Here is a 71,725-nt window from a genome sequence, read left to right on the forward strand (position 1 = left end):
CACTGAAGTTGACTGTAACATTGGCTTTACGCACACCCCTACTGTTGGAAGGTCATGCAGTTCTGAGTGAGCATGTGTCTTTGCGAAATGCTTTAGTTCTACATGCTAATGTTGGGTTATAAAAGCAGCAACATGTTGCCAAAGCTCCCTCAAGCTGACAAAACCAACACCTTCTTCACCATCAGCGTGTTTATCTCTGCTGAAATTGGACAAGATGTCTGTCATCCACACTGAAAACCTGAATACTCTGGGCAGGAGCCTCTGTATCATCACAGGAGCCTCAAAAGGGTTTGGGAGGGCACTGACTCACCAAGTAAGCAATCAATACTAGAAAGAGAAGCATCAGAGACAGAGAGAAAACAATGACCAAATGGCTTGTGCTTTTCCAGGTTGTCTATTTGCTGCAGCCCGGCTCCGTCCTCCTGCTGGTTGCTCGCTCTGGGATTCTGCTGCAGGAGCTGAGGATGGAGCTGCAAAGCTTCTGTGAGGAGCAGCAGCTGCTAATTCAGTGCATCACAGCTGATCTGAGCACAAAAGATGGAGTGAATGAAACAGTGACAGTAGCAAGACAGCAGGCTGTAAATGAGCCGGATCACGTGCTTCTCATTAACAATGCTGGTAAGAGCTGTCGTTGTGTGAGCTCGTTTGAATTTCACTGATTTTGTTTTGATGAATAGAAGTCACACTTTTTCCCCACCTTGTCTGTCCTCCGCTCGCAGGCTCATTGGGTGAAATTTCCAGCTTTGTTAATTTCACTGATCCTGGGATAGTGAGTTCTTACATGGCATTCAACGTGAGCTCAGCTCTGGCATTGACAGCAGGAATCCTCCAGGCGTTTCCAAGCAGACCAGGCCTGCGATGGACTGTGGTCAATGTCTCGTCACTGTACGCTCTGGAGGCCTCATCGTCCTGGGTGTTGTACTGCACCGCCAAAGCGGCTCGGAAAATGATGTTCAAGGTGCTGGCTGAGGATGAACCAAATGTCAAAGTACTTAGTTACTCCCCAGGTATACATTGCTCGTTCCAAAAACTGGCCAGCCGGCTCGTTATTTCTCTGTTTTGACACTGCAACCCCACAAAACAAAAGGATTTTAACAGTACAGTTCAGTTACACATTTGTTTAATGTTGGAAGCAGATATTGATAGTGAATAATTCAGGAAACCCTACATTTTCAGGTATTTCTTTTATTTCAGAGTCATTTGACAACATTCTTCCAAGAAAGGCTCATGTCAAAGCTGAGCTGTTAAATTCAATCACTATAAGTAGATAGACAGAGAGCTTTTATTCTGCAGGGTAAAAAGGGAATATTTGTTTTCATACTTTACATATTAAACCAAAGTAAGGATCCAGTGTAAAACAGCATACAACAGCTCAAAAGAAAAAAAAAATTGCAGCTCCTTATGTAACCACTGCATGTAATGCTCTGTAAGATAAACAACATATAATAGAATCCTAACTTGTCTCTGCTTTCCTGCAGGTCCTATGGACACAGAGATGCAGGAGGACATTCAAAGGATAACAGGTGTCAGTCATCATCTCTTTCCTTGTAAAGAGTCTGCAGCCAAACTGATGAAATTGCTCCTGGAAAATGACTTTCCTTCAGGCAAACACATTGACTTCTTTGAAGTCCAAAGTTAAGTTGTTTATCTAACTGTGAAGAATACTTTTGTTCATATCCTGCCAATCATTGCATTTTCTTTTAGATAAATGTGACGTCAATTAAAATAATTGACATTAATTGATGTTACTTTGTATTTACAAAAAATGGACTCAAGTCTTGAGTTAATCAATACAATCTGAATGTTAGATGATTAATCAATGACAAAAAAAAACATTTACAGTGAAGTCCCAAACTGTGAACTATTCAAATCTGCTCTTTCTTTTTTTTCTTCTGTCTTTCAACACGTTGCATGTTTAATGTTGATGTTGAAAACCTTTTTGCTGTAGATTTTGGATGTTAAAACATAATACAATACAAAATGTTATAGCATCACTATACTATTGTAAATTCATTTTAGAATAAAAATAGTGGTGCATTCAGAAGGCTGACATTTCTGTGCATCTGTTATTCATTTCTTTCATCACAGTTGTGGAGCTGCTGTTTTCTCACTTGAACCTTCTCGCCAGAGTTTGCTTGCTTTCATATCAGTTAAAACCATTTTCGTTTCTATTGCTTTTTCATTAAACCCCTGTTTGCGGGAAGACTTAACTCACTCCGCCTCATTGCAACATGAAAGATGTCCGACTATAAGTCACAATACATTTGTATTGATGTACCTGTGGTCCTTTATTCAATCATGAGATATAGATAGCCTTGCACAGCTGTGTTTTACCATTTTAAATCAGTTGTTTTGTTATTCTCCTCATTGACATAGATTCAGAAATCATTTTCTTTAAAGAAGTGCTAACATTTAGATTATAGACCATCTTCCTCTAATTTATGAATCCATCTTCAGATGAAATTATTGGGAATATAACTTTTTTGATTGATGGTTCAAGACGATGGAATCACTTAATCTTGCACAGTAGAAAAATGTTATGTTCACGTTATATCAACGTCCGTTCTGGGACAAATAAAAGTGATGCAGGAGTTAGATTTCCAAATAAAAAGGTATTTTTTAAAATCAAGTAAATAAGACAAACTAATCAACAAAATGCAAACAGCTTACCAATAATTGCACACTACCTTATACAAACTGTGAAATCGGTACAACATTTTCTATAGATCTATTTTTGGCATGCTGGCAAATGCAAGAAGAATTCAGCGAACCTCTGATCACAAGCTTGCTTCTCTAACCTGTAAGGCTGAAGGCTTTTCTCTCTTGAAAATGACAACTTGTGTCAAGGAGATTACCTGTATAAATAAAGGACAAGTTAGAAAAAAACAAAGAAACTAGTAACTGTAATCAAGTGTAACTTACACAGGAAATTCTGAAAGCTAGAGGTTTGGATCATGTTTTCACAAACTGTGGTTTGAACATGCGGATCAACAATTGGCCAGAATGAGAACGTGAGTTCACATATACAGAGAGAAATAAAGAAAACACAGAAACAGTAACAGACTAAAAAAGTTGTGAGCTTTGATGTCCAGTCAGAGCGGACTGATACTTGTCCTCGTGCTTCTCTCCCTCTTTTTAGCGAATGGGTCATCGTGTTAAGTTCTCTTCATTATGTTATGTCTTAAGATGTATGCAAAGATGGGATGAGAGAGAGAGGGAGGGAGAGAAAGAGTTTGTGTTGGGGGGGGGGGGGGGGGGGGGGGGGGGGGGGGGTTGTTGCAGAAAGCACCAGAACAGCGTAGAGTAGCTCTGTTCCTGTCAAACTTCTCGCAGCTGTTCAGCATCACCACTGACTCCTGACAGACAGCCACAACTGACAGACAAAAATAACCCTCAGAGAGAGGGCACCTACCAATTCAAGACTGGAGTCGGGGGTTATTTCCACTATTCAGGTGGAGAAAATGCAAAAAAAAGTGACTGAATGCTTAAATTAAAAAGTGAGACACTGTAATATCACAATTATTAATGGTAAAGTTAATGACATGTTGAGTAAATTGACAAATTTGCTTGTTGAAGACATGAAAGTTCTTTATCTATCAACATGACAAACCTTCAACAACCCATTTTCTAAAGCTCTTGGTACAGTTGAAGTAGTGGGGCTATTTTAATGCTTTGGATGAAGAATGTGCAGTTGTCATTGAAGAGCAATAGAGGACACATATTGGTTTACAGTTCCCACCACCACCCTGCCTCTTTACTGCTGAAGTACTCCTCCCTCAGCCTCACCATTCAACCGACACAGTACTCTGGAACCGGTGCGTCGACCATGGAGAACGTGACAGTATTTGATTCACCTGGAAAGGGGAGGGGTTTGAAGACCAACAAAGAGTTCTGGGCCGGAGATGTAATTTTTTCGGAAGCCAGTCTTTCAGCCGTTGCATTTGACAGGTATGGTGAAGACGCTGCTTGTGGATGAAGACATTTAGTAGTCAAGGATGTGCTTGAAAGATATGTTGTGTACTTTGCATTTTTCAGTCCAGGTGTCATCCATGCAAATCTACTATGGAAGCCCATATCAGTTTTTTCGGGGGGGGGGGGTCAAACCCAGTTTTAATTTCCAATTCACTAATTTTAGTATGTGGATGTCATGATGAAGCTTTAGCAAATTCATCCTGATACTAAGGCAGCAAATAAGAAACATCAGAAATTAAATTCACCCTTTAACAACTTTTGTTTTCAGACATCATTGATTTTCATTCAACAAGCTAAGTAGTAGCTTAAAAGGGTGTTACATAACAAATATTGATCTCAAAGACAATAGTCGGTGCTTATTATTTTCTTGATCCCAATTTTGGACTTTCAAGAGACAGAAACATTCAACTATGACATGCTTCACATTAATATGTCTTTACAGCCAATAGTGAAATGTTTTACAGCAGTTATAAACACACAAATCTGAATAATCTCAAATCAAAGTCCAAAGTCTGGTTTTTGTGCGTGCGTGCGTGCGTGCATACCTATTTGTGGTTTATGAATAATTTGATTAATATTTGTTTGTGTTTCTCTTTTTTTCCCCCTTCAGTCTATCAGAGCGTATTTGCCACAGTTGTTTCCGCAGACAAGACAAGCTCCAGAGGTGTGGACAGTGTAAATTTGCCCATTATTGTGACCGAACCTGCCAGCGTGCCGGCTGGGCCGAGCACAAGCAAGAGTGTGGCGCCATCAAGGCTTATGGCAAAGCACCAAATGAGAACATCCGGTAGGAGACAACAAAGCAAAACTTTATCTGGAATCTTTTGTAAATAATGTATGTATGTTAAAGCCTCTAGATGTGTATATGTGCGGCTTCTTCACATTCATTGCATGTCTTTGTTTGTATTTTTACATCAGTAAACAACTTTCAAAGCCACAGCCTTATCGCAGGTTTAATTTTGCTGTTGTTTTTCTTGGTATTGCTATCAACTGACAATACTTTTCTGGTCATCTCATGTTTATTTTTTTTAACCAGCATTTATTGCGTCATGCTGTTTTTAACCCATGAAATCCAGTGTAGACACTGTTGGAATTATCATCAATTCCGCGCGTCCGTTTGGTTATGAAGAAGAGTCAAACCGTTGTCTGGATGAATTGCAGGAGTCTTTATTGTACTGAATGCATTCAGGGCAACCATACATGCACTACAAGAGTACAGAATAGAAGCCTCGTACTTTGACGGAGCATAAGATTTATACAGTTGAACATGACCTCTTGACCTCGGCGGACCCCTTATTTGGTCTCAGAAGGTATTTCATGCTTGTGATTGGTCACAGTCAGATAGTGGTCTCTACATGAGTCAATGCATACGTCATGGCAAAGGTAAAGTTTTTGGGGAAAACAAGAGCTGGTTTGAGCCGGTTCTTCAAACCGAAAGTACCTGAGGTGAATGTGAGGACAGAGGTTAATAAGAGGACAGGGCTCTGATTATAAGAGGTAATACTGTGTTATAACCCTTTCAATCCCCCTTTTGAGCTTATCAAAGCTCAACACAAGGAAATGTGCCTAAAAAATAAAGATACTAAAAAAATATATATATTTATCCCTTTTTGGGCTTTGTCCAAAAATGTAACAATCACAACTGTCAAAACATCATTTTGAGACCTTATATTCAAGTAATTACTTCAAACATGATTATGATACTTCAATAGCGGAATAAACAGAGAGAGAGAGAGAGAGAGAGAGAGAGAGAGAGAGAGAGAGAGAGAGAGAGAGAGAGAGAGAGAGAGAGAGAGAGAGAGAGAACTATGGAGGTGGTTTGGCACACCACTTGTTGGAGAGGAGCACTCCTTCTCGCTCTCTTGGTGAAGGGAGGTCTTGCACCTTTTCCTTTCTGGGGCGTCTTCCGATCTCTCGTCCCGCCGAGGATCAGGGTGGACTACCTGATCCTTGATGAGCCACCAGAGGATTATTCTGCCTCTTTTGTTGAGGTGGTCTTTGGTTCCTCAGCCGAGGAGGTCCGGTCCTGCTGGTCAGCAGGTGTTTCACGGCGTCCGGTCTCTTCAGCCGAAGAGGGAAGCGCCGTTGTCGTGTGGGATAGATGGTACCAGGTGTCCCCCTTTCCTTGGAGTCGGACTGCATGGGAGGTTCTTTCGGTGACAGCGAATGGTCCGGTCCAGCGAGGTTCAGACCACTTTCGTTTCAGGGATTTCAGGTACACCTGTCCTTTGGGCAGGGCTGGTTGTCCTGTGACGTCAGCGACTGCAGCCTCGTCTGGTTTCGGGTCACCTGGAAGATCAGAGAGTCTGCAGAATTGATTAGCAACTTCTCTCGCTTGTGCATTGATTTTTTCATTTGTGTACGTTACCAGTCGAGTCTGGGGACCTGGAAAAGGTCTACCCGTGCATGCCTCAAAAGGCGTCTGTGTCCTTGTCCCACTTAGGGACATTCTGACTGACATAAGTGCCAGTGGTAAAGCCTGCAGCCAGTTCATAGAGGTGGAGTGAACAATCTTTCCCAGTTTGTCCTTCAGAGTGCGGTTCATCCGTTCCACCAGTCCCTGAGACTGGGGATGATAAACCGATCCGAACCTATGTTTGAGTCCCAACATTTTCTCCACTAATTGAAGATGTTTGTTTTTGAAATGAGTTCCATTGTCTGATTGTATCACTCTGGGGAACCCGTGTTGCGGGATGTAATGGTTCACCAAACACTTAACCACTGTGCTGGCGTCTTCACGCCGAGCCGGATATGCCTCTGGCCACCCTGACCAGGCATCTGTTAGTACCAGAAGGTACCTTTGTCCATTAACTGGAATGAGCATGTCGGTGTAATCCATTACAACAAGTTGTCCTGGTTCTGTTACCTGGGTCTGAGCTCCTTTACCGGGCTCTGGTTTAGTTGTTGGTTTGGAATTGTACAGTGCACACGTCACACATTCAGACAACACATTTTGACATACTTGCAACATGTAGGGATGCCACCAACATTTTTCCAACCTCCTCCGAACTTCCTTCAGGTTTGAATGTGATGGACTGTGTGCTTCATGTATCAGTGTTATCAATGTGGATTGTGGGACTGCAATCTTTCCGTCTTTTCTCCATATGCCCTTCTCATCCTTTTTTGCACCTTTTGATATCCAGCCGGATAGTTCCTCCGGGGAAACCTGGTGCTGTTCCTGTTCAGGTTCTAATTCAGAAAGTGTTTCTGAGGTTCTTAGAACCATCTGGGTGTCAGCTGGTTGGTACCCGGCGGCCATTTTGGCTGCCTCATCAGCTGCACGGTTTCCTCGGGTAATGGGATCTATCCCATTTGTGTGTGCTTTACATTTAACAACAGCCACTTCTTTTGGTAGGTTTATCGCTCGTAGAAGTCGGTGTATGTCTGGGAGATGTCTCACCTGTTCACCTCCAGCTGTAACAAAATCATTTCTGATCCATTCTGTCAGGGTTACATGTATTATTGTACAAACGTAAGCTGAGTCTGTGAAAATATTTACAGTGCAACCTTCAGCTAGCTCCAATGCTTCGCACATTGCAACTACTTCTGCTCTTTGAGCCGATTGTTTCCCTTCAATCTTTTTGCTTACTTTTATGTACAAATAGCCAGTGTCTTGTTCCTGTTCTACCACTGCACATGCTGAAACTAGTTCGTTTACTGTAAGATCTCTGTGACAGCACCCGTCGGTGTAGAGTGTGAGGTCAGGGTTTGGGATGGGTGTCGTGTGCAGTCCGTCTCTGAGTTTGTTTTCTCGTAGAGTCAGTTCTGTACAGTTATGTGGTTTTCCTTCCAACACAGCGTCGGCCATATTGATTCCTTCATGTGTCCATGTGATGTGTGGTTGTGTCAGTGCTTTGTCAATGTCTGTTTGTCGTTTTGATGTCATTGTGAAAGCTTTGCTGTCCACTAACTGAACTAGCTCATGTGAGCAGTGTATAGTCAGTGGATGTTGCATAACAACATGTGCTGTTTTTTGTAGTAATCGAGTTGTTGCTGATGCCAGAGCTTCACACAGGGCGTGTCGTGCCTCATATTGTTCATATGGTGTGGAGATGTACATTAGGACCTTTCTCTCTCCCCCTTGCTTCTGGTGCAACACACCAGAAGCACTGTTTGTTTTTGCTGAAACATCAAGGTGAAAAGGAAGTGTATAGTCAGGGAGAGCAGCATCAGCAGCAGAAGAAAGAAGTTGTTTAAGCGAGACAAACGCTCGTTCAGTATGTATGTCCCAGTCCAGCTTAGCAGTAAGGTTTCTCATGCCTTTTTCGTTTACCAGGCGCCGCAAGATATGTGTGCGTTCCGCATAGTCTGGGACATGGAATCTGGAGAAGTTGCACAAACCCAAGAAAGAAAGCATTTGTTTGACATTTTCAGGTTTAGGATGGGAAAGAACAGCACAGCGGTGAGATGACAGCATGCCAGAGCCGTTACAGGAGACTTCTCGTCCAAGAAAAGTCACGCGTGTGCGAGCACATTGCAGTTTGTCACGGGAACATTTCAGACCTGAAGCGTTAAGATGAAGTAGGAGATTGTGAGTTGCAGTTAGAGCAGATTCTTCAGTTGGTGCAGCCAGGAGGATGTCGTCCACATACTGGATGAGGAGGACACCCTCCGAGAGTGACAAAGGAGACAGAACCTTACGGAGAACCGCATTGAAAATGCCAGGAGACAGAACAAACCCTTGGGGCAGACGCGTGTAGGTGTACTGAACTCCCTCCCACGTGAATGCCACCATGGGCTGAACCTGCGAGGAGATAGGGACCGAAAAGAAAGCATTAGCAAGGTCAATGACAGTGAAAAATCTGTGTTCAGGGGTCAGTTGAGACAAGGCAGTAAATGGGTTAGGGGTTGGGAGAACAGGCGTGGTTACGTGCGCATTCACAGCTCGAAGGTCATGGACCATCCTGTACTTTCCTGGGCCTTTCTTTACTGGAAGCAATGGCGTGTTCCATGGAGAAGGCTCCGTCGTTGGTTGGAGTACGCCAGCCATCAAAAGGTTATCGATGGTACCTTGAATTGCTAACCTGGCTTCATTTGGGATCGGATACTGACGTTCCCACACCGGGGTGGGGTCGTGTTTCCAGGTCACCGGAGTAGTCTGGACATGTCCGACATCGTCTTTTCCTGTGGACCAAACAGATTCGGGCACGGAAGACAACAACGTTGCAGTGTGTTCGGAGTCAGTGGTTTCACGGCCATGTGATCGTGGGAGAAGATGATGTTCATAAATTACAGAGAATGTTGTGAGATGTGGGGGAACGGGGATGCGATAAGCCTGCAAGGATTTAGAATACATAAGGTCCAATCTGGTGGTTGTACACCAGTCTGTGGTCTTTTCACAGTCTGCTGCAAAAGGCCCTAGATCTTTGGCGGTGTGTTTGGGGCTAATTAGCAGTGTGACGTGTGGTGCACAGGGTACCATGGGTGGGGGTGGTGTCCGCATCATATACCACTCCCGTTGTTCTGTTGTGAGCGAGATGGATAAACATGCACCCGGCGGACCTACTACCAGGTAGGTCGGGGTCATGGAGTCCATCGAGTCTGCAAGAGATTTGTCAAATGCATCCAAATAACAAGTGTCATCACATCTGTCATAGTACATAGTGCAATGCAGAGGGTCAGGAGGAGGTCTCAGGGGAGAGAGAGTCATCATCCATGGCGTCCAGCTGTTGACAAAATCAGTGACAGACCTCCAGTTATGTGCGGTGATCTGCACAGCAGCCCAGTAGATGTCAGCAACTTGAGTCGAGTTGCTGGTTTCCCACAACGGGAGCATAAGGGCAGCCACATCATCTGAGCAGTTCAATACAGTTCCATCAGGCAATGTCATTTGAATGCCAGCAGAATGGCATTTCAGCAAAGGTGTGAACACGGCCAGCAGGTCTCTTCCCAGGAGGTTTACTGGACACTGAGGAGCATATACAAAAGAACAGGAGTGTGTCTGTGCACCCAACTTTGTGAGGAGGGGTTTTGTGAATTTGCAGGAAGTTGATTGACCCTCAAAACCAGTGAGTTCAATAGATCTTTTGGAGAGAGCAGCCTGGCGTGGCAGTTCGTTCAGAGTGGATGTTCCAGCACCTGTGTCCACCATAAAAGAAAATTGTTGTTCACCGACTGTCATAAGAACTCTGGGTTCCTGCAACCCAGGTTCCAAAACTGGTTCCGGGCCCTGTCATTGTGGATAACTGCCTCCTCGCGGCGGTTGCTGTTGCTGCGGGGGCATGTGTTGTTGGGCAGGAGCCTCCCATGTGCCTGTCGGCCATGACGGTTGTGGTGGCATGAAATGAGGTTGCATCACCTGATTCTGACCACCAAGTGGCGGCATCCGTGGAGGACCTCTCCAGCCAGATGCACGGCCTCTCCCCCTTTGCTGGTTGTTTTGCGGGCAGTTCCGGGAGATGTGGCCAACCTGACCACATACCCAGCAGACGGCGGTGCTGTAATCAACACCTCCAGGTGTCATCTGTCGTTGTGGCGCCGGATAACGACCTCCTCCCCGTCCACCAAAACCTCCGCGACCCTGAAACATCACACTAGACATCACAGGTATTATTGAAGCACTTGAATCGTCAATTTGGGTCGGAGGGGATTCTTTAGGCCTAACTGGAGCCTGTACTTTCTGTTCCTTTTTTAGCTGCATGTGAAGCAATTTTTTCTGAAGGATTTCAGTTTCCTTGCCTTCCTTGCGGTTTTGATCTACATATCTTTTTAAGTGATGTGTGACGTGCAACTTCCATGTTTTCAACGGACGGGCGTTGTGTTCGGGGTCGTCTTGTAGCTTAGTAAGAACCTGTAACGGGAGTCCCTTCTCTACTCCTAGTTTATACATTAGTCCGGTGGTTGCATCCTTTGAGGGGTGTGAACCTGTTTTACTAATAAATTCACTCTCCGTTCGTTGTATAAACTCATCAGCGGACTCATTGTTTTTTAGTTCAAAAGTGAGATCCTCCACTGAACAGGGAGGAACAGGGAAGACGTCCTCGAGGGCTGCTGTAAGGGAAGTGAAGAATGTTGTGGTCAACTGAGTATCGAGAGACAGACTTCCTAAGCCTGAGCGGCTAACCACTGCTTCAAACTGTGTCTGAGTGCAAGCTCTGCCTATGGCTCCTTTCATGTCCCCCCATGCAAGTGTCATGCCGGTGCAATGTTTCAGTACCCCATTCAACCAGCGGAGGCCCCCCTCCGCGATGGGAGGCAGGGCATCCACTATGCCCTGTACTTCTAAGAAAGTCCAGGCCTTGTACGTGCTCACCTGACCATTGGGTCCCATTTTTGTGAACAGCGGAAATTGACTACCTTTGTCGCCTGCAGGTTGTTTTTTTCTGAGACTCATGTCATGTCGCCGTGGTGTGCGTGATGTAGATTGGGAATCGTCTCCCCATTCTGTGCTTTGTTCGTCGTTGTCGCTATCTGCGTCAGTCTCCGGCTGCTTCATCCTAACCCGTCGTTGCCGCAATGACTGCTGTAATGAAGCAAGGAGTCCCTGTGAGTCTGGTCGATTACGTGGAGTCTCAGTCTGGGATTGTGATGGTGTGAGCGCTGGGGTCAGAGGTGGTTGTAGTCGGCGGGGGTTGTCAGAGGGAGTCAGGGGACGGGAGGAATGCGCGGGGAGGGGGCACGGGGGGAGGTCAGGAATGCTGTCAAAAGACGCTGTCGGGGCCAAAAAGTGGTCAAGAGGATAGGAGGTCTGGGGAGAAGTCAGGGTTGATGGTTTTCTGTCTCGTGTTTTGGGTTTGGCATCTGGGGTCGGTGCCAGTAGGTATGGGTAAATTGGATCGGCTGAAAGCTTTGATCTTGGCTGAACTGGTGGCTTTTCAATCACGTATCTACCCGTGGGAGCCCCTTTGTCATGAAGTTCTCCTTTTAACACTCCACTCGTAATTTCAAATGTGGGCATGCAGGTGGTTCGGAATGGATTGAACGGATTGGGTGGAATGTCTGACTGTGGTAATTCGTACTGAGGTGGAGGATCTATGTTGACGTGTGGTGCAGGTAATGTGGGGTACAGTCCAGAGGAGGAAGGCATTGCATCAACATTAAAAGCAGGAATCTCACTGAGACAGACAGCCGGCGCGCTGAGGGGGGCCCCCCCTCCTTTCTCACTCCGTCTCTTTTCCTCTCCCCCTGAGTCTTCAATTTTTTTCACTTCTGCATCTGACTTTCTCTTATAATTTTTTTCACACACCAGTGCAGTCATGTATAAATTCCTCACAATGCCCTTCCACTCATTGATCTTACTATGCGATACTCTCCTTTTTCTCGCACCCCGAGAGAATCCGACCAGTCCCTTTTCTTCCAAAGATTTCAGCTTTTTCAAGTAACATTGTTCAGCTTTACCGCATATTCCCATCAAACATTTACTTGAACTCTTCCGAGATATCCAACCTCCTTTACCCATCTCCTCAAACCAATCTTCTGCATTTTTTCTAACCTTATCTCGTTCTCTCTTGGTATAATTACCCACATATATATTCACCGCATTCTTGAATTGTGTTTCAAGATTCTGTCCATTTTCGTTTTCTGCAACATCATATATGTCGAACCAGTCCTCTTCCCTGTCAAATTCACCTTCCATCTTATCTCTCTTTTTTTTTTTTTTTACTTCACGAGACCCAGCCGTCACGTAACTTCAAGCCCAAATTTCTACACGAATACAATTATTTTGAATCTGACCGTGACTCGCAACACGGATATCTTTTCCTGCCCTCCGCGTACGGGCCGGTCATACAATAATCTGGTCAAGATCTGCAGTTATTATTCCGCCCACTGCTGGGCGACCCATAATACAAATTATTTCACACAATAATCTGGTCAAGATCTACAGTAATTATTTCCTGCCCACTGCTGGGCGACCCATAATACAAATTATTTCACACAATAATCTGGTCAAGATCTACAGTAATTATTTCCTGCCCACTGCTGGGCGACCCATAATACAACTTTTCCCAATTTCCCATTCAAACAGACAACAGTATTTTATCAAAATTACAGATTACTTATCTCAACACACTGGAAGAGGACCTTGAATTTTTGAAGGATAATACCTTCTTACCTTTTATTCAGGTGGCCGGCCCAAGATCGTCTATCAGTGTGAAGAAGATTTTCATCCGAAGTATTTACCTCTTCATCACGTCGGGGTCACCAAATTGTTGGAATTATCATCAATTCCGCGCGTCCGTTTGGTTATGAAGAAGAGTCAAACCGTTGTCTGGATGAATTGCAGGAGTCTTTATTGTACTGAATGCATTCAGGGCAACCATACATGCACTACAAGAGTACAGAATAGAAGCCTCGTACTTTGACGGAGCATAAGATTTATACAGTTGAACATGACCTCTTGACCTCGGCGGACCCCTTATTTGGTCTCAGAAGGTATTTCATGCTTGTGATTGGTCACAGTCAGATAGTGGTCTCTACATGAGTCAATGCATACGTCATGGCAAAGGTAAAGTTTTTGGGGAAAACAAGAGCTGGTTTGAGCCGGTTCTTCAAACCGAAAGTACCTGAGGTGAATGTGAGGACAGAGGTTAATAAGAGGACAGGGCTCTGATTATAAGAGGTAATACTGTGTTATAACCCTTTCAACACTTACACAACAGGTTACACAGGAGTTGGTGTTAATGTGTCAATAGTCCTTAAGTCTAGAGATAATGTGAATCTGATTGGATTGGCTATGACCTCCTGTGACACATTCTGTATCTTAATTGATTTTTTTGCATGATCAGTCTGGCGGCTCGCATCATGTGGCGCCTTGATAAAGATGGGGGCGTGGTATCCGACATGCAGCTGACCACCCTGGAGGAGCTGGAGGACCACATTGCTGACATGCAGGAAGATGAACTGAAAGAGTTCAAAGTGGACATCCACAACTTCTTGGACTACTGGCCTCGTAACAGCAAGCAGCACACAATTGATGTCATCTCACATATATTTGGAGTGGTACGTCCAAATGGTTCCAAACAGGGATTGATATCTATTGTGGACAATCATCATCAGTTTAGTCTCTGATACCAAATCTTCACATAAACTTAAAATTTGTTTATTTATTGCTTAACAACACTTTGTGAATCGGTGTCAAACAGTGTCAAACTTAACAGCAACATTTTTTTTTCTCTGCTGAAAGGAGTTCAATACACTAGAGGTTGAAAATTACACTCTGTTTTTTCTTTGATAGTAAATGTTATATTACATTGTTATTTTCACTGTGTCCTTCTGTTTGTTTGTAATAAAAGCAGAACATTGTCTTGTCCTGTTTCAATATCTAAACTTGTAACCTCACAGATAAACTGCAATGGCTTCTCTGTGAGTGACCAGAGGGGCCTTCAGGCTGTAGGAGTTGGCCTTTTCCCAAACTTGTGCCTGGTGAATCATGACTGCTGGCCAAACTGCACTGTGATCCTCAACCATGGGAAGTACGTATTGTCGTTTCAACATTTTGTTTACCTTCAGTTGAAAGTGTCTCTAACATGATCAGAAGTTCTAAATGCTCCGTGGTTTCAGAGTTTGCGCGTGTTCATGTGTGGTACGTGTGTTCGATGTCATGCGTGCAAATGTCTGTTTGTGCTATTTGGTGTTAAACTGCTCCGTTTGTCTTTCAGTCAATCGGCTGTGAATACTATGTATCATTCTCAACGGAGGTGCGTTAGCTCAACTGAAGCCTGTTAAATGTCATTCATTCATTAGAGCAGTGGTTCCCAACCTTTATTTCCTGGCCCCTCCCCCCCCCCTTGTTCATACCTTTATAAGAAGGTCTATAAATCTGCTTTTAAATGCTCCTCTATCTAAATATTACGGTGAATTCGAAGACAAGTGGCCATGAAGACAAACAGAAGAAATCTTAAAAAGTTGACCAGAAAATTGATCATGTTTAGCTTTATTGTTACAAAGTCTCACGCCTCTCCTGTCATTTTCGATGCTCCTGCCCCCCTAAAGGGACCCCAGAACACAGTTTGGGAACCACTGCATTAGAGCACCATTGAGACAAGAACCCTAAACGCATCATTATGCTTTCACACATAACCTGCTTCATCTGTTTTAGTAGTGTGCACCAAACACCTGATGTGACATCCACTCTTCAACATCTAGATGCGGATGCGCCTTGAATGCTCTAACCTTCATTTATCCAGTTTATTGTGATAATACAAATAACACCCTTTTTATTTTAATAGATTTTTTTAACCGCATTGACTTATGTTTGTCTCGTTGTACCCGTGTGCTGCTGACTAGTCACATTGTGTGTCTGTCCTTCAAATGAGTGCTGTGTGAAGCTCTTTTTCTTAATTATTCATCTCAAACTTCATATAAACAATAAAACAATTCAGTTTAATACACCTTTTAAAGTGTACCCTGGGAAGTAGTTCATTCACTAACGTCTCACTGTTTCACTCCTTCATGTGAGCTTGACTGAAAGCCACATGTGGAACAGAGTTTCACCATCACTTCATAACTGTGACAAAGTCTATGTAAATAGATATTTTGGCTTGACTTCCACTGTATCCCCTTCTCAGGATTGAGCTTCGAGCTCTGGGCAAAATCGCAGAGGGAGAAGAGCTGACAGTCTCTTATGTAGACTACCTGAATCTGTCAGAGGAGCGACAGAGGCTGTTGAAAACACAATATTTCTTTGACTGCACATGTGACCACTGCAAGAACCGAACCGGAGACGACCTGAAGATGGCGGGAAGGGAAGAGGAAGGTGTCAAGGTTTGAGTCAGTGATTCTATTGCATGACACAAAAGACCCAAAGGCTCTCGCCACATTTAGTCCTGACGTGGGTGATAAGGACTGACGGGAACATGAGAAGCACGGCCACAGTGACTATTTTAAGCAAAGATAAGCCCAAGTGGATTCTGCCTACAATGCACTCACGCTTGCTTATCAGAAACCTCTCATATTGCTTATGCTAACTGGATTCATCGATTCAATTATTGTGCTATATTACACCAGAAAATAGTCTGTTTGTCAGATTTATGTTATATTAATAGTAGCAGTAGTAATAGCTATTACATATATATACATATATATAAATTTGTTTATTTGTTCAACCAAATATACAATGCAACCAAAAATCCAACAACCAAAAATTAAAAATGAAATGATTTATATTCAGCTTCCAGGACCACTCAGGCTTAATTACATGACGTGCCATAAAATGTATACACTGTGTTTGGCAAGATGCATTTTCGATGATTAGTTTTATTTCCCAACAACTACAGCGCTCTCGCTCAATCCAAATTGTTAATAAAGCGCAAACCTGAATATTTAAGAAAGTAAGAGTCAGGTTTTTTCTCTGAAATGGGGCCATGTCATTTTCCTGTCATCTTTAAGGCCTTTAATGTAAAGCCATGCAGTGGAGGACATTGACGCATGTGATGGAGCATTGTTTACTTTATAAATCATGGTCTTCTTGAAAGATGCAGGCAGTTTTCTGTACCACTACTTGACAAAAGTGTCCTCTAGGAACTGGCAGTAGTTCTGGGAGTTGATTTTAATGTCATCTTCAAAGGTCCAACTAGCTATTGCAACATGTCCACCAACATGTTCATTAAGAGTCACTTTTGTTTCATCAGTTCATAAAACATTTACAGCTTGGAGCTGGAAAATATCCGTAAAAGTGATATGGTGTAAATACTCATATGGCTGATAATTGTGCATACAGTGTAGTAATTCAGAAAGACTGTAAATTGAGTCACACCAGAGAAACTAAAGTACTGTGCATGTGCGTGTGTGTGTAATGTTCAATAAGGATAGAAAACGTAACCAAGTCCTCTTGGGCATGCTGAAAGCACTGGACAATGTCCTTCAACAAGTCAAAGTTCCTTTAAAGATAATGCGAAGATAAAGTCTTTCACCTTTATCTTTGTAGAAAAGGTTACTGATAATAGGTTGAAAATAAACAGCATAACATACAAAACAATATTTAAACAGGCTACTAATTGTGAATTTTCTTGAGTCATCTTGCTGAATGAGTGTTTCATTTAAAAATCTCCATCTTTTTAGCCGACAGACGAACAAGTTAAAGAGGCAACAGATTACTGTTTTCAAATGATGGAGAAGATGGAAACTTCTCGCTTGGCTGGTGACTACCATGAGGTATTGTATCATCCCCCAAAAAATCTGATTAAGTAGATTCAATGTGGTTACGGAAGATGGAAAATGTTCCTTGATTTCAAATCACTTTTTTTCCCCAGGTGGTAAAAATCTGCAGGGAGTGCATCAAGAAAACAGAGCCGGTTTTGGCCGATACTCACATCTACCTGCTGAGGATCTGGAGTACGATGAGTGAAGTGCAGGCTTACCTGCAGTACTTCGAAGAAGCTGCAGATTACGCCCACAAAATGGTGGATGGATATACGTGAGTGAAGAGAATTTGCAGTTTTCTTCAATGAATACAAGACTGTTGGATATCAACTCTGTAATACAAACACACCAAGCTTGCAGTGTAAAACGTTCATATGTAGATTAAACACCACCTCCAACATGCAGGAAGCTGTACAACCCAAACAACGCTGCACTTGGGATGGCAGCCATGCGAGCAGGAGTGACCCACTGGCAAGCAGGGCTGATAGAAGTTGGACATGGCATGATCTGTAAAGCTTACGCCATCCTCATGGTCACCCATGGGCCAACCCATCCCATCACCAAGGACCTCGAGGTAAACACCCCAAAAACTATTATATAAACATTTGATTTGTTCTACAAAAAAGTGAGACAGCAACTGATTATACTGTGACATTAACAAATCTCATACAGAATTGATATATGCAGAAATCAACCTACGGGAAAATCCCTGACAGTGGCAATTTGGTTTCTCTATCCAACTCCCATCTACAAATGGATTAGAAGCTTAAAATCTCCCACTGCACACAGATTTTGGAGGTCATATTTACATGCTTTGGGTAAATTACACCTAAAAGTTAAATACATTTCTTCCATCACATATTCTCATTCTGGTGAATCGAATCAATGTTACAAATTGTGCCCGAGAATAAATGGTTCAAAAGCAGAATGGTGAAGTTGCTACTGGGCTACTTTTATGAAATTTGGGAGGAAGCATGTAGCATGGATCTCAGTTTGCTGCAGACTCCGTATTCAATTGTGCTCAGACATGCTTAGTGAGGTCTGAGCATGAACATTTAAAATTATCTATCAAAAGACTACCTGGTAGCAACAATTTGGCTTAAACATTGAAATCTATACATGCAAAGTAAATTACAGAAGACCTAAAAGAATGCATTTTCAGGGTGCGAACTGCAAGATTTAAATTTGTGGGACTGATGTTACCATCTTTCTTCCTACACAGGCGATGCGTATGCAGACTGAAATGGAGCTGAGGATGTTCAAACAGAACGAGTACATTTACCACAGTATGAGAGAGGCAGCGTTGAAGAACAAACCAATGGCCATGATGCATGAACCCAAGTCTGTGGAGGAGGGCATCAAGAATCTTTTCCACAGGAGGAAGTGATCAGACTGCAGTCAAACACCAAAATGTTTACTTGGAAAATGAAGGTTTTAAAAGTCTACATATTTAATCACATGTGGTTCATATTTTGTAGCTGCACTTCTCATTAAATGCCTACACCACAAAGTACACCATTGGGGAGGATGCAGCATTTAGGATTTAGGTGCGTGTAAATAAACTTGCAGGTTCACTAGTGGGTGCTTTTGTCAAACTGCAAAAATCAGGCAATTTTTTTACTCCGAGCCAAAAGTCAAAATCTGAGGAAACCATTTCCTCAAAAGTTAACCCTAGTGAATGACATAACTCACCGAGACAAACACGTCTGGATCAGGATCATGTAGAGTTTAAACTCAACATTGTGATTAGAGCCATTTGAGGAAGTTAGCATTTCCTGGCTAAAGAGAGCCTTCAGTGTTCTGATGTTCTGCCAGGGTAAACCATAGAATCAGTTTGTACACACTTCATGTTTAATCTACTACTGTAAGTGCAGAACTGTTTGGATTAAAACCCAGGAGACACTTTGCATTTCATCTTTTTTTATTCATTTTTAAGTGCATACATTTACATGCGTTTGCTTGTCCTTTTGTAAACAATCCCACCGACAGTCATTGTCTGCAGGAAGAAAAGAAAATCCATGAAGGTGCTTAAAATGCAGCACTGAAACTCAGAAGTTCACAATACTCACGTTGACGATTGTGTTTGCGTCCACCATTTCTGTGACCGACTCGATTCCCTTCAAGCAAACCTTCAGCTTGTTGTCTTCCCGCCTAACCACCGCCTGAAGAAGCACAACACAGTCAGCCTCAATGTTTACAGCCTTTAAGTAACATTGTGCACCTGCCAACTACAAATCTGACCCCACTGGGTCACCTTACCATGACCTTCTCTCCAGTGACCGTCTCCAGCTCGGCCTCCTTTCCGATTGTGAAGCTGTTGACCAGGACTTTGGGGCCAGTGGTGACCGTCACTTTGAAGTTGTCGCCAGTCTCCTCAATTTCGGAGATGCTTTTGATGTCCTTGCCTTTCTGGATGAGTTCATCAGGGAGACCTAAGACAGCAAAACATGCATTTAAACACTCTAAACATCTTGCCAAAAACATACATGACCAAAGTCTGGAAGCGGCTCTCTTACCAATGGCCTTCATGAAAGGCTCAAAGTTCTCCTGACACTCCAGCTGGTATTTTCCTGCGAAAGACATGGTGGCAGACAATGAAGGTGAAGCAGCACTGCCGCTCAGCCCCTTTTATACCTACAACTGCAGCAGCTTAATCATTAACTACAGGTGTCCTCAATTAAGGCAACAGCAGCCCAAATAATCCTGCAGAGTTGAGACCGACGGCCGCAGATAAGGGCCTGCAGAGATAAAGGAGGTACAGAGTGACAACTATTGCTGCACAAGGACGACAACAAAGGAGAATGTGTATTTTAAGTTTTGTTGCAAATAAATGCATGTTAGAAGTCATACACACCAACATATGATGACACTGCATGTGTCCTACTCCAACAACTGCTGACAGGACGTTATGTTTGTCATACTTTTCAAGTTAATGCTATTTTCTTCCTTCATTTTATTTCCTTCCTCCCCTTAAGCCCCTCACACTGATTTCTGTTCCCTCTTTTTCATTCTTTTACCACTCAATTTTCTGTTGCTGTTGTCTCGAGCCAGCCATTTCATCACTTCCCTTCCCTATAGCTGTATGACTTTTAAGGAAATCTTGAGTGTAGTCAAGATCATTATATATCAAATATTATTTGTAAAATATACTTTTCAATGTGTTCCGGTGATCAGTCACAGAATCTTCTCAATCTAAAAATCTTGACATGCAGATTATATAGCAGAGAAGTTGCACACGATCGTGTCGAAAAAATTAAATTTCACTGAAACTGACTGCATATGTTTGGATTAAGGTCATTTATTAGAGGTTCCAAAGCCACAATGATAATATATATATATTTGTCATAACAACAGAATTCTTTCAAATGTTTCTAGTTTCTTATGATGTATAGAAGTGGGAGTGAACGCATGTAGAGGGTGTTGTGATTTTAACTCTATGAACTATAATCTACATTTGGAAATGTACTTTAGACAGATGATGTCACTTTTTAAGATAAGCTTGCTGACAGGAAAAACTCACGAGTTAGAAAATATAGATAAAATCAGTCTAATGTCACTTAAAAATGTAATTATTGTTTCAGGCTGTTATCATCTGGGAATTCATTAATCTGTTGAGTCTATAATCAATTGAAGTCCTGCTTAAAAGATGGAACCATAAAGTTAATAATAAAAAAAAAAAGGCTCAAAGGTGACAATCGCACAAGATAATCCCCCTAACTGTTGCAATAGTGGTATTGTGTCATTGGAGCTGCCACAAAAAAAAAAAAAGCACACACATGGCACATGAGGAGCTTTTGGATTTACGCAGGGGTCCTGTGCAGGATTATGCAACGCTGAATATAAAAACGATAACGATGGTTAATGAGGCTTTGTACAAGTGGTGATAGCAGAGTATAGACGAACTTGGCGGCCTGATAAGACTCATGCTGACTTGGTCTTTAATGCCTGAAGAAAGGATTCTAAACATTTTACGTTTTATGCACAGGTGGCTGCAAAATAATTGAGAAGAAACATTTTATTCAGTCTCAAAAGTTTATTTCAACATGCACTTATCTGGATGGGCAGTGTAAGGATCCATCTCTATTTTCATACAGAAAAAATATAATGACAAAGGCAGTCCACAGAAGCACTCCAAGGGAAAGATCAAAGATCAAGGTGACAAACATGGAAACACAATTACAAGTCCCATTCTGTCCCCAGAAGTGGAGAGCTTCTGGTGGGCCCTCGGTGTCAGCAGCAGCTCATTGGTGAATCCGGTGAGGAGAAGTGTGGCCAGCCAGTTGCAAGAGCCGGAGGATGATGTCACTGGGGTCGCTGCCCTCAAACTGGCTGTTTTGTTCGTCTCCCTCCTCTTCAATGAGGCAGGATTGGTCAGCAGTGCAGCTCTCTGTGGAAAAGGAGAAGCCCTATTATCTATGACTACACTCATTTGTTATTGCAACAAGTTTTTTTATGATACGGTATTATCGGACTTTGTGACATGGAACTATGAACTTTTTTTTAAAGCAAGAGATTAAAGTGGTGTGACACTTGATGTCTTGCTTCTTTGATGTATGTTATACTGGTATTAAAGGAGCTTGTGTAAATTATTAATTCCATCACCAACAAAAATGAACCTAGAATACATTGCGAAATATCAAAGTAAAAGCAACCAAACCTATACTGAAGAAGCTCAGCAACTTGTCTCGTTCAGATAAGCCAAACCGTGTAACAGAAAAGAAACTTACAAGACAAAAGACAAGATTGAACTGTGTTTGGAGGGCGGTGGTGAACGAGAGATTACAGGAGTAAGCCTGTAAAGTCCCATACAAGTAACTGCAAGTCTGCAAGGTCTGAATCTCCCTCCTGATGAGTCTTTTAGCAAAGCAAGGAACCCCAACTGCTCAGGTTGCATCAGGAACATTTAACATGACATATTAAACATGCCTAATGTAAACATATTGGTAAATGGTATGCACTCATATTGCACATTTCACTGCTTCATCAATGGTAAAAGGCTTTAGAACATCAGTCACATTCGCCCATTCACCAACACACCAACTGCAAAGATGCCATGTAAGGCACTGGACCTTCACTGGGAGCAAGTTAGGATTCAATGATAGACTGAGACTGAGGTTCAAACTACTAATATTGTGATTTGAAGAGGACTCACTCGCCAGATTGTGTTTACCTGCCGAGTTGTACGCTATAACATATCCAAAAACAGACGTGAAAACCGGCACAACCTTGCTCAGTTGTAACAATGCACTCTGCACATAATATACCCGCATATCATGATATATATTCAACAGGCTTTGTTGATATCACCATACTAATTACAGATGGGGCTTATAGTTTAATTCAAGTATTCTAATGCAGCCATAAACTTGAGTAAATCGTCAAAACAGTTCTTCCACCTCTATTTTCATGTATTTTTGGATTTCCTGACCTGCGTCACAGCAGAGTCCTGAGGCAGCGCAGCGTCCTCCCTCAGAGCCGCAGGGTCTCCCTCCTGCCTGACAAGGCGTGAGCAGGTAGTTCTCCTCCACACAGTGAGCTGTTTCTGGGGAGCCCAGCAGGCAGCCGAGACCCTCCCCGCAGCAGATACCGGGGCCGAAGCAGCGGCCTCGGTCTCCGGGGCCACAGGACATGCACTAGTGGAGGAAACATAGAAGTAATCTTGATATTATTTTACGCGTCTCTTTCAAAATGAGTGTGAAGGTTTCCGTAGAGAAATTTCATTCTCTACACCACTTTATCCAGCATGCAGTTGTAGGTCACTGGAGGCAATCTCAGCTTTGACTATGTGAGATAACAGGGTACAGGTCACCAGTCCATCACAGGGCAAACAAAGGCACAGTCTCACACATATACACACACGTTATAACGTGCAATTTAAAGTTACCAATTAACCTCAAAATGGACCATGGGGGGGGGGGGGGGGATGGTTATTAAGTGCTTAACAGCACATGCGAGCCAAGCCAAAAGCCAAATTAGTATTATTCTATAAATCAAAAACCCTAACAACTAGACTAATGGAAAGATTTCAGTACATTGAAGGTGTGTGTGTGTGTGTGTGTGTGTGTGTGTGTGTGTGTGTGTGTGTGTGTGTGTGTGTGTGTGTGTGTGTGTGTGTGTGTGTGTGTGTGTGTGTGTGTGTGTGTGTGTGTGTGTTATGATGTGGAAGGTTCTTCAAATGCAGGTGTGTCGTGCAAAGTGGACTACTAATCTTCGGCTCTTCCTGAGATGTCTATCTCTTTCTCCCTTATCTAAATCAAAGGTCGTGGAACAGACAAGGTGGATTTTAGTGACCAATATATGAGGTATGACATCAAAAACTAAGCTCTTGCTAATTGAATCCAGTAAAGTGTTTGCTACTTTCTTTATGTTTGCTACTGTAAATTATAGTATTTTCTAAAAAGAAGGCGAGTTCCTTTGGCTCACCTTGCGCAATGGTGCATCCATGATGGACCTTTTTCCACCAATCGGACAGTTTGAGATATAACACGCCGAACACACAGACAGGATGAAAAGCAGGCACACAGACACAGCGACTCCAGTCATTTTCTGCTGAGAAAACCACAGAAACATTTTTTAGTGAATCACACCAAAGAAACGTAAGGAAACATTCTGAGAGCAAATGTACTCACGTGTTACTTCAAGTCCTTACTTCAGATGTTTGCAGACGATTGCCAACTTCTCTGTCTCGTATAGAGCTACTGGCATGTCTTTTATAGTTGTAAAGCCTCTTTCAGGAGTGACACAGAAACCCAAAAGCCACTTAAAAATCCTTAATGAGCCCATCTTAGTTACTGTCACCACCAGATAGGAAGCTGCCTGGTGAGCAGGACAGGTCAAAGGGCCAGGTGATGGCATTGTGGCCCGGCTTATTTCGTGCGTCGGAGGATCATTAGAGGTGCGTGATGGTGCATGTTAGAGAGGATAGAAAAGTCAGAAGGGTCAAGAAGAGCATGTGGAGATGAAATTATTAAAGACCTGAGAGGAACACGAGCACTGTTCGATCTGCATTTATTAAAATAGGAATATATTTTATGAATGCTCCTCTTAATAAAGGCCTCTTTTTTCATAATGGGGAGAAAAACACTGGGGAAAAGGGCTATTTTGAAGGAAAAGAAGATTTGAACTGAAGTTCAGCCTCGAGGGCCAACATGGTGACCAACATGGTGACACAGCCAGCCAAAAGGGATGTTTGTATTCAAAACAAATAACACACACACACACACACACACACACACACACACACACACACACACACACACACACACACACACACACACACACACGCACACACGCAAAGTCTTTAATTCCTTGCAAGAATTGGCACAGACACATCTTCAAGGTCTGAGGTTAATTGGTCTCATGAACTAATTAACACAGCTAATGATCAGCCACAACCCATAAAAGACAATTTCACTGTTTCAATAACATGAGCTCAATTACCTCTCAGCGTCATTGCACTGCCACCTCATCTAAAAAAAAAAGAAGAAAAAAAAGAATGATCATCAATGTTCACTAACTTCTGTGAGTGAGAGAAATAGGGTATTAGTTTGTTTGGATTTCACACTCAAGGACAAATTATAAAACCTAATTGCAGGTACAAGGTGAAGATAAATAAGACAATATATTTGTGTAAACTAACACCATTTAGACAATAGGCCACTCTTGCCTCCTAGTGGCTGTGCTGATACATTTCAGATATATTTTTTCCTGCACTTTTTACTGTTGTCTTGCAGTTTTCATCTGTCAGGCTCCTGCAGGGTGTGGATAAATTAAACACAATGCATATATAGTAACAATGTGTACTGGATATATGTATAAGACTAACGCTGATGTGCCCATGATGAGCCTCACTGCTGTGCAATGGTCAACATCTCTTCAACAATTACTAAGTAATTGAACTTTAACAGTTAAAATATTTTCATGATGACATTTTCAAAGAGCTGTTCAATTCTTAATTTTTCATACATTGATTCATTGTTGTATGTGGAAAAAGTCATTGTCATACATACATTTATTTTAGAATGATAAACAGACCAAGCTGTATGATTTTAACAGGCAGGCCATCCTCCATCATAAACATGTCCTCTCACATCTGCATTCAAATTGCATTGTTGTGTTTTGGGTTTTTTTGTCATGAAACATTAGATCTCTCCTCCCCACGTTCCTCCAAAGCTGTGCATATCCCTATTTCATAGAGAAATGGAGATGTCTATCTAGTGTTTCCTTATTTTTCTGCAGGAAGGCACTCGGCTTGTTGACTTCCTCTCCCCTCCCTTCCTTCCTTCTCTCCGAAGGTACTCATCTGAAAAATGAGAACAAAGTGATTGTTCCTGTTCTCTTTCTTAAGTCACTTCAAATGCTATCCGTGGACGGGCGGCTCATTGTCAAGAGAGTTGTAGTGTGAGCAGGAGGAAGAGAACGAAGGGTGCAGGTACAGCAGCAACAGCAGCAGCAGCAGCAGCAGCAGCAACAGCAGCATCACAGAAAACACACTCCACGACACTCAGCTGGTAAGTTACACACTCACACTTCATTGCAGCCTCACACTGCTCACACTTACAGGGCACTGACTGGCATATGAGGAGGGGCTTCAGTTTTAATGGATTGTTTGGAATGCACAGTGAGGCAAGAATAGGTTGGGGTCTGCACAGAGAGGCTTGGGTGGAAGTCACAGAGATGATAAAAGAGAAAGAGAATAAAAGAGAACAATGCAATGACAAAAAAAAATATTAGAAAACTTCAGCCTGATCCTGAAGCTGCTTAGAAATCTTGGAGATAATCAGAATATTCTTCTTGCATTGTGCATGTAGTGGGATTTGTCTATTCTTCAATGTCCATGTTTACATCGTTCTACATTTCCATTACTGCAAAACAAGAAGAGATTTCTCAGTTATTGTGAGGAACCCAGTAGTTATTCTAACATTTTCAAGGTTTTTTATTGTTGGAACAATGACTGAAATTATTTATGCACTTTAACTGTTGCAACTTCCGTGAATCTTCATTACACCATCATATATAAATACATGTTAGATGTTAGGTACTGAAATAGTTCAATGATTGAGCTGATAATAAATGTTGCTGTATTCAGAATATCATTTCTGACCATATTCAAGCAAGGTTTGGTTTGAAAACATTTTCTATTACGATGTCTTTTTATAATCATTCCTTTTGATTAATACATTCTAAAATATGTACATTCATCTTTGGTAATTATCTGAAAAATATTATTATGTTGGGGGGGTTAAACCAAGAAATGCAACAGTTATTTGAGAAGTATGTTTTCATGTAACATCAGTTGATGAAAGTTGCTACAGCAGGTCAGCAACTTGTTGCAGATATCAATGTTTCACTTGAGTGAGTATAATTATTACATAAGCCGTTTTTGATGGAGGCAAAACTACCAAAGAAGGAATGCAATACATGTGTACATGTACATGTATGCACATATAGCACTATTTTGAATGTCATGCAGAAGTACGATAGTTCCTCCTCATTATCTTTCTATCTATGAACATGACCCACTATGAAGCTCACACATGCACATCGCCGTAAAGATGCTGAGTGCAGCTTTGTAACCTCTTAGCATGACGCTGTCATTAAAGCTGAGACAATGACAAACACATCACATAGGTCTTTCAGCAAAGAAGAAAAAAAAAGAGGAAGCTCTTCCTGTGAATCAGTGCAAAAAAAAAGGTGAAGACAGCAGAGTAAAATAGAGACAGAGAAGCGAAAGGTATGCGGGAGGTTGGAGGTGAGTGTTTCAGTAATGACTTCCTAATTTCAGGCAAGGAGAAGATGCGTATGAAAGGAAGAAGTGAAAGGTTTCAGGTTGAACACTGAGTGGTGTACGGAGAGTAAAGCATCATCAACACCACACTGTGCTGTGTATGTGCCGGGTTACTTGGCTTCCACAGAAATCCTCAGAAAAATTGATCAGAGAAGGCAAATAAATCGTTGGATGTGCTTTTGTCAAGTTTCTTTAAAAGAGGTGTTTCTCTTTACAGCAAGATGTGATCATCTATTTGGCAGCCTCCTTACAGTAATTGCCACAGCAAGTCATTGCAACTGGCAGCATAAAGTTTGACTCACTTTGACATCAGATTATTCTATTTTGAATCTGGAACCCCTCAAGGTTGAAACACAGGAGGAGGAATCCCCAAACACTAACACATACTGTAGCTATTCATACTAACTAACTAACTAACTAACTAAATAAATAAATAAATAAATAAATAAATAAATAAATAAATAAATAAATAAATAAATAAATAAATAAATAAATAAATAAATAAATAAATAAATAGATAAATAGATTGATAAATAAATAAATAAATAAATAAATAAATAAATAAATAAATAAATAAATAAATAAATAAATAAATAAATAAATAAATACCCTTGCTGTGCTTAAGCCACCTGATGGAAGTACCAAACTATACATCTAAGTTGCAAAACTGTGACTGTATCCACCAGATATCTCGACTATTGTACTCATCAGTCGCTTCTGTTTGTTGTTTTAAGTAAGTTATACTCCAAAGAGTGTTTTTGATGATCCACATTGATTGGACACATTTTATGTAAATAAAATTAGTGTCAGACATTTGATGATTTTTTAATTTGATAAATATAAGGTGTGTTTTAGGTGTATGTAATTATGTAATTAAGTTTACCATATACCATTCTAACACTTCAACCACCATATTTTTCTTTATGCAGAAGGAAGATGGAACAAAATGAACTAAACTTCTCTCCAGGAAGAAGAACAACTCTCAGAGATGAACTAAGACAAATATCTCGGCCCAGTTTCTACCTAAGCCCAACTCCATTTTATGTCAAACAACCTAAATTCTCCCCTCCGAGAACTCTGAGTATATCACCAACCTCAGACACATACAGCACATTTAGCCCATCTGCTTTCTTTCCCGTGCTCAGCCCCGGGTACACAGCAAAAGGCGAAACCCACAGACCCAAAAGAACTCCTTTCAGAATCGACGCCCTGGAAGGTGAATTTCCAGACAGGGAGGAGGAAGAGGAGGCTGAAGACAGCAGCACTAAGAAGACAGTAGACCTCACCCATTTCCAGTTCTCCTTCCAACCACACAATGTTCCTTCCCACTCTCCTAAACAATTCCCCAGTATGATTGAGCTCAACAGAATGCAGCTTCATCACAGATCCTCAGGAATGAATCTACCTGTGCAGGTGAAACAGGAGCCTCTCAGTCCCTCCCGAGTTTGGCCTCCCTCTCCTCTCCTCCTCCACCATCCCTACTTCCCACCTCTCCACCCAAGCCTTCTCCCATACCCCTTCTTCATGCCCAGACCTACCATGCACATCTCACCTGGCGCTTTCTACCCCAGAGAGGACCTCCGCTCGGGTCTTGGGACCCATAGCGAAGCTCCACGAAATGGCACAACCAACGCTGAGAAGCTTGGCCTCAGCGTTCATGTAGATGACAGTTACTACGTAGACGTCGGCGGGGACAAAAAGCGATGGAAGTGCCGCATGTGCGAGAAGTCATACACCTCCAAGTACAACCTGGTCACACACATCCTGGGCCACAACGGCATCAAGCCACACGGGTGCCACCTGTGTGGTAAGCTGTTTAAGCAGCTGAGCCATCTGCATACGCATCTGCTCACACATCAGGGCATGAGGCCCCACAAGTGCCAGGTGTGCCACAAGGCCTTCACGCAGACCAGCCACCTGAAGAGACATATGATGCAACACAGCGACGTGAAGCCATACAGGTAAATCATCTGTTCTGGGCCACTTCGTGTTGTCTTTATTCAATCCATCCTCCTCATGAAGACTCTTTCTGCACCTCCAGCTGCAGCGTGTGCGGTCGAGGCTTTGCTTACCCCAGTGAGCTCCGTGCCCACGAGCTGAAGCATGAAAAGGGACAAGAGAACGTCTGTGTGGAGTGCGGTCTGGACTTTCCCACATTGTCTCAGCTGAAGAGACACCTGACTATCCATCGAGGTCCCACCTTGTACAGGTGAACACAAAATCCAGGGTTTTGATTATCTGTGAGTCATCAGTGAGTTTTTGTAGTGGGAGTTACTTGGAAAATGCTTGTGTTTGATTGCTTTATTGTTGAAGAATCTCACCTTTTGACAAAGTCAGATTCAGGTTTGCAGTCTTTATTCCATAAAAAGATAACCAGCATCATGCAGCGGCTCAAATTAGTCCAAATAAATTATTCAACAGCCTCACACGTCTCATCTCACGCATGCATTTTACAATCGTCTGACTATTGTTTCAACATTTCAGTTCCCGGTTTATCTGAATACCTGTTGTCCCCCTAGGTGTGCAGAGTGTCAGAAGACTTTCCAGTATCCGAGTCAGCTTCAGAACCACATGATGAAACACAAAGACATCCGGCCGTACATCTGCAGCGAGTGTGGGATGGAGTTCATCCAGTCACACCACCTGAAACAGCACACACTCACTCACAAAGTAGGTTTGAAACAAAAGGAGGAAAGAAAAACATTTACATCTATGTTTTGTTTTGTTTTTTTGACAGCTCGTAGACACAAAAACATATATCTTGGCACTGATTAGAGGTATCAGCTTTTCTGTCAAATCATTTTATTACTCCACATTCTGAAGGGTGAAAATGTCTGGAAGAGCTTGAATATTGCAATGTAGTTCCCCATTAAAGTGTGGCTCTTTGATGTTCTATTTTAATTATGCATTTTCTGTTTTAGTAGTTTTAGAGATTCAAGTTTTCAAATTATGGACTGAAATATTGAGCAACATCTAGTCATTTTCAAAAGAGGTCTTAATCGTCTGCCACACCTTCCTCCACGTTTTCTCTTCTTTAGGGGGTGAAGGAGCACAAGTGTCGCATCTGCGGCCGCGAGTTCACCCTGCTGGCAAACATGAAGCGCCATGTCCTCATCCACACCAACATACGGGCCTACCAGTGCCAGATGTGCTTCAAGAGTTTTGTGCAAAAACAAACTCTCAAGGCTCACATGATCGTCCACTCTGACATCAAGCCCTATAAATGCAAGGTTGGTCAAATATGACACAACAAATGTAGCTTTAAGGATGTATGTTAAGCATGTCGGACATAGTCTTATCTGTATCAACATAATGAACAAAAAAAAGCCTTGTGACTTCGGTCATGAGACTTGTCATGAGCAATGAAGGAGGTCAACTGTAAATCAGTGAAAAGATTACATGCGCGAAAGAAGTACTTTTTGTTTGAGTAACAATATAGACCGATCAAAATGTTATGCAACTCTAACTTCAGTTTAGTTCTCAATGTGTTAAAACTAGAAAAATCATTGAGAAAAGACATTCATCTCCCAGCTACACTAAACCTCAACAGCAGAGGGGATCGTCTGCTACTTCATGCGAATAGTATTTGTGTCTCAAGCTTACACAATTACAATACATTTTAGTGTTTTTATCAATATGTCAAAGCGACATACAAATTCCATAATAATATACATCCTCTGATCACAAATGCTAGGGAATAATTTTGTTTTCCTCAACACGTTATACTGTTTCTTTAATAGTTAGTTCTTCTCTTTGCATTAAAGGAACAACATTGAGTGGTTTTAGAATGTAAAATAGTCTGACTTGACCTATTGATGTTTATCACTGGCTGCATTTAAAGAGGTTCCCCAATTTTGTTGAGTGTCTACTTTGACTCGACGTTTGGTGTGAGTCCTGAGACGATGACCAGATAGCAGAGAGGTTTATGAGAGTAGAAGCCTCCTTGTCCATAGGAAGGATATCGCTACACAAAATGCCTGTCTAACAATGGCCACCCCCCGAGCCTCCCTGGAGAACAGGGCCTGCAAATAGATTTCATCTCGCTTTCTCTACTGCTGGAGGGAGCTTCCTGTTTTCTCACGGTCCTCTTGGACAGTTTACAGTCCCTCTCTCCTCCTGAAGGAAAGGACCACCCTAATAAAAAAGAATGCAGAGGAAGGACAGCGCAGGAGTTGCCCTTCCCTGTTCTCCTCCTGGCCCTGTCTCAATGTTGCTTCCTCTTTCTCCCTCTGTCCCACTCTGTTTTTCTAGTGTGTGTGTGTGTGTGTGTGTGTGTGTGTGTGTGTGTGTGTGTGTGTGTGTGTGTGTGTGTGTGTGTGTGTGTGTGTGTGTGTGTGTGTGTGTGTGTGTGTGTGTGTGTGTGTGTGTGTGTGTGTCAGGGAGTTGGGGGGGGGGGGCAAAGAGGAAAGAAAGGATAGAAGGAGGGAGGAGGGCGTGTGATTGTGTTTTTGTGTCTCTGAATGCCTGCACATTCATTCATGATTACGTCTTCTCTACAACTGGACATTCAGAGAAAACCATCAGGCAGAAAAGTGCAAAGTGTTTGCTTTCAACAGATGAACCTACACAAATTATGATTATCAGTTTCTTATGCTTCCACCGAAACTAATAGTTTATATTCACCCTGCTCCCAGAATGCTAACCCCACCAAAAAAACATAATTACATCACACTTACATTATGTTGGTTTTGCGAAACTCTCAACACATCTGATGTTTGTTGTTCCTTTGAGAAACTTGGTTTAGGTTTTGGTAAAAGCTTTTTTCTCTGTCTACCTTTCTCTTGTTGCTGACTTACCATTAACACAAGAAATTGGTTCTGACTGAAGGATGGACTGAAGGTCTGACTGAAGGTTTCCGTCCTCCAACCATCATCTAAAAGTGTTGTTAATCTATACAAAATTGAAGAGTTTATGAGGAACTCTTCCAAAGCAGCCAGCTGAACCTTCTTTTTGAAAACGTCATCCATTGAGACAAACTAGAATGACTTTCTTATTGACGAGCCTCCCGGTTTCTCTCTTGTCTCACAGCTTTGTGGGAAGGAATTCAACAGGATGCACAACCTTATGGGTCACATGCATCTCCACTCAGACAGCAAACCCTTCAAATGCCTCTACTGCCCGAGCAAGTTCACTCTGAAGGGAAACCTCACCAGACACATGAAAGTCAAACATGGTGTCATGGACAGAGGGCTGGATGAAAGATGTAAGGCTGCACATGTATGTGGATATGTATCTTCCTTGTGGTAAAGCTTGTCTGACACAATTACTTTGTTTCATTCTAGTGTTTCGACAGCGAGGGCGGTTCTGTCTGTCTAGTCCAATGGGCCTCCTCACTCACTTCAGCCAAGAGGAGCCATTCGACCTTTCCCAGAAGACCCCGGGCCTGCCAGGTCTGCATCTTTCCCAGTCAGATGGCGAGAGTGTCCCGGGAAGCTCCTGCCAGGAGGAGGACGAGGAGAGTTTGTACAGGAGGAGCCAGTACAGTCCTGAGGTAGACCACCATGATACAGCCTGCGAGGACCAGTACGCTGCTGAGCTGGAGGACAGAGGACCAAGCTCTCCCGATGAACTGACCCCACAGCGAATACAGGGGCAAGAGAAGGACCAGCAGGGCTTTGAGGATGAGACATTTGACATAGAGTCCAAAGCAGAAAGACAATCTGTCGAGGCCAGAGATAAGCGAGTGCACAGCTCACAGTCAGAAACATCCTACGAATCAGACACAGAGTCACGCGAGCAGGTGTACCATGAAGTAGTACACCATGAAGTAGTGCGTAAACCAGCATGTGAACATGATTCCGTTTCAGAGGCAAAGGAGAACCACAAAGCCTTTGAGGCCACGGATGAAACTGAGTCAAGCTAAGATAATTGACAAGTTGAAGAATTACACAGAGAATTAGAAGTTAGTCAAATGTTTGAAAAAAAAAAGAAGGACGCATGTTGGCGAGAATGATGTTATTTGTTTTGACAGGAAAATAGGGAGGATGTTCAGGAGACACTCCCCTATACAGAAAGGAAAGTGTGCAGGTCTGAAAGCACGGCTGGTTTTAAAGATTTTGATAAAACAGTTCAACACAAACTCGAGCTGCAAACAGATCACAGCAGAAAGTTAAACAATGCAATGAATAAAGGTTACTGACTTAGAATTATTTGTGCTTGTAGGTGAAAATGATGAAATATGATTATTAAATTATGTAAATACAGTTTCAAAAATATAATTAAGGTTTTGATTTGTTTGTTTTTTTAATCAATGTAATTGTAAGATTCAGTGAAATATGCAACTTTGTCTTAACACTTGCTCTAATCTATTAAGTTGAGTGACTATTTTCTACGCAAAAAATTGCGCATGATTTCTGTTAATTCTCCTTTTTTATTTGTAGCATTGTAAAATCTAATGTATGAGGTGTAATTATTTTGTTTTTGGCAGGCTTAAGCATGGAACCTCTTGAGTTTCTGTCTGAATAAAACTGTGATCTCTCCTTGGGGTTTTTTTTGGTCCAATGTTTAGACTTATTGTGAATAAAATCATTAAAGTTGATTCTCCTACTGTTTTTTTTTTTTTCGTTTGTTTTTTTTATACTGACTGGAATCTGGCTCTGCTCTGCTATAAAATACATAAATAAAAGCTTGGATGCAATATCTTGAACAGTGGATCCGTCTGTTTCTATAAATCGTTTTAGGAGAAAAAAACAAAAAACAAACATATTAGACGTTCCTGTTGACTGAACGAGAGATGATTACTGCGAGTTTTAAAATGCTTGCCTTTCTCCTGCTTCTCTTTCAAAGCAGAGGAAGAGGAAGAGAAAACACCTCTCCCCTTCTCTCTTTTAGGTTGTGATCAAACAGCAGTGACGGACACAGTGGGTGTCCCAGACAAAGGCTTCATATGTTTGTATGAAAAAAAAAAAAGCATTGTTTCTTCTCGTTGCAGAAGCCTCTCTGGAAATCGAAATATCAAAGAAATGAATAAAAACAATCTTAAATTGTAAAGTTAAGGAAGATACATGACATCTACCAGGCATCCAGACTGTGGTGCATTTTAATGCAGGGAAATAGGCCATCAAAGCATAGTTTTGTGTGTTTCAGTCCACAAAATGCTCACAAGGTTTCACCTCACTCCATCATGTCGCTCCTTCTCACTCTGTGATGCCAGTTCGGGTAAAAAGGGTAATTTCTTGTCAGATGAAATGCAGAAGAGCAGCTTCTCCATTTCTACCAATGACGACCACCACGTCCCATTGAGTGAAACTGCAATTAGTTTGAGGAAGTTCTCACATCCTCCTCTTCTTTCCTTTCCTCACCTATACGTTTCAATCCCGACCACTGGCTGAGAGAGAGAGAGAGAGAGGATGTGTCACCGTCTCTGTCCCAGGATCAGCTCCTCTCAGCAGCATCACACCAGGTTGCCTTTAAAGACCGGCGTGTGGAACTGATCACAGCTTAGAGACCCGATGAAAGACGGGGCTTCAAAAGGCTGCAATACATGTTTGATGAACTGAAACAGAATAAATCATGCTAACCAGATGCATATGAGAACAAGTGAATACTCGCCTGATGGGAAAGCGAACCCTGTGCTTGGTATTCTGACTTAAAGTAAAACCTCATCTCATTCTGAGCAACTGATTGTGACAAACTCTGCTACATATGACAGCCAATTAATGTGTTTGTATTGTTGATTAATCACATTCGTTTTTAAATCAAAATACCTTATTGTCTTTTCCTCCACATTGTGAAATCTTATTATCGCTGACATCAGGTATAAATTGTGTCTCTGTGCAACAGGTGCTCATTATTGGTCTTTTTCTTTGAGCAAAAATGGCAAATATGTGTAACATGAGGATGAGGACAGAGGTGCAGGATGCATGAACAACAAATATATGTAGTAGATAAGACAAACAAACTGAAGCGGGGGCCTGCTCAAGAGACAGACATGGGCTAACAGAAAGAGAAGGGGAGTGAATGAAATAAAAGCACTCCAATAATAGTGTGTTGTTGACCATATCATTCCTTTATTTCTTATGGGGGTCCTATATTTAGAGAATGGTCCAGTTGATGAAACAAATTTGAATAGAACACACCACAGGCATCGGCAATGTGGAGGATTAGACGTCACCAAACAAACAAGTATTTGGACAGGGAGGATTAAACCATTTAGACGGCTCCCTTCTGGCATTGGGGCCACGAGTTTGATTTGACTGTGAGAAGAAACTGATGACCACAACACCACCATATTAGAAGGACTGTTAGACTCAATAATGAATACATTCAGGGAGTATTATTTATTTCCAGATGGACAACTGATTTGTTAGGATTACACAGGGGGTCAAGTGGTTCTGATCCATTTTCATTCTCTCAAAAATCTACTTCACTGTTATGTAAGCAACTGGGACTACTCTTTCTGAAACAGGTGATAGTGGTGTTGATAAAATAAATGTAAAAAAAAAACAACCCTGGCAGGATTTTAAATAATTTAATTTGTTTGGTGTCCAAAACATACACGTTTTTAAACTATGTACGTTTTACTTTTAAATTAAAAACTGGAGAAAATATTCCAGATGGATGAATAATGTAAAAAAAAATGTATTGTACTCATTTGATGTTTGTATATTTTTTGTTATTTCTGCACATAAATAATGTGCATCTCATATATACAATCAGTTTTCCTTGACACTCAATATATTGTCTAACAAACAGCTGTGAAGGCATAATAGTAAGTAAACCATGCGCAAACTGCTAATGCGGGTTGGATCGCTTTATTCTTTGTTTTAACTATACTTCTTAGTAATAAATGTGATACCCCAGGATCGCCTGTTTATTTTCTTTCTGCTTTTTTATGGAATAGTTGTAGGTTTCTACCACAATGCCATTTCAATATCACATGCCTTTGTCTCACCATCTGCAACAATATTCTGTACTGGAAGTGAAATGTCAGAAGCAGACAGGGGATGCCCATGAGTGCCATACAATGAAAACACATGTTTTAGAATGCCTTCTGTCTTCATGCTTTGTATTGCTTTTTGTCAAATCAGTACAATAGGGAAGCAAAGACCCCAAACAACAGAAGTCCATTCATTGTGTATTCCTGAAAGGAGAGGTGTGTCTTTGGGAGAATGGACTTCTATTGCTTTCGCTCCTGTGTATCTCAGGTAGGCGCTTCCTGTTTTTGCAGGTCTGCGAGAAAACAAGATGGTGGTAAAACTCTTCCACGTTTTGTTTAACAAAAACTGCCACACCCCACTCTCAACCTGTCACCTCCTTTGACCCACAGCCAAGCAGCTTGCAGTAAGAATAGCAGCAGGCTGTCCTCCTGCAGCAATTAAAGAAAACAAACAAAAACCACAGCATGCCCAAACAACTTTTACTTTATAATTTGGGATTTGTAAAACAATTATGTAACATATTCATTAAGTCTCAAACTTCACTGAGACAAGATGGATGGATGAGGGATTTTCTTTGCGGGTTCAAACTTCTCAAATGCCTGTTAAATGTGCTGAGGGGATTCAGAAATCAGTTATTTATCATGCTGAGTAAAGAAAGCTTTAATGCCACAGGGTAAAGTGGAGCTGTTGTACCCTAATGACTTGACTTGGCTTGGATTTCACTTGATTAAATTATGTTTTCATCTCGGCCGGTCAGTGTGTCCCCTGTGTAAAGAGCGCCCTCTGCTGTCACTGCACCGGCCCACACTTACCCAAGCTCAGGGGACGCGTATAAAAATAGACTATGTTGTTGTTTAACATTTACTGAAAATGTTTTTATTTTAACGTTATGAACAGTTAAAATGTAAATATTTTATCCCAGTCTCTTTTCTGCTCGCATTTGTTCTTGGTTTCGCCCACCGTCAATACCCCCCCCCCCCCCCGACTGTGTAATGGTAAATTCCAAGATGGCGGCCTCCTTGTGGAAACGCTGTGTGACTGCAGCTGTCAAAGTTAAATGTTCCTCCCCGTCTCTTTCAGGTAGAAACATCTTCTTTATTAACACTCATAACATTATACGTTGCGTTAAATGTGATTGCTTGTTGGGGTCCATATTTAAGGCAGCAACTGTGAAAGTTCCTCAGTTAGCTCTCTGTTAGCTCACTGTATGTAGCTCCATGGGGCAGCTTCTGCACACATTTGGTCTTTGCTTAAGGTTAAAAACTGCACATTGGCACACGCGAGATACTTGTATCAGCATTACTTGACTATGCGTTTGTATTTACAGTCAGACGATGGCTGCTCTCAGCAGCTTACACGGACACTCAGTTGTGGGAGGCGAGAGTCAAGGATCCCCAGAACCTGGGTAAGTCCTCGGATGAGCTGGAAGATCACATTTAATAACAGTCCAGGCAAACAGCGACTCCTGCAGAGTGTCAGGTGCAGAGAATGACTGGATGACTGTCGTGATCAGGATTACAAAATGCTGCAAAAGAAACGTATTTTACAGAATCAAACAACACCATCATTAGGTCGGGGATAAGGTTTTCAGGATGTTACAACATTGTTTGGGTTTTTATTCTAAGTCTTTTTTCACAATGTTCCTATATCATCCATTACCTATACGTTAGTAAAAGTGTTGGTGCAGCTTGCCGTTTGTAGGTAAAATAATGAGAAATGTCACTGTAGTCAGTGTACACACTACAGTATTAACAGAGTAGCCCAAAATGCAAGTAGTTGTTTTGTCCCTCTGGTTGATTTATGTGAGTAAATTGCTTTAATATTTATTGAGAGCATACATTGTTAAAGCTGTAGTGTCAAGTGTTGCTGTAGCATGTAAGTGCCTTTAAAGGTTTTCTGACATTTTTTATCAATAATATTGATATAACAGTATAGGATGCAGGGGATAGGGTAAGATGGATTCAGATGGAGTGTTGAAGAAAACATTGATAACTTCAACATTTATTGAAACTGAACTTTATCTGATCTAATTTCATTTTGTGTATACTCAAAATGTGAACTCATTCAAAGATGCAGGTAGTAGAAATCAAGAAATGACCAATTGTCCTGAAATGACTGTTGTCATTCCATCTATTAGTATTAGAGGACAGCTTTATCCAGACTTGGTTAGAATAAGCGCCTTTCCCAGCTTTATTGAAAGCTTTAAAGAAAGAGCCTTTCTTCTGTTTCACTTATCCATTACATTAAATGAAGATTATGTTACATTTTGTTAAATTTCAAAGCATGGCCTGAAAGAACCACTTCCTCCATGTAGCTGTGTGTGCAGTTGATCTGCACAGGGTGGCGCTGCAGCCTCACAGTACGTTCATCGTCTGTTGAGTTGTGGAGTGTGGATGGGATTTTTATGTACTCACATTATTACAGCCTTAATTGAATGAATAAATAAATGAAAAACAGTTTTGATTAGAACTAATCGTTTGCAAAAGTCTGAAATGAATCACTGTTGATGACTCTGCAGTCAGTGTATAATAAATGCACATTGAGTGCTGCTGTGTGGCGGATCACAATAGATTATGTCGTCATTGGATATTTGTCTTTCTCTGTAATCTGTTTATTCGTGTTGTTGGTGTTTCGATTGTTTGTTCAGTTGATTGCAGCTCATATATTTGTTTTTCTCCCACAGCTGTACTTGCCAGCACTATGGACAGGACCTATGACAGGAATCTGCCAGTTAGTTCTCTGGCTATGTCGCGGGTAAACAGCACTTAAATTTAAATGGACGTGTCTTCTTTGTTTGTAGTGAATTAGATGGCAGCAGTAACAACATCTTTAATAACCGTATGCTCTGCCTCTGTTTCAGTTTGTTGACAACATATCATCTAGAGAGGAAGTTGATCAGGCAGAGTACTACCTTTACAAGTATGAAGAATCTTTCTCTCCCTTTGCACAACTTTCTATGTCACCTATCAGCTGTTTCCCTGGTTTTTCATTTATATGTTGTTGTTTTTTGGAGTGAATTGTCTGTTTATGTCCAGTCACATGCGTTTCTTTGTTCCAAGCTACTCCAGACCTTTCCTGTTTACTCCTCCCCACTGGAATCTGCACCCATTCTCCTGAATACAAGTTTTACTAAATTCCTCAATCAGGAGACATAAATGTTCACAGTCTTTCAAGAATTAAAACTATAATCCCATTTTGAAAAGTTTTTCATACTTCTATTGATGCGTTTGTACTTTTGCTTCACGTTCAGGTTATGTCTGCTACTTTTTAAGGCTGAAACTGCCATATTTATTATTATTGTTTGATCATCTTGTGGTTTGGTGATTCTTATCGTTGTCATCTCCTGTTTTTCTCATGTTGTTCATGTCTTTACACTTTATTAAGTCTCACGGGCAGAATGCGATTGATTGATGAATATATAAAAATAGTCACTGTTTATTTATTTATTTATTTATTTTGTACCCTTGAAGATTCCGTCACAGCCCCAACTGTTGGTACTTACGGGACTGGACCATTCACGGGTGGATCAGACAGTGTCTAAAATACGGGGCCAGAGATAAGGCTCTGCACACAGTTAAAAACAAGGTACGCCACACCATATATCCACACCACTTACTCTGTGCAATAGCAAAGTTGATGCACTTGGAACTTAATAGTTTAATGCAGAATAGGAAGCTGAGATATCAGGTCAGAAAGCGACAGTCAACATTCAATAAGCCAACTATCAATGAAATGTTCAGGAAAAAAAGCCACAGTCACTCAAGAGAATTGAAGTAGTTGGTGTGACCACTCTTTGCCCTCGAAGCATCAGCTCTTCTTAATAAATGCTGAGTTTTTGTAGGAATTCTTTAGCATTGTCCAAAAGACAAGCTCGAATTCTTCTTTCTCTTCATGTAATCCCAAACACATTCTTTGATAATGAAATCTTTGTACGGTAGTGTATTGAGTGTGATAAAGACTGCTTATGAAAGAATATATTTACACGTGCGTGTGTGCGCAGGTCCAGTATGGAATATTTCCCGACGACTTCACTTTCAACCTGCTCATAGATTCGTTCATCAAGGATGGAGACTTCAAGGGTAAGGACCTTTCTTTTTTTTTGTGTGTGTTTTTTTTTTTTATCATGTTTAGAGAAATGTGGGCACACACAAGGAGGGTAAAATATTAACACTTTCCTGATTCTTGCTGATTATTTAAATCAATCACGAGAATTTTGTACAGCCTGTCAAAATTGAAATTCCAAACATTTCTTCTTTTGTTTGTACCTGATGAAGTGAACACAATTTTTTATTGTAATATCATCATGCAGTAAGAAATACACTTGATAGCATTTAAATTATATAGTTTAGTTCTCTCAGTGTGTACCAGCTGAGTAAATGCTGAGGCTCACCTTATTAGCTATGGAATTCCTTAGGCACTTATTTTGAGTATACATTTTTATTTTATTTTTTTCCATTTTAAGTTTAATATATATATATATATATATATATATATATATATATATATATATATTTTTTTTTTTTTTTTTTTTTTTTTTTTTCATACAGATTTTATTAAAAAGAAATATTTATTACTTGTCCCCATGTAACACTAGGGGGAGCTCACATACCACTGGTGCTATGTGTACCACAGATTGAGAATCACGGCAATAGAGCATCAACTTGCTTGTTTTCTGTTGGAGACGTTTTCAACCGTTTAATGTGATGTTATTGCCGGTTGTTTTCCCCCTAGGGGAATCGGAGTATCCCGATGTGACAAAACTCGCTCCCTTTTTGTTCATTTCATTTATTCACATAGATTTGTTCTGTGAATATTCAGTTCTCTTTCAGTTTGAATGTCTGTGTTTTTTGTTGGTGACATCCAAGTCACACCTGTGGTGAACATTTCAAACATTTGGTCCATTCCTTGTTGCTTTTCAATCAGCTAGATTTCTTTGTTGTAAATGTGCAGGTGCATGTTCGACAGTTGAAGAGCTGATGCTTCAAGAGGCCTTCGATCTCCCCTCCACACAGATCCTGTCCATGTACGCGCTGGGCTGTTACCTAGCAACCAGACCACAACTCACTGTGAGTGAAACAGGAATCAACAACACTCGAGGAGCAAACCAAAGTCATACATGGAATATTGTTTATTATTTGAATCTTAAGTTGTTGATTATTTTCATTATTCAAAGTGACAGTGAAGGGTTTTAATTTCATTAAGTTTAATTTAATTCCATTTAAAACACCCAACTGTTGCAGGAGCATTATTAAACCACTTATGTCTCACCTTTCAGGTATTGCAGGAGCACTCTTTGGGGGCTTCACTGCTGATTTCCAGCATCAATCAAGGCACCACTGTCGGCGTCAGCGCTCAGTTACTTGGCAATGCCCTTCTAGGTATTTGACTTTCTTCTGCAACCCTGTTGTTTGTTTTCACTGTGACTGATTAATGTGGCTGTTTTACATCATGCTGTTTGTCTCATTTATCAAATCTCCTCCAACCCCAAACAGGAAAGGTGGAGTTGTCAAATGGCATACATGCGGTATTCAAAGGGATGCCACTCAGCTGGGAGCGAGGGTATCTGGCGCGAGCACTGGCTGTCATGGAAGGAGTGGTGGCTGCTTCTGGTGATGTCAAGCTGTGCAAAGACTCAGTAAGAACGATTTCACGAGAATATTTTCCCATTTTATTCAGCTCTTTCTCACCCTGACGGGATTTGGCATTACCACCTCTCCAAACCGTTACTGCAAGATCACTTTGTGATTTCTAGAAAATTCAAAAACTTCATGTAAAAGAAGAATATCCTTGTAGTTATGTACTAGTTACAGCATTTTAAACATCTCCAACATGAGCTTCTCTGTGCCATCAAAAAAACACAAAAGTAATAGAAAAGCATTGAAATGCTTCACTAACCCCAGGTGGAAAATTATTAAATGCAACAGTTGGCATACAAATCATTTACTTAAAGATATTGAACTGCCAGATATTGAAACACACTTATCCTGGCAAAAGGGGCAGAAGCCCTCACTCATCACACAACACCAGATGTAAAATAAAGAAACTAGTCAATCTGGTTATGGCAGGACTAACTTAGTGCATGACTTTGGAAAGCTGCACATTTCAGTTTATAGAACTTAAGTGGTCGTCAGATTTATGCTTGTAACTATATAATCACTAATCTAATTTTAATCCAAGTTACAATGATCATTAAACTGCTCATCTAATTATAAAGACTTTTGGAAGGAGGGGCAGTGATTCAGAGAATTTTAAATGAGCGTTCAACAGTATCGGAAGAAAACAAATAATTAAGGTGAATTTCAACCTCTGGCCAATCAAGTCCAAAAAAAAAAAAGAAAAAGATTTATTTAGAGCAAGCAAATATTCCCTTTCTTCTTTTGGGCGAGCAAGTGAGAACGATTGCATGTTCCACAACATGTGCAAATAGAAATATTCAACTGAAAGCTTTGTGTGTTTTACTGCTTGCATCCGCCAATGAAAGATTAACTGGGGAGCTGAATGTGATAAGATGGAGTTGGACAACAAAAACAAAAATTTGGCTTTATAAAACACAAAAATGAAATTTAATCCATCAGTGCTTTGCGAACAACGTGTGACGAAATGAAGAAAAGATGGCAAGACGAAGCATCTTCTAATAAAACATCTGTAAATGAACCTACTCAGAAAAAAATTCTCACAATTAGGATCTCATATTAAATACCATCAGGATGATAAATATCACTTTTATGCATTGTAAATTACAGTACAGATAGAAAATTAATCCATTTGCACATATTCTTCACGGTATTCTGCACGCTCTGGTAGGAAGGTCTGACATAAATTCATCATTCAATTTTGGATGATGATGATAGTGATGATTTATTTCAGACATAAATCATGACACACAATCATGTAAACATATTTACATCCATACATTTATACACAATTAGAAACGCAGTAAGAATCCAGATCACTAAAGCCATAGTTCATATAATCTTACTCGAACCACACAAACAATAAGTGCGCCTGGAAAAGAGCAGGAAGAAGCAAAGCAAGGTTGTTTTCACTTTCCAAAGTGATACACATTGTGTGTAAGAAATAAGAGAGCAAGGTAGCTGACGATTTACTTTTCGTTGGTAGTTTGATTCCCCCGTCTCACTTTGCCAAAGAGTCTGTGTTTCTTCTGATGGTTGCAAGCATTTAGCAAAGCTGCTGTCATGTGAAAGTAAATCTTCTTCAACATTACCAAACTGTTAGGTTCAGATCAAACAGACAAAACCGGTTAAAATGTCCTCTTTGAGCAAGATCAGAGTATGAAATCGGGCAGTTTTGAAAAGCAGCATTGCACGCAGTCGACAGTCTTGTTCCTTTCCAGGTGGGCTTAATGACGCAAACAGCTCTCCTCCACTGAGATAGAACACGTGCTGTCACATTGTCGTTATTTTTACATGTACGTGCCCACAGCCGCTGGTCGCTGGTCTAATCCAGCCTGCGCTGTCCGGTTTAATAGCTCAGCTTTGTCCAAGTCTAATGAGATTTTGCGGAGCCTGGATATCTGAGGATGTCTGAGTGAATCCCAGCTACGGGAGCTAAATGAGCTGTGTCAGACAGTGGCCAGGCCGTAATGCAGGAAGAGGAGATAACACCGCAGGACAGAGAGGAAGTATTACATTTCAGGTGTAGGCGGTGGCGGCGAGTGCCTCCAGGTCACAGTTAGTCTTTCCTCCTCCTCACATTAACAGGTGACTTGTCAAATCAGGTATTCAGCTTCATTTGTCAGTACATGTCTAATCTGTAATCATTGAAGGAGGAGACTGCATCTTCTTAAAGTCTGAGTTTTCACATGTTATTCAATACCCTCCAAGCAGGTGCGTATTACTTTGAACACTTTATTTCTTCTTCAAACGCTCACCTGTCTTTTTCATTATATTATAGCTGGACTATGTGAATCATTTGCTGGAGGAGCTGTCCTCGGCCTCAGACACAGAGTCTTCTGGAGAGGAGTCTGGAGGTGAAGAAGAGAAGAAAGATAATTCGGTGGATGAAGACGATGAGGCTGAGAAAGCGAAGCTCCCTCAGTACCTCAGCAGGTTCAAGGTTCGTGTGTTTGTTGTGTATAGCAGCAATAATTCTCTGCAGTTTGATTCATTCCTTAATTTTTTTTTTTTACTGATGAAATCTCATGAGTAAACATGTGATGGACACACAGTGGTTTGTGTTTGTGTTGGTTTGGAGCCCAGAGGCATCACTCTGACAAGTCTGTGACAGATAAAATTAGCATGAAATACTTGAACACCTACCGTAGTTACATCAATATTTAGAAATTGTTGATTTTAGGTCTTTTTTTTGCATCTGTAATCAGTGTGTGTTGTACTTGCTTATTATCTTTCCATTGCAAAGCAGTGATCGTATCGATCAGCGATGTTGTATGCTTTTTGGATGATGCAAGTATTTGGCCATTTTTAGCCTCCGCTTGTTTGTATTCCCATCGAGAGATGGGCTTTATTGTACAACAAAAACACAAGTCGCAATGTAATGTACAAAATAATGAGCAGCATAGGATAGACAAGTACATAATTCATCATTCTTTCATGACTCATCGCTTATTGCTCTTTAAAAACGATTTCATCTTGAGTTTAATGTGAGCTAAATGCAGAGCCAGTTAAAGGATCATTTCATATAGATATAATGGGACTGGTTGTCTAAACGAGGATTTTCACAAGAAAAGATTGAAAAGTCTGTCCTCGGGTATGGTTGCCTTCACTATCACATTATCGTTTTCAACATTAGATTAAAATATCCAAACAAACCTCACGTTGTCCGGCTGCTGTAACATATATTCTGCAAAACATAATTTCCACAACAATGCTGTGAGCTGCTCTGACCGTAATACACAGCATTAAGGATACCGTGGTGGAATTTTTACCACCCGAGAAGTTGCAGTGAAATTCCGAAACACCCAGTCGACTGTTTCTGACCTTTTGGTCGGATTCGGTCTGCCTGTTTGGCGAGTACTGGGGTGCAGAGAAAAGCCTTCACACTTCCACAAATGTGCAACTCTTCCCACAGAAGGTTTTGTTTGCACCGAAACAAACATAAGTGTGAAGACAACTGAAGGGAGCACAGCTTAGCCCTTTGTGAAAGGTACTCCTGAGATTTCCATCAAATGGCCTCTGCTTACCTTCAGTATTCTACTCGTGCTCAGTGCATTTCCTTCCTCATAAAGCCACTTTTTTTCCTTTTTCAGCACTCATTCTTCCTTTTTTCCTGGCTTTGTTGGTGCATTAGGGCTTTTGACACATTTCCACCACCTGCACACCAGTGAAATGGTCCAAAACCAGCAGCTGGGATGTCGATTTCACCGATTGGACAATTCCTTCCTGGTGCACTTACAGGAGAACAAAGAAAAACGGTTAAAAATAGTTGAGAAAACTCACTTAGGGTGCTACCTGTTTTACTAAATCACTCAAGTTTGTTTAATTACGGATGCCAGCCATTCACTGTGGTTTCTTCCAGCTGTTTATACATGCAGTGAAAACATTTATTGCTCTTTGCATTATTAGAAATAGTAACTGTCAGATTCGGTGCATTGAAGCATGTGTGCTTAACTAGTTCCTTTGCTCTGGCTTTATATTATTGAGTCATGTGGTGGTCAAGGCTTTATGGAGCTGTTCAGCCTTTGAACTGCTCAAATCAGCAAGTAGTCGAGTTTTTTTTTTTTGCCTTCAACTTTTTCTTGTGTTTCTGCGCCTTCAGGAACTGAGCAGACAGCTGGAGGATCAGAATAAAGTGGAGTCGGCCTCCTTCCAATCTTTGGTGACTGCCCTGGCCCAGCAGAACCTGGCAGCTGCAGAGAAACCGGACCTGGAGAAATACAAGGTCCGGGTGCAGGCCTGGGAAGCTGAGAAGATTCTGCTGGTGCAGAGAGAGAAGGAGATGAGGGAGAAGGCCGAGCAGGAGCGGCAGGAGAAGTTAGCAGCTCGGGCAGCAGCGGCGCAGCAAATGTAAAGACTGTGGACGGGGCGGAATGGTGACGGCCGATCTGTCGGACAGGTTAAAGCTGACTCGCGTCAATGTTATCGCTGCTCATGCCACCAGTTGTTTCTGTATATAACAGTTATTGTGTGTTTATGTCATAAGTCTCACTCTGCTTTCAGAGAATAGGACTGATAAATTGTCAGAATAAAATGTATTTCCAAGAACTTTTGTCTCCTACTTATTGTGTTTCTGTCCTAAACTGTGCAAAGACATAATCCCTGGACTGTATGCATGCACACATCAATTGTTCGGCCCGCTGGTTGGGTGACCTCATGTTAGCAGAAAGACGAGAAAGCTGAGGAAAACTGTACCATCACATCCTCCCACTCCTTTTCCTCTCTGCCTGCCGTTTGTCTTTGTTGCAACGTTGGTTTACTTCGTGTGTGTGTGTGTGTGTGTGTGTGTGTGTGTGTGTGTGTGTGTGTGTGTGTGTGTGTGTGTGTGTGTGTGTGTGTGTGTGTGTGTGCGTGTGTGTGTGTGTGTGTGTGTGTGTGTGTGTGTGTGTGTCTTTGAAAGTGTTTCTCACAGGGGAATGAAAAGGCTATTGCACATGGGAATTTGCTGATAACCAATCGAGAGAAAAAAAAAAATGTTTTCATAGGAAGGAATGCATGTCTGACCTGAACCCTTTGTGCGAACAGCGGAAAACATAAACCCTGCAGTATAGCGACAGATAACTGAGAAGAGAAACAAAGTGCACTTGATGGTAAGTTTACACAGCAACATGTGAATGCAGCATCAGCTAATGCACTGACAACACTGTAAAAAGTAAAAACTGCAGATGAAGGGAAATCTGGATTCTTTTGGCTCCGTGGACAGATGAGATAATGGATCTCAGGGGAAGCAAAATCCGTCATGGGCATGCGCGCAATGCCTTCCTTTCTTCATTTGCAGCTATTCAATATTCCGAGCATGGTCTTGGGAAACAGCCTGGTATGCGCTTCAGGATGAACGAGCGCCACAAACTGAAAGAAGGACCATTGTGATCCTGAGGCTCCTGACTTGCTGTGTTTCTGAGAGCGTCTCAGAGCTCAATGATTTCCTGGTGATCTTAATACACAATTAGCCGCTTGTGTGTATCTGAACACATACATGTTTCAAATCTGTGTGGTTGTGTTTTCCCAGTGGTTCACTGGTGACCTGTGCAGGATGTACAGCGATCGGGTCCAGTGGCCTTGACCTGAATAAAGTGTTACCAAAGACCAATAATCGATGTGCGATAAAGCAACTTTGCTTAGCAATAAGTATAGATAATCATTTTGTTGCAGGTTGTCTTGTTTGCTTGTACTTTATTGGCATTCTGCAAACAATCACATTGTTCCTTTTATTCAAATGGGTTTATAAGCAGTAAAAAGAACAAACATGTGTATTGATCCTTTTTCCCTCTTCTGCATCTGCTTGTCATTTACTCATTCAAATAGAAAGATTTGTATTTTTTTTAACTTGTCGACACAATTACATATATTGTCACCAGTTCAGAGGTGAGTTCACCCTCAGGATCAGGCTGGATATGCACTAGTAAAGTAAAATTACCATAAAGAAAAGTGTCACTATCTGTTGTCTCCAAGCATTCAAATCTTTTATCTCTCTGCAGTTCACTTCACAGGCTCAGGCCTTTTTTTTTTCTTTTTTTTGTGAGCGTCTGCGATGCTTATCTTCTGGTGATAAAGCTTAAACCGTGTAAAAGGTACAGAGAATGAATTTTGCTCCGTCTGTGGTGTCATTTTGTTTGCTTTCTCAGCTTTGACTCAGAGTCACTGACCTAAAATTAACATTGTTTGGACTTCTTGCTCTTATCACAGAAGCTTTTTGTTCGTCATTCCAGGTGTTTGAGAACAAGACATTGCTCATGCTGCAGCTGAAGTCAGCCAGCTAGATAATCAGGAAGTTTGACGTTCTCGCCACAGCCTTAAAATGCTCAGAGACCTTAGAGTGTTTTGAAAGGTGTTCAGAATTCTCTGTGATATGTAAAGAAATATTTCTAAATCTCAGCGAAAATGGATGCTCCTGAGCATAAATACCTGCCACTGCAAAATAAAAATATATACAAATATATTGTCTTGCTTAGAAAACTGTACTTTCTTATGCTAATAGTTTACTCTTAAATAGGTGGACGGGCTCTGGTCAAGCCATATCCGCTCTTTAATGTTTCAGTGAGATTCGCATCAGAAATAGTGAAATGTATTATTGCTGCCACGTGAGGCAGACGACAGGATGAGCTGCTGCCGGTGGTGTTGCTCTTTGGCCGCCTGCAGAGTCTCCAGAGAAATACGCTCATTATCCTTTCATTTTTCATCAAAGTCAATTGCCTCATATTTAACATTTTAAAGAGGTAATTGGAAACACATAATGTCTAATTTGTCTGTACATTTGTTTGGAGGGTATACGTGACTTTTATTTCATCTGACTTTGTTCACATATTAAACTAACAAATTAGAGAGATAAGCAGCGGTAATTAGAAATTGGATTTAACTGCTGGCTGATTTATTTGCCTGATATTTTCTCACCATCAGCAGATAAATGTTACAAATTTGAGGAGCGAAAATGCACAAACAGATTTGAATGGACACTATTAGCTACTAAATGCTTGCTATGGACACTGAACCTCAGGTGATTGGGGGGATTTATATTTCTAAGTTGCCAGTTGTAGCAAATAGGAGGAAATCTCTTCCCAGACATTTGCTAATTGAGTTTTGTTGAGTCATTTCACTGTTTTAAGGTATATTTAGTGGACTCATACCAATTTATTTGTTTTTGTTTGAATCCTCTCTTCGAAATAGTATCTCAAGAAGCAATTCTTCTATAAAGTAAGATTCAAATGTTTGGGACTTTATTTTGAAATCTGCTGCTTTCTTCTGTAAATATGAAAATCATTGCAAGGTTTTGGGCATTTTCTAAGAACATAAAAGGTATGAAGCTGTTCCTGTGAAAGATTAAACGAGTCAAACCAAAAACACTGGGCCTCGCCATCCCTGTTCAAATTAACGGTTTGTCAGCAAGTGCTGCCGTCGCTTCACCTCCATGAATTGAATCAGGCCTGTGGGAGAAAGTAAACATGAAATGAATGCAACCTGAAAACTAGGGTTGAAAATCCTTCAAGTGATAACTGTCTAAACATTGATTTTGAAAGCTGAGGTCTATTAATAATGGTATTTCTGACTTATTGGTGGCATCTGTTAAAGAGAGAGATCAGTTGAAGAGAGGATTTAAAGCTGACGTGCAGAATTGAAGCAGGAAAGATATGGCACACAAAAAGACAAGGCTTGAGGCAAAAGTCAAATAAAACAATGGCGAAATGACGTAACAAAGAAATTCAAGAAGGAATGAAACCACAAGGGTTAAGCAGTTAAAGTCTAATTAAGGTGATGTCAAACTAAAAAAAAAAATGTTTCTGCCGTTCATGATGATCTCACTCAGAATCAGAATGGAAAACATGCTATCATACAGAAAAGAAGTGGGCACACACTTGGGCAGCCTCCACACCCTCCACACACCTGTTGAAATGCACAAAGTCAGTTTATAAATACCACATTGTCACGTTCCCAGAGCTGCTGAAATCTGAAATATCTCACACTTTCAGACAGTGGTTCAGATTTTCCTCGACTTTGTAACCGAAGTAATTAAGCTGAGTTCTTTACAGATGGTAACTTGTACAAATGTGAGTGATTTTTGTTGATTGAATGGTTTGATACTGTTTTCAGTATTTTTTTTCTTTCAACATGGAACTACCGTTCATCCATCCAGCCTTGTGAAGAAAACAAATGACAGTGTTTTAAGATGATGTAACTATGTAACGTGAGAAATGCTGCAGCTGTCTCACTTGTCTGAAAAGCTAAAGCGGTGGCCCCAACCAAGAAGGAGAAAGCTTTCAAATATAAGAATTCAAAAATCCTGCAATTGTTAAAACAAATACTCAATGATCAATGTGAATATCAATGTGAATATACTTACCTGCAGATCTTACAGGAGGATGGTAAGAAAGAGTAGAATACTGCTAAAGTGATCCTGCTTAGTTTCAGCAACAGATTATTCAGATGATACAAGCAATGGTAAAAATGAAATGAAAACTTGTTTCATATAACGCTCAGTGGTCTGAATTCAACTTGAAGTTGGCCTCTAGTTTAGTTACTGGCAGCCCCCATTCAGTCTGAAGGTAATTCACACACTCAGTGGTTAGAATATAAATGAGGGGATTAAAGAAGGAGCCGTCCTACTTAACAGTTTTGGCTTCAGCATTTAGCTGGAGGCTTGCACCTTTGTCTTTAACTTATGCATCATCAGCAGTATAACGTCCCACGTGCATTTTTCCACGGAGTTCTAATGTTCAACTATGGTGGTCTGGCTATTTAAAGATTAGCAGAGAACACCTCTAACATGGCTTTGAGTTTGTCTCTCTGTTAATGATTACACTGTAGGATAACCAGCAGGACACCCACGCAAGCTACTGGCACTGGAATGAGACGCCCACATTTTTTCCAAAGAGTCTGCACTTTTCAAGTTCATTAACACGTTTAGCATCAGCTTACCATGTTGTTGATGTTTGACTGTTGCTATGATATGAGGCACACCCTGTGAAGAAGTAAACATTGTCTCTCAGAGGACAATGATTGTGCCACATTGAAGTGAATGAGGATGAGCCAGCTCTTGAATGGAGATCGACTTTGCAAACGTTCAGTCTCACTTGTTCTTTGTGAGTTTGATGTGTGAGGAATGATTTATGCGAATAACTGAAGTTTTCATGAAGCCACAACAAGCCATTGAAGGCCATATTTGCCGAAATCCATATAGTTGAGAAAATTATTAAGAGATGGATTGCATGAATGCAAACTAGATAAAAGCAGACTAATTGTGTTTTCACGGAGCTGAAAGCGCCATGTCATGGTTTAATTGGATCGCTTCCAAAATGGGAGCATGAGCAAGAACAAACATCATCTCAGATAAGCCAACACAGATAAAACATCCCAGCCGATCCATCCATCTATTTGTCTTTAATGCTTTATCTAAGGAGGAGGGTCCATAAATCCATCACAGGACAAACAGAGAGAGATAGACAAGCACACACTCACCCACATTCACGCCAAAAATTTTAGACGAGCGCCAAACACACATGTTTGGACTGTGGCTCCACTGAATTCCACACTTTCCCAGCTGGAAGTTACCAGCTTAATGGAGTTGGCATGTATTTTTCCCATTGTGGACATTCATATTTCCTCCAATTACTCTTGAATGCACCACCACTGTTTGTGTTTCCATGTTGCCAAATGTGTGCCAGTTCAAACTGTTTACATCTGATTCTCAGTGCTGTGGGTTTGTTATGTTGAGTGGGATTGCGTTCGGATGTTATCTATAAATCTACTGGACTCCAGAATAAACACATCCTTTTACTGTCTAAACTTTACATTTAAAAACAAGCTGCAAGCAGCGTGTCCTCAAGGACAACAACCCCTCCACCTGGGCTAATGCTCGGAGATGCTGGAAATGAAAAAAAGAAAAACTTTAAAAGTCCCACCAATGACCCCCCAGGATATATTTAGAGGCACACCAGAACAAAACAAAAAAAATGTCACGAAAGTGAACACGCTTTTGACTTGTAAGGATGAGAAAATGTTAAGTGAATCTTCAAACTGTTACTCTTCAGTCAGTTGTGAACTGAGTCTTTCCTCTGCATCAACACACTTCATAAGAACCACACTCAAAAACCTAAATTATTGTACAGGACAAGAACCCTGAAGTTCTTCTTGCTACTGACCGGTTGTCAGTTCAGTTCATGCAGATCCAATAGACACAAGAGCTCTGTTGCTCCAGCTTTTCTTACATGTCTGTCTTACTCATGGCTGGACCACAAATCGTGGAATAATAACATTTACCTGGACCTCAAAACTCAAGTCTCGTTATCCAAACCGCCAGGACAAATATGAATCCAAACCAGCCTCATGAGAAATGAGTTCCTATAATCTAATCTTACCTTTTCAAAAACTCCACCAAAGCCAGTAAAAAAGAAAGCATCTGCAGGTTGGAAAGGGTTAATGCTCGATATAGTAATGCAGACCAAAATGACGGCTGAGTTACGGTGTTGGGTCAAAGTTCATCAAAACACCCTCTCTAGTCTGACGCATGTGATGGATTAACACACAAATCTTCAGTCTGCAGACTGGTGCCACTGCATGTTTACCTGCCCCCCCCCCCCCCCCCGCCCCCGCTGTTAAGTCTTCTATTTAGTTTTTAGTTTAGTTGATGCATTCATCTCCATTCCATTCACCGCTATAATATCGGGAATAAACATCTTGAATTTCTTTCTTTTTTTTTTTTTTACTTTAGCCTCAACTTTCGAATGACTAGTTTGGAAAATATGTTCATTCCCTTCATGTCAAGAGTTATATTAATTATAATGACTGTAACTGTTCACCTGGAGCCAGCAGCTCACAGCACAGAGAATAGATGTCTGCCTAGCAATACTTTGCAAGCAAGATTTTTCTTTTTTCTTTTTTTTTTTCATCTTGTTTCATCAACAAGATGTGACATGTTTTACATTAGTGAGCTTTACATGTGCTGGTGGGTGGATTTTGTTACCTTTGGACAGAGATCGGAGTTCTCTCTTCCCATTTCATGTCCCGGTTCCAGGCTACAAGTTACATTTGCCAGGGCTTATCCTACTTCTCGTTAAGAAAGCAAATGAGCATATGTTTCAACTTCAAACCGGTGCTGACGTATATTTACATTTATGTCTGGTTCAAAAGTGACTTCACAGTTATGCAACTGTTTCATTGAGAGAAGAGTGAACTGTGTTTGTAGAGTCAGTTTTATCTGTTATGAAACATGTGGGTGTGTAGGCATCACCGCATACACATCCCGCACAGTTAAACCCTGGAATGAAAAACAGCTTTCTTTGAAGAATCCTCGGAGCTGCTGAATGTGTCTGTACCTGTCCACAGCGATCATGTTACTCTACAGGTAGTAGTAGTTCTGGGTTTTTTTTCTAAACATAAAGGCCCATGGAGTACCATATTCTCAAGTATATCTCAAATACTAAACCAAAACAAAGACACATCATTGCAAAGCAAATCATCCTCAGATAATGTGGCAAACGGAGAAAAACACACCTGGAATTGAATTGCGAGTCTTTCAGCCGACACGCCACAATCGACACATTCTGCCAGAAACAAAAGTCTCGAACAGCTATCACAGGAGAAACGTTATGTTCGGTTTCCCACCAATTGCCAAGACTTTGTGGAATCTATAGAGCCAACAAATCTTTTCCACAACACAATGTAGGAATTGTTTGGCACAGGAATTAAAGGACTGGAAGAAATCTCGCGTTTGGGAAGTATTTTTGTGTTCGCTTTCTTTAGACCGTTGAGTTTACCCCAAAAAACAAACATAGAAACAGAAAGACTCACTCACCCGTACCATTGTCTGTCAACAATAAGTATACTGGAGTGGGTTTTTTTTTTTATAAGAAAATCGATTCTTTCAGCAGTGATGGTGGTCATTACTCTTGAGCTGAAGGCGCAGTCACGCTGCAGGTTATCTGACTTCAACAAACAAATCCAGGAAAAGCGCATTCATAAGAAGCCTAATCTTTCAAATCTACTTACAGAACGTTCTGCAAGGCCTGAAACCAGACATACGCACACAAACAACAGGAGGCAGAAACCATATTCAACAGTATGTACGCACTTGTGTTACATAACGGCCCTGTTCTCCAAAACAGTGACATGTTACCACCAATTTAATCGTGTCACATATGAATGCCAATCTTAAAACAAAAAAAACATATTGTCAAGGCTGTACAGCGCCCCTGATTGCAAGTTCCCTTGTTTTCTGAGTTTAAACAAATTCCATGAAGTGTCAGCAAGGAAAACAAGAAGCATGTTTTCTCAGTGCACAGGGTCAGTGTAGCAGGATGACGTCAGGCAGAGGAACTCGAGGTCTCGGCTGCTCATAGTTCAACGTGTTCTGTCACAGCGAAGGAGAGGAAACTGCCTGAAATAGTGGACAGACTTAAGTATTTGACTCATGGACCGTTAACCATGCTGATTCGAGAAAATCCCAATGCGTCAACAACGAGGTTGAACTACTTCAAATGCAAATGGCTGCAAGCACGTGGCTAAACTACCCACAGACAAGCTCCAGCCTCGAGTGTGGCTGCTGACTAACAACACACACACACACACACACACACACACACACACACACACACACACACACACACACACACACACACACACACACACACACACACATTTACGAGTGTAGAGAACGTGGCAGCGCCGCTCCTTATTTTAGAAAGACCGGGCCTGATCACATTGGTACTTTTTCAACACCAGAAGTGATGGAACAATACATTTTTAGAGATTTGACATCTGATTTGTAGTTTTGTCTGCTGATGTCCTTTATGTTTACAGTCACCCTGCTGCTAACACAGATATGACTTCCTTCTTCAAAATTTCGGGCTGAGGTTATAAATATATATATACATATATATATATATATAAGAATGGGCATCTCTCAGTCGGAACACTGCAGGTTCAATTCCCAATGTCCGCACGTCAAAGCGCCCTTGAGCTAGACGCTGAACTCTGAAATGCTACCAATGGATGTGCTCCTTGCAGCTGCCTTCGTGTGTGTGAATGGGTGAATGGAATTGCCCGTGTAAAGCACTTTGGCTCAAGCAGTGTAAAACGTCTTTATACTGACCTAATATTGTTGCTTTCCATCATCTTTAACCAGTCGAGCTACTCTCTCAATGAGAATTGTATTGGATATTTTCTCTTTTTCTGATCATCCTATACTTGGATCAGCCAGTCTGCCATCACAGTCTATATGCTACATGTCTACATGCCAGTTCCTGCCATGTTATGGCTGACTAGCTTGTTGCAGCAGTGTATATGTGTCCCCTGCCTTCACCCATAGTCAGCTGGGATCAACTCCTTCCTTCTGTAACTGCATGTTCTTGTTTCTGTCTTTATTTTCAATTAAGTGCGTTCGAAGGTGATTGGATTGTTCCATTAAAAATGACTTTTTGCAGTTCCAGTTGCTCATTTTACCTGATGTCTGCTATTGCTATAGCTACTGAACGAATTAGATTTTGTTGTATTGATTCAACATAACACTATTTAAAACAAAACAAAAAAGTTGATGAATGACATCAAACGTTTCTTTGTAATTTACCAAAATGTGGTCCAGTAAGGCTGTTGACACCCTTTCAATGAATACTTTGATCAAATGCAACAACAATACAAGTTGTTATTATTATTATTATTATTATTATTATTATTATTATTATGGTTGTTGCTGTTGATACATTGACTGAATATCGTGTTTTACTTTCAATTTATCTTATTTGATCTTTGCTACGATAATTATTCATCCATCCATCTACTATGCTGCTTCATCCTGTGCAGGGTCGCAGGGCGCTGGAGCTGGAGCTGGAGCTGGTCGGGGCGAGCTGTGGGCGACAGCAGGATATGCTCGGGACAAGTCACTAGTCCATCACAGGGCAATTTAGGGTCACTAATTAACCTCACATGCATGTTTTTGGACTGTGGAAGGAAATCGGAGTACCCACAGGAAACACAGGAAGAAAAAAAGTCTTTACAGAACAGGCTGGCTGGTATTTGAACCTGGACCTTCCTGCTATGAGATGAGAGCATTAACCACTACACCATCATGATGAGTTAAAAACTTTTAATATATGCATATTTCTTGGCTGAACAATTCCTTTAGTGAACAAACCTACTAAAAAAATCTAGTCTTCATTTATGTAAAACACAAATAAAATCAAACCATGACTATAACTTTAAATGAAGGGGAAAAAATACTTGGAACTTACTTGTTAAAGACATGTTGATAAAGAAATATTGCCATTGCGTAAATATTTTTAAGAAATGTCTGAAAATTTTGTATTTTCTTTTTCATAAACACACAAAAAATAGAAATAAATCAAGGTGTCTCACATGTCTCTATATTTAAATAAACTTTTGCAAACTCTGCTGCATCTCTCCCTCACTTGCACCGATCCAGAGGTTGTTACAAAAAGGCAGCTGCGACAAAAACGACACATATTTTCACACCAGTAAATTCATTATGTCAAAGGTTTTGTTGTCGTCAAAGTTTTCCAGCAGGACATCATGTTTCCATCTGTGATGGAAATGACGGGCACCTGATGAGTTGACTTAGATTGAAACATGTTACAGGACTGAATGTTAATGTTCTGGTCTTATGCTATAATGACAACAGGGTCACACAGCCTGGCTTAATTATATGAATCAATAATGCTTATCGTGTTTTGGATCTTTAATGTGAGGAAGGGGCCCGACAGCTGTATTACATGTTGATCGGATTTTTAAAATGTCTTGTTTTAAATGGTAAATGGACTTCACTTATATGGTGCATTTCAGCAGCGTGAGCTGCCCCAAAGCGGTTTACATATTTCATTGCATTGATCCATTCACTCACACATTCACATATCAATGAAGGCTGCAGCCATGCAAGGCACTGTCACTCCAATGGGAGCAGTTTGGGGTTTAGTGTCTTGCTCAAGGACGCTTTGGCATGTAGGCAGGTGGAGATGGGAATCAAACCTGCAACCTTCCGTTTGAGTTAAGATGTTTCAAAGGTATATTTGAAAGTTGTGGTTCAAAACCATAAATATAAGCGTTAACTATTGTAGATCCGGAGAATTAATTACACATGCGTTTTATACTTTAGTGTGACAATAACGTCCTTTCATGTAAACACTTACTACAACGTCCTTGTTCTAATGGCATAAGACAAATCACATGTATCATGAAGCTTGAGAGGCACTCATCCTCCCACATTTTGAGGAACCCTGGTGTAGGGATTTCCTGTGCGCTCACGTCATCCTTCATGTTGGGAAATAGGTCCAAGGCCTCAACTGAGGCACGTTGAACAGCTGATGAAGTGGAGTGAAGGGGAGGGACTAAACCCGTGGAAAGCTTGGAGGCAGAGCCTTTTTTCAATGAAGTCACTGCTGTCTTGTGCCCACTTTTATCTGTCCCCACTCATGAGTGAAATCTGCTTCTGTCTTGCACAGTCAGCTAAGGATCTAATCACAAAACCCCACTAAACTGTGAGCAGCAGGGAGCAGGATGTGCTTAAAGTTTTTCAGAAGTTAGTTGTCAGATTGGGTGAAAACAATTTCCCCCCCCCCCCCCCCATCACATTTTGAGGATGTTTCCCAGACTCCTTTTGAGTGCAAATAAGTTTTCTGCTGTGGACTGGAAGTACAGGCGTTGAGAAGATTTATTTCACTCGTCTTCAATAACATATGGACTCAACAATGAATAACCAGACTGTGACCGGGAGGACGATGGTCCCCACCATCCCGTCTCTGATGTTCATTTTCGGCGTGATTGGAAATGTCATCGCCATCGTGGTTCTGTGCAAATCTCGTAAGGAACAGAAAGAAACCACGTTTTACACGCTGGTGTGTGGGCTGGCTGTCACGGACCTGCTGGGCACACTGCTGGCCAGTCCGGTCACCATCGCCATTTACGTGAAAGGCTCGTGGCCCGGAGAAGACCCGCTGTGCCAGTACTTTGGATTCACCATGCTCTTCTTCTCCCTGGCAGGACTCAGCATCATCTGCGCCATGTCCGTGGAGAGGTACATCGCCATAAACCATGCCTACTTCTACAATGATTTTGTGGATCAGAAACTTGCTGGACTGACTCTTGTGGCGATCTACTTCTCCAATGCGTTTTTCTGCGCGCTGCCGATTATGGGTTTCGGCCAGGTAAAGAAACAATACCCGCAGACCTGGTGCTTTCTCGAATGGAGGAGCAATAAGACCAGCGACGCCGCCTACACCTACATGTACGCGGGCTTCAGCTCTCTTCTCATTCTCGTTACTGTCATCTGCAACGTGCTGGTGTGCGTGGCTCTGATTCGGATGCACCGGAGATTCGTGCGCAGGATGTCGCTGGGAACCGACCTGGGGCGCAACGTGGACCCACAGAAGAGAGGACGCAGCTTCGGGCGTCTGGCCGGTGCAGAGATTCAGATGGTCATTCTGCTCATAGGCACATCAGCAGTCGTCCTCATCTGTTCCATACCACTGGTTGTAAGTTCTTTTTTTTTTTTTTTTGCGTTGCTCTCCGTTACGCATGTTTTACGCACGATGCTTTTAGTATTTTACGCACAAAACAAAGCCGGGAAAGTGGTTAAATCAAAAAACGCTTTGCAAGGGAAGTTAAACCTGGTCATTTTTATTATGAAAAACTTTATCTCCCACTTTAAAAGCTACAGCGTAGCTATATGTTTCATGGCTCCTATTGCTGTGAAATTTGTTCGTGTGTTTATGCACTCTGATCCTGATCTACGGAGAAAACTGCAAGCATATTAAAACAATCCTTTCTCTACCAAACTTTTTTATTTTTCTTAATTTAATTTTATTACATGCCTCTCCCTCACATGCATGCACATCCAAACATGTATCTCTGAGCACAGTATTCTCATTTCCTTTTCAGGCTCAAGTGTTTCTGAACCAACTTTATAAGACTCCAGTGGAGCTGAAGCTGGAAATAAACCCTGATCTACGTGCCATACGTTTTGCCTCCTTCAACCCTATTCTGGATCCCTGGATCTACATTCTACTTCGCAAGGCTGTTCTACTCAAGCTGATTGAGAAAATCAAGTACCTATTTTGTAAAATGGGAGCAAGAGGACAACAGAGACAAGGGAACCTTCATTGTATAGATGCTCATCAGCTCTCCTCAGTCATCTCTAATAGAGATTCCCACTCAATGGTGTCAAATGACCTGCAAGACATCACCAGCAGCTCCCAGACATTTCTCTATCTGCCAGAGGGGACTGAGGTCTACACGGGGAGCTGTTACAAAGTAGACAGACTTTGTGTTTCTCAATCATCATTAATCAGAGACTCGCAAGCTTGTTATTCATGTCTGAAGTGTAATACTGGGGATCAGAGCAGAAAAGGGACAAATGTCATCCCTACTGTCTCCCGCCCAAAAGATCCACCGCTTCAGGTGACTTTAAAGACTGACACAATGAGGGAGAAGAGTATCTGACTTGACTGAAGCAGAGAGGACAATCTCATTTAGTGAAATACTTCTCCAGAAATTAACTTTTAAACCTACTGAAGACCAGGGCACATTAAATTAACAAATAACTCTTCTTGTGAAGGTGTGCACGCGCGGGGAGAAAAACTACACGCGTCAGTGTCCCATATTGTTTTATCACACAGCTACCTCAGGCATGACTATCTCACACTCTATGAGCAATTCTTTTGTCATTTTGTCTTTGATTGATGTTACAACCAGGAAATTGATGGAAAAGCGAATGTGTCCTAACATCATTGGCCTTCTTCAGTGATTGTGGAGACCTTTACTGTAAAGTACATGCAGTCAGTAATTTAGAATGATTGAATCACACACTTGTGGTCAACACAGTGAATGAAAGCAGCACTGAAAGTGATTCTTATGTGTAATCGATGACGTGTGCTACTGTGGGGGTTGATTTTTTTCCCCTTAAAACTATTTTACAGCACTTTTAGAAGGACATAGTGTTTTAGTTCCATGACTAATGGGGTGAACACTTTTTTTTTTTTTTTGTTCCTCTTTGTGGGAATACACACAAACATGTTGTCTCACATCATAAAATCCTTTGGTTTTCCATTATCCAGTGAGGGTACCATTTTTTGCACCATATGAAACAAAACAAACAACAAAAACATGATGTGTAAATAATTTAACGATAAAGTTATTCTTCTCCGGGAGAAGGCACTTGATAATAAAACCTAAATTGTATAAAGGTTACCAGGCCAAAACAAATATTACAATGCAATTATAATACACTTGTGTTTATGTGAGTTGATTACATCCAGAACTATAATCTAAAAATGTTTGCAAAATGTTTAGTAGTAAATGTTGCAACTGACTATACATTTAACTTAGAAATCACCCACAATTAATATGTAGCGTCTATGAGGACAAATGTGGGAAAAATACAATGTCTGAACTCTTTTTCTCATAAAATAAGCTTTTGGTCTTAGATTCAGTATTTTTGAAGGACAGGCTTCAGCAGCTGTTTTTTCCTCCTAAATCTTGTCAGATTAATTTTCCTCCCGGACATGCTTGTTTGTGTGCATGAATACTAAAAAGTGATGCCACTCAAGACTGTACTGTGAGATGTTTGTTTGAATAACTAATGACCTGTTAAGCTAGGTCTTTTTTTATTTATTGTTTAATTTCTGAATGCACTTTATTTTGTAATGGGTTTATATTGTGTAGTTTGGAACCTGTGGTAATGTATTTGAGCATTGTGGAATTGTTTGCTGTTGCATCATTTTCATACGTGTAAAGATGGCTCGATGTGAGACCGAGTGGTAAATACTGAGCACTTCTATCATCAGGAATGCAGATGTGTACATTTCATGATGCGGCTGTAAATTTGCTATTTGTTCCACAGCCAAATGACTTTTGACATGTTGTCATACATTGTCACCATAAACCAAATGTTCAAAATACACTTTCTCACACTCGATTTTTCCTGCTTAGATTAGGCGAGATCATCTGATGACCCTCATTAGCTCTGACAAATAACTCCAACAGGAAAATGATCCCAGCGTCTCAGACTTTTCCATTCACAGATAAACACAAATGCATCACTCTGGTGTTAGCTTGGATAACGTTAAGTTGTTGTTTTTTCTCATCATGGGTTTAAGGAAAAGAGACATCACTAATGTAGCCGAGACAAAGAGGAAACACTGGAAAACCAAGCGAGCCTCTGCTCTGACGAAAAGGATCTCAGGAAGTAGACCTGGCTGAAAGCTTCTTCCCTGAAACAATAAACATAATGGAAGACTCCAATTCACTTCAATTAAGCTTAAACAAGCAATGCTGTGGCTTAAGCAAACACACTGCTTGAAAGACAGTGTCAGAATACTGTTGAGTCTCTGGGAACATTGCATATTATTAAATTAAACCGTGAAAAACGGATTCAAACAGTAGCAAGACACTGATACACAGATCTACTCATGAGTGTTATCTGCAATTTGACCGTCTTTGCTTAGTGTCTGCAGGGCTTAATTAAATGAACGGATGGACAACTGGCAAGGCTGATGTCGACTGTCTGCATGAACCAAAGTACGTTCAGCGGTAACTCTCATGTCAAGCTGATTTAAAAGGCTCCATTTAAGAACGAAATGAGGCTGTTTTTAATAATAGGATCTTAGGGGGCATTCAGCCTAACATGTCTGTTTTTTGTTTTTTTTAACAGAGCCTGCTTTTCATCAGTAGGACCCTTCACTGACGCTCTACACTCATTGATAAACAGCAGAAAGCACCTGTTGCACCACCACGCCTGCTGTCACCCTCAGTTGAAAAGGACAGAAAACAATCCCAGTCTGACGCAGGTTATTGATAAATAACTCACAACACGCACTTCATCTTTTTGCTGGTGGAGAAAACAGGAATAAAGTGTAATCTAAGGGGGGGAAATATGGCTTGAGGTGTTTGGAGCCCTTTCTCTCACATTAGTGTGAAGAACATCTTTTTTTTTTATTTCATGTGACATCAGTAAGCAATAAGAGCTGAGTGCTAATGTGCTATCAGAACAGAAAGACCTTGTTTTGGTTGTTAATTTGAACACTCAAAGGGCAATTCATCCAAATTACCTAAAAAAAAAAACATTCTCATGCTGTTGTTGCAGTCTGACTATGACGTTGAAATCAGAGCCTAAAATACTGCGAAGTGAGTGGAATTCTCCATAGCAACACTAACATTAATTCCAGGAAAGATGTGATCTATGAATAATTGTACTTTTCTTTTAATGAATTCCAATGAATGCAAGTCAATTCTCTCTCACATTGGAAATTAATGCATTTCAATCCAGTGTTCAGTTCAGCATCTTTGAGCAGTGAATCGGATCCCAGCTGACTAAAGGGGAAGACAGATTTTACTCTGGACAGGTCACCAGTCTATAACATGGAAAATGTAGAAATACCAGCACGGACACACACTCACATTCACACCGAAAGGCAATGTATCTGGAAAAAAAACAACACCCTCTCACTACTTTATATTGAAAGTACATTTCACCAAAGAGCTTTCCCATGACGGCGAGTTTAGCTGGAATGGGAACAAAATTACTTAATTGTTGAAACTCTTTTTTTTTTTTTATTCATGCATATTTTTGGGCTGAAATTTGGAGGTATTGGATGGATTCCACCAGAACGGACCGTTACTTTAATCAGCATGAATCTCTTACATGTGGAGCCCAGCACAGTCCCAGCTGTGTTAGAAAGCTCCCGTTGTTTGGATAACTGATTGAAGATTAAATCCAGTGTACGTGACAGCCTAAGGATGAAAGATATTTTAAATCCCACGGTGCTGTACAGCAATACAGGAAATATCTCAACATCGGGCTCAAAATTTTAAATGAAATTAGTACTATGCCACACAAAAGATAATGTTGCTGCCATTGCTTTCATTTGCAGTTTTGAGTCAGTTTTAGTTAGTAGTCCTGAAGAAAGAAATTCTTATCATCTGTAACGATGAAGTATGCTGAACTACCTCACATAACAGGGTGTCGCTCCAACAAAATGATCAAATAAACCTGGTTTTACAAAAGCAAAGTTATAATGATTGAAGCTGGTGCTCATAACATCTCAAAGCCACATCATGATGGAGGGTCGACTTTCAATCTTTGGTTACTCTTGAAGTATTAGAAGAAAAACATACACCTCCCACTTCCCAGCTATTGCGCTGTGGTGTTCAGGATCCTTATTTTCATAGTTTAGCTTTTACAAGGCATGAAAAATCCGTTTCATGTTTCCTTCCATTTTATGGGAGGAAGTATTACTCAAGCAGTGAATGCTGAGGTAAAAGCAATATTTGAATAATGCCAGTGTCATGCACTGGGTGGCAGTGCTGTCCTCAATCTTCCTCTAAAAGTGCCATAAATTACCAGTTCTTCAGTTATTGGAGTCTAACGTTCATTAAACAAAGTGCTGACACCTGCACTTTTTAAAAATATTTTTCCCTTGTTAGAGTTTGAACAGACTCCACAGTAGCGTTACTTATCACACCATCTTATGGTTTAAACGCTCCTAAAAATATTCCAAGTTGAGAATGACGTATTCAAGCTCAACATATTCCAATAAGTTCATGAAGTCTTTGCCTTCATCTGAGCTGGACATATGTTCACAGACATCTCGGTTAACAATATCAGACTGGCCTGAGAGAGGTTAGTGCCACTCACAGCAGCAGTACTACAGGTGGCGAAGCCTCAGGAAGAAATATCTCTGCCAAAGTAATGTTATTATCTCAATTTATTCAAAAATAAAGATAAAGAGTGGATTTAAGACCAATGGAAGTGAGGGGGGAAAAAAATCACTTTTTTGTTCAGAATTGTACTTATATCAAAGTCAATAGCACAGCGCGAGTACAATTTATCCCAAAATGTACTCAGGTAAATGTAACACATTAAATGTAATGGATTACTACATATGTACCTTCGGTCACAACAGGTTGCATTTGAGGACAAGGTTTTCCCAATTTAACTCCACTTTATAACGCAGCTCGCAAATGTGTGCTGTTTTTTTCAGGCAACCAATAATCCAACTGGTATATTCCTCACCTCACATATTTCAAGATCCATAGCATGAAGGGACGTAACAATGTGCCTGTCTTAAGCAGCATTCCCATGTGGTGGATATATTTTGCAGGCCTCAACAAACTTGATCCAATTGAATTTCTATTTGATATGAAACTAATATTGTTCTTTGCAAGACCGTGAGGTCAGTGTTGGCCCGTGGACTTTCTTATTTCATTGGTTTTCACCTGCAGGCGCCCCAGTCCTTGAAATGCCAATCGACCAAATACCGAGAAGGACAAGGCATTTGAAGCATGATGTCCTTAAACTGAAGCTCAGTTGGAGCCACATTACAGAAGCTATACTGCACTTAATCTGTGCAATACTGTGGGCTGAGTTTTTCCCTGAAAAGATGAGTGTCAAGGACAACACAGCTGAAAGAGGATGCAAGTAAACACAGAGACACACAATGTTCACATTTTACGAGTCATCTATCTGTATATTGTGATCATGTGTGTTTGGATTGTGGTCTTTGAATTGTCCAAAGAAGTAGTAGAAAGGGAGAATATGCACACTACACGAAAAGGCCTTGTCAAAAAGGTCTTTGTCTGTGGTGTTCTTATGTTACAGCTGTTCCCTCTCTCTATTCAAAACCATGTGATTGGGTTTAACTGGCCACATTTGCTGGTAAGTGTGAATCAGAGTGAACGTTGTCCTGTGATGAACTGATGACATGTCCAGGCTGTTTGGTGCTGGATCGGCTCCCTCCACCAACATCCCAGAGTTGGATAAAGGGATGTCGAACCTGGATGTATGGTTATTGAAATATACAAAACAAGGACAAACTGTTGAGGTTAGGGACAAACCTTTAGGGACACAAAACAGAGAAATTGAAATTGAAATAGAAGAAAAAGTCCACTTTAAGTAATTTGGCTCATTATCTTGGCTGTGGTCCAGCTCCCACTCCATTTGATTTATCAGAGTGAACCAATGAATGTAAAAACTGAAAAAAAAAACAGCCATTCCTTTCACACCACAATATGAATAATATCATCGTTGCTCAACTTGACCCCGCTTAACATTCAGCCCAGAAGAAGACCGCAGTGTGAACAGCTCCGGGGCAGGATTTAGTGCCCCTCCTCACTATGTTAAATCCAACACAAACATACAGCATGTAGAGCAGCTTATTTCAACGGGCTTTAAAGCAGAATTATGTACTCCCGCAAGTTCCCATGAAATCAGCCACTAATTGCTTACTTTGATCGTTGCTGTTATATAACAGCCAAGGCAGGAGAAAAACCTTAACCACATGAGATGACCTGTTAGACAACAGAGTTTGAGTAAACAACACACATCCTCAAATTTATTTCTGAATAGGCTTTATTTTCAAGAGAGTCAAAGTCCTGCAGTGATCTGACCTACTTCTCGCTCAGCTTTGTGTTTTCAAAGTAGATAAAAAAAAAGTGTCCACTGACATGTTGTTGATGTGTGTGCGTGTGTGCGTGTGTGCGTGTGTGTGTGTGTGTCACTGCATGTGTGTGAGCTGGCTGCATTCACCAGGGTCATATTCATCCAAGAATTTTCCAGAATCTACTGTGGGTCCTGACTGAGGTGAACATTCACCGAGTCACTCATGTCGCTAAATTTCCATTTCACATCGGTCACAGACCACCCAGGAAAAATATTATTGCTCCTACATAATAATATTATAATATAATACTACACACCATGAAGGAAATTGGCTGCAAAGAGGTCAAAATGAAACATTAACAACTGGAATCAGAGCAGTAATATTGGTTGTTTGTTGTCTGCTCACGCACACAAACATACAAGGAGTGATGAAGGAAATGGATCCAAACGGTAAAAAGACAAAGTCTTTAAGTAAACTAGTGAAATTTTAACCCAACTGTTAGTTGGGTTAAATGTTTCCACTCTCTTTTGGGTTTATAAGGGTGCTGATTGGTTGACACAAAATTAGCTTATTGTCTGTCACTCCTTGTTTGTGTTACAAACCTAAATTCACCAGCCTCATTACCACTTTGTTTTCTCCTTTTAAGTCCCTGTTCCCCATTTTTCCAGATGCCTTCTCTCCCCAACACATCTGATTCAAATGAATAGGTTATCTTCAAGTCTTACGGAGGCCTTATAGTGACCAATCCCTTGGCATCAGAGGATAAGACTGTCAGCTAATTCATAAGAGCAGAGGCAGAAGGAAGAACCACAGCAGTACCAGAGAAAGTTTGAAATGTAAAATACCTTGTCGGAAGTGCAGCATTCTTCTTTAAGATTACAACTTAAATGTCGTGTTTACCAGGAGATGCTTTTGTAGGCAGATACGTACAAACGTCTCCAAACTGACACTGCCATCACTGTCTTTGGTTTGTATGCAGAACTTTGAATGTTGATGAAAACCCAAACCAGTGAAGCTCTTGCTGTGATGTGAGAGAAGCTGAGCATTGCCACACAGGGCAGCTTCTCTTAGAGGGAAATTAAAACATGGGATAAAACCTATGTGAGTTCATCTTTGTTTTTCAACATCTCAGTTCTAATACATTAACATTAACACAGTTTGTTAGACTTTTCAACTATGTAAAAGAATTCAGATACTTTCAAGAGAATCTGCTGTGTTTTTGGGGGAAAGCAGTTAAAGTGACTTAGTCATTTTCAGATGTCATAACACCAGACTTGCGCTTATATCTGGTTTCAACACAATGTTTCTGGCAGAAAGTCACGTGTCTGCTCGTACTGGAAGTCTGTAATGTTTCCCAGCTCATGCCACTCTCCCGGCTCGCTGTGGCGCCTCGCTCAGTGATTCTTGGAGCTCTCAGCTGTTTTTTTTTTTTCTTTCTGTTTTTTTTTTTTTTCTAACAACGACCTAATATCACAACGTTTGTTATTCATTTTTCACAACGTCATTAACTCCTGCAATCACCCATTTCAAGCTGAGTGGAGTTTCCTCTCATTGTTGCCCTGCACCATTAATCATTGATTCCAACACAGGTTAGTTTGGCTGCTGAGCGTCACCAGATCCTCCCTGCTGAACTCCCTCCGTGCCCAGGGATCATAATAGTTCCCCTTTGCTGTTTTCTTTTCCTTTTCTTTTTTTTTTCTCAAATAAAACTCGGATACAGTGTTGATGGCTTGAACCTGCTTCTAGAATTTTTTTTTTTTTATTAGAACATGTCAGCACCTTGTCATTCAAACTTTCTTATTTCAAAACAACTCATCAGATACTGCATTACTAAAAATAACAAAAACATTATTATGTATCACACAATTAAAAGAACTCATCTGGAATGGGTTTTATGTTTAAATTAGTTGACTTCATATAGTTAGATTTAATGTTAGTGTTGTTTGAACTGCTGATAAACAGTGATTGTTATTCGTTGTATAATAGAAGCTCTGGTGAAGTAAATATCTTATGAGATGTGCCAAAACTATGCGGATGTGACATTTTCAACCCCAAAGTATACTCCAATTTAAAATAGGTTGGGAAATAGGGCTTTGTGTATGTGTGTATCGGCTCCACCCACCTGTTAATTTCTACCAACTTGCCTAATTCCTTTAATTTAAATATCAGTGTTATATTGGCCATGAACAGCAGGAAAGACTTTCCGATCGGGTATTTTGCTGAAAGCGTCACCAGTACATGGAGAGTGTGAGACGTGGTCTTAATTATGAACTTTTCTCTCTCGTGACCATGCTCAAGTGTTTCCATCCATTTTACCGGTTTACTGAAATGTTTTTTTTCATCAGGACTTTTCTCTCTCCTCAGCATACACCACCAAAAAAAAAAAAAAAAAGGATGCGCTGGCAACAATGAACTGGTCAATGGTGCACAAAAGAGGCAAGCAGAGGTTACAAGATCTGTGCACATGCAGTAGCAGAGTTAGATTCAGCACACCTCATGTATGCATGAGCGGTAATAATATTCCACACAAACAAAAACTAATTAGAAGAAGTTAAGCTACATACAGCTGAGGGGCAGAGACCTCCATCCTCCCTGCAATTATCGCTTTTTTGCATGGCTATAACTTCCCTCAAGTCCGTGCTCATCTGTGTGTTGTGACTCAAGATATTTTCCACATAAACACCCCATCCTTCTATTGCAAAGACAATGAATATTTCCTTGAGAAGCAAAGCCTTAATGGTCACTTTTCTCATCATCTTGCCAGTGTAATCACACGATATTTAGTTAAAACAGCACCACTGAATCATAATAAGCCTTTTTTTTTCTTCTCGCCGATGGCTAACAGATGAAGGTACTCAGGTTGGTGTTTTCTCTTGATTTTCATTGGAATCCAGCTTTCAAAAGAGAGTTTTTAGTCATGAGTCACTGAAAATGCACTGTTTACTTCTCAAATATTGCTTCTGCTAAGATTATTTTTATGTCAACTTACTGGAAACCACCTGTATATTATCAGCCTCTCTGAGCCCGTGACATGTATGGGAACCTCTGGTAAAAGGTGCAGTGTTTGGAAGAAACATGATTTAGCAGAGGGGTCCTAAAGGTTACTGAGATAAAGCGACAGCAACAGGCCATAAATCTGCTAATTCAAGTCTCCTTGAAATGGTTTATGAAATCACCGACTTCAAAAGGACAAGAAATTAGTGGAGAGAGCACATTTCACAGGCACTGAAAGAGAAGATAAACCTGAAAACATTGGCTATTAAGCATGCTATTAATCATAATATTTTTCTTGTGTGTGCATGTGAGTGTGTGCATGTATAAGTGTTTCCTGCACTGCTGCATGACTCAAATTTCTCTCCCACTTGTGTTTTTTTGCTTTCAGTTCCTTGGCAATTCAAGCAATGCAATTTGACGTTGTCCTCATTTCGACTGCCTGGACTGCGGCCATTAATTGTCAGTGATGCAGGTCGGCATCAGTGTTTTACCAGCAGCTGGGAACTGAGCGCCATGGTGCTCTCACTCGCACACACACTGTATCGTATGTTGCTTTTTCAGCAGACAAACAAGCACCAAAGACATGTGGACGTGGCAGGAGCACATCAATTGTAGATCCATTTCTCTTTTATCTCTGTCTCTTTTGAACCTACCATCCATGCATAGTTTCCTCGTAACAAGGGGGACTTCAGGCTTCAATAATCACAAGTCCAAACTTCAGAGCAGCAACTCCAATATTACATGCATCGTTTTCGTCAACTATCCAGTTATCAAATTCCATACACATGTTACACTTCTGAATAGTTTGCTTTGGTCACTTATGAACAAAAGTAGCAAATCTGACTTAATAGTGTTTCATTCATGACATGTGGGTTGGATTCACTTGTAAAGTCTTTTTTTTTTTTGTCTCTACTTCCGAAACTTACTACTGTCATCAAAAGTGCCAAACATAGCCATCCATCCATCCATACATCCATCCATCCATCCATCCATTCATCAATCCATCCAGCACAGGACCAACAGAGAGAGTCAGACAACTATACAGTCTTTCTTTTTCACATTCTTTTGTATAAATGAAGATAATAAAGAACTGATAAAGTGCACAAAATATAGTCTGTTTAAAGTTCATGTAAAGGGGCTTATGAACATCCAATAAAGAAACTTCACAATACTTATAAAGGTCTATTGAGCACTTAAAAAATGTTGATAAGACACCTCTGAATTGGAAACAGGATTATGGGCACGCACATATGCACGCACATATGCACGCACGCACGCACACACACACACACACACACACACATACACACACACACACACACACACACACACACACACACACACACACACACACACACACACACACACACACACACACACACACACACACGCACACACACACACACACACACACACAAATATGAACTCATACCAACTCTTATAAGAGCCAATCGTATGTGTCTAAGCGAGTTTGACATTGAAGTTGACAAGTCTGCATTCTTTTTATTTTGGCCGCTGAAGTCATTTACTTTGCTTTGCAGTCTTATATTCTCTGAGGAGGGAGGCAAGGTGAGATTGGTTATGTAAAATATGAGTTTCGTCAGAAACAATTGACAGTTTCTATGGAAAGAGGTTGGCGTAGAGGCAAAAGAAAACTGGCAAAGGAGAGTGCAAATAAAATGTGGTCAACTTCGAGAACCTAAAGAACAGGAGTGTGATGTACAGATGACACACAAAGTAATATAAAATAATCTTTCCCAGATGATACAGTTTGTGTCTCACCTGGGACAAACAACAAATATCAACAAATTTGCAATCTCCTGGGTGCAAGATGATGGTAGTCGTGGTAACACCATCAGTAATCTTTGACTCTGTGTTGCATAACCACCAGACACGGAAGGAATAAACCACCTTGCTCTTTTGGAATAAATCAATGTTTAGGTTTCTCAACATGGAGATCCCCACTGTCAAAACATAACTTGACCGCAATCAGGGTCTCTGAACGTTTTGGTCGAGCAACATGACAGTGCCTGTCCTCCTCACGTATCCTGCACTGACCGCCTATTTCCTGCTCATTTCCGTCTGTGCATCCTGCCTAAACTGTCAGACCCTCTGGTGTGTTTGTTTGAAGAGTTTTCACAGAGTGTCTTGTGTGTCGCTGAGCCGCGGCTATGTTATCACTACGTTCCTTCTGCATGGGATGGAAAATAAACATTCGTAGTTTGGAAAAACTCATTTAGCTTATAATCTGAAGTCTTGGATGGGATCTGCAGTCTCACACAGGAGAAATTGGGAGTCCACAGTGACACTTGATGTTTCTATCTGAAGAGCGAATCGGGGTCGTTCAGCTCGTCTGGGTCTGGGGTGGTAATGAGCCAGGGGAGTTGACATTAGCAGGGTACAAAGATGCTGCTTTATGTCCTAATTTTTTTAAACAATACACAAGCCAAGAACATCACAGACTGTGATAGGTTGATTAGTTGTAAATTTGACAACACCAGCAGTTTAGATTAACTGAAAAATTGCATAAAAAAGCAACATGACCTGAATGAATGACAACAGTTTAAATTGTGTTATGACATAATAGTTAAATAGGCTGAAGAAGAAAGACACTCCCTGACATTAAAATATAGTGTAGTCCAGACAAAAGGTATAAACACTTAATTTAATTAGTGAAATTATCAGTCTATGCAACTAAGTAAACTTTACTTGATAAGAAATCTTGAAGTTAAGCTTTTTAAATCCAGATTTTAGATTATACAGTAAAATCAAATACTAAAAACAAGTAGATAACTTTTAAAACAAGCTAAATTACATATCAATCTTGTGTAAAAGCAAGATTTTAAATCTTGGCAAATAATGTGCCAAATAAGTTGCAATGTTCTTAAATTATATTTGTGTGTTTCTCTAAATCACAACAGAATATCTTTAAATATTACATATTTGCACAATTTGCATTTTAGTTCAAAAGAAGTACACTACTGTATATTAACTCAGAGTTCATTTTGGCTCCACAAAAAAACATTTACTGTATTTTGTCTCAATAGTTGACTGCCTATAGCCACAGTGGTGCTTGTTACGCTATATCTCCATCATTTTTCAATGTGATTATTAATCAACACATTATTATTCTGATGTTATTTGGCAGAATGTTAAGAGGCTTTTTATTTATTATAGTTGTTAAGATTATACAATTTCTTTGAGCAGCTTTTCAGATACTAACAACACACTCTTTCACCAGGGAGTACAGTCCAATATGAGCACTGATTTCACCTCAACCTTTTTATGTGCCACAAGTATCTTCCTCCTAACAAAAATCTAATTAATCATGTTTGGAGCTGGGGGGTTTTTTGTTTTGTTTTGTTTTTAAGATGAAAGATTAATAGTTAGTGCTCTCAGGCTTCAAAAGCAAAGAGGAATCCAGAAATCTTAGTGTGATTATGAACACTGACCTGAGTCTGAGCAGTCATAATAAAATAATCACAAAGACTGCTTAATATCACCTGAAAAAATATAGAAGGGGTTAAAAGACTCAGCAGGATTTGTAACCAATTCATGTATTCCTGCATCTTTACTTGTGTGTCAAGAAAAGAAAAAAACAAAAACAAAACAGAAGTGGCTGTTGAGTCAAACACTCGGAAGAGCTGAACACAATTCTGTATTCAGGTCTTTGCAGTGACTTTCTGTCACACAGAGAATATATTTCAACATATTACTACTGGCCTCCAGTTCTCTGAGGCGTTCAGGCCAAAATGCACCTCATATCTTCTGTTATAGTTCAAGTCGTACAGAACTTTATGGCCATCTGGACCAAAAGCTGCTCTCTCTTCCCACAGTCAGAAACAAACATGCAGAAACTGCTTATAGTTTTTTGGAACAGACCAGCTGAAGACTGAAAACTACAGGATGGATCAAACCAATTCCTTCAAAATGAGGCTGAAGACTTTTTACTTTATATTGCATTGTATCTTTCATGATTGTTTTGACGCTTTCATGATTTCTATTTTT

The 71,725-nt window shown here is 40.8% G+C and overlaps 7 protein-coding genes across 8 annotated transcripts; 5 read left to right on the forward strand and 2 right to left on the reverse strand.

Annotated features, from left to right (window-relative positions):
* Positions 1–214: 214 nt before the first annotated feature.
* On the forward strand, positions 215–1,639 carry LOC308132800 (sepiapterin reductase-like; the record flags this gene model as incomplete). The annotated part of the gene is made up of 4 exons (XM_080499984.1): positions 215–313; positions 390–618; positions 720–1,007; positions 1,479–1,639. The coding sequence occupies 4 exons, from the start codon at positions 215–217 to the stop codon at positions 1,637–1,639; spliced, it is 777 nt and encodes a 258-aa protein (XP_080356110.1).
* A 2,064-nt stretch (positions 1,640–3,703) lies between these two features.
* Positions 3,704–18,957, forward strand: smyd1b (SET and MYND domain containing 1b). 2 transcript variants are annotated; one of them, XM_080499266.1, is made up of 10 exons: positions 3,704–3,948; positions 4,583–4,759; positions 13,698–13,911; positions 14,254–14,384; positions 14,571–14,609; positions 15,480–15,675; positions 16,972–17,064; positions 17,163–17,326; positions 17,458–17,626; positions 18,275–18,957. In XM_080499266.1, the coding sequence occupies exons 1-10, from the start codon at positions 3,827–3,829 to the stop codon at positions 18,437–18,439; spliced, it is 1,470 nt and encodes a 489-aa protein (XP_080355392.1). In that variant the 5' UTR covers positions 3,704–3,826; the 3' UTR covers positions 18,440–18,957. The 2 variants fall into 2 exon arrangements, with proteins under 2 accessions (XP_080355392.1, XP_080355393.1); XM_080499267.1 differs by lacking the exon at positions 14,571–14,609.
* Positions 18,958–19,070: 113 nt separating this feature from the next.
* LOC308132258 (fatty acid-binding protein, liver-type-like) lies at positions 19,071–19,635 on the reverse strand (the record flags this gene model as incomplete). The annotated part of the gene is made up of 2 exons (XM_080499269.1): positions 19,071–19,214; positions 19,312–19,635. 2 exons carry the CDS (start codon positions 19,633–19,635, stop codon positions 19,101–19,103), a joined length of 438 nt encoding a protein of 145 aa, XP_080355395.1. The 3' UTR covers positions 19,071–19,100.
* Positions 19,636–21,284: 1,649 nt separating this feature from the next.
* oxt (oxytocin) lies at positions 21,285–23,595 on the reverse strand (the record flags this gene model as incomplete). Its single annotated transcript, XM_080499268.1, has 3 exons — positions 21,285–21,439; positions 22,481–22,685; positions 23,476–23,595. The coding sequence occupies 3 exons, from the start codon at positions 23,593–23,595 to the stop codon at positions 21,294–21,296; spliced, it is 471 nt and encodes a 156-aa protein (XP_080355394.1). The 3' UTR covers positions 21,285–21,293.
* A 4,180-nt stretch (positions 23,596–27,775) lies between these two features.
* znf366 (zinc finger protein 366) lies at positions 27,776–32,702 on the forward strand (the record flags this gene model as incomplete). The annotated part of the gene is made up of 6 exons (XM_080499986.1): positions 27,776–28,800; positions 28,881–29,048; positions 29,359–29,509; positions 29,878–30,069; positions 31,868–32,042; positions 32,122–32,702. 6 exons carry the CDS (start codon positions 27,776–27,778, stop codon positions 32,700–32,702), a joined length of 2,292 nt encoding a protein of 763 aa, XP_080356112.1.
* Positions 32,703–36,710: 4,008 nt separating this feature from the next.
* mrps27 (mitochondrial ribosomal protein S27) lies at positions 36,711–45,858 on the forward strand (the record flags this gene model as incomplete). The annotated part of the gene is made up of 11 exons (XM_080499624.1): positions 36,711–36,798; positions 37,046–37,123; positions 38,402–38,472; positions 38,579–38,637; positions 39,189–39,303; positions 39,719–39,797; positions 40,669–40,784; positions 40,994–41,096; positions 41,211–41,353; positions 43,633–43,794; positions 45,454–45,858. The coding sequence occupies 11 exons, from the start codon at positions 36,711–36,713 to the stop codon at positions 45,703–45,705; spliced, it is 1,266 nt and encodes a 421-aa protein (XP_080355750.1). The 3' UTR covers positions 45,706–45,858.
* Positions 45,859–57,037: 11,179 nt separating this feature from the next.
* ptger4a (prostaglandin E receptor 4 (subtype EP4) a) lies at positions 57,038–58,787 on the forward strand (the record flags this gene model as incomplete). The annotated part of the gene is made up of 3 exons (XM_080499987.1): positions 57,038–57,820; positions 58,227–58,611; positions 58,732–58,787. 3 exons carry the CDS (start codon positions 57,038–57,040, stop codon positions 58,785–58,787), a joined length of 1,224 nt encoding a protein of 407 aa, XP_080356113.1.
* Positions 58,788–71,725: the final 12,938 nt, after the last annotated feature.

The sequence above is a fragment of the Blennius ocellaris genome, assembly GCF_963422515.1.
Source record: "Blennius ocellaris genome assembly, chromosome: 7".
Lineage (NCBI taxonomy): Eukaryota > Metazoa > Chordata > Actinopteri > Blenniiformes > Blenniidae > Blennius > Blennius ocellaris.

What these genes read in the sequence shown, in the direction of transcription:
- smyd1b (XM_080499266.1), top strand. Translation starts at nt 3,827, where the DNA reads ATGGAGAACGTGACAGTATTTGATTCACCTGGAAAGGGGAGGGGTTTG. An exon ending in TCAGCCGTTGCATTTGACAG is followed by an intron (nt 3,949 to 4,582) that starts GTATGGTGAAGA and finishes TTCCCCCTTCAG; the next exon opens with TCTATCAGAGCGTATTTGCC. An exon ending in AAAATGGTGGATGGATATAC is followed by an intron (nt 17,327 to 17,457) that starts GTGAGTGAAGAG and finishes TCCAACATGCAG; the next exon opens with GAAGCTGTACAACCCAAACA.